The sequence below is a fragment of the Dipteris shenzhenensis genome, chromosome 7, assembly GCF_047967505.1.
Source record: "Dipteris shenzhenensis isolate YYH24624 ecotype China chromosome 7, Dip_SZ_1.0, whole genome shotgun sequence".
Lineage (NCBI taxonomy): Eukaryota > Viridiplantae > Streptophyta > Polypodiopsida > Gleicheniales > Dipteridaceae > Dipteris > Dipteris shenzhenensis.
Window position 1 is genome coordinate 45,004,754 of NC_141602.1, and position 72,089 is coordinate 45,076,842.

The 72,089-nt window shown below is 44.0% G+C and overlaps 1 protein-coding gene and 1 pseudogene across 2 annotated transcripts; one reads left to right on the plus strand and one right to left on the minus strand.

The window, feature by feature from the left end:
* Positions 1-6,086: 6,086 nt before the first annotated feature.
* Positions 6,087-10,432, plus strand: LOC147900409 (uncharacterized). The gene is made up of 4 exons (XM_087377276.1): positions 6,087-6,286; positions 7,612-8,425; positions 8,522-8,723; positions 8,830-10,432. The coding sequence occupies exons 1-4, from the start codon at positions 6,193-6,195 to the stop codon at positions 10,174-10,176; spliced, it is 2,457 nt and encodes an 818-aa protein (XP_087233402.1). The 5' UTR covers positions 6,087-6,192; the 3' UTR covers positions 10,177-10,432.
* A 9,777-nt stretch (positions 10,433-20,209) lies between these two features.
* On the minus strand, positions 20,210-57,949 carry LOC147900410 (pentatricopeptide repeat-containing protein At2g27610-like; annotated as a pseudogene). The gene is made up of 2 exons (XR_015541306.1): positions 57,588-57,949; positions 20,210-23,006 (listed from the first exon to the last, which is right to left on the minus strand). The product of XR_015541306.1 is annotated as a pentatricopeptide repeat-containing protein At2g27610-like (transcript).
* Between the last annotated feature and the right edge of the window lie 14,140 nt (positions 57,950-72,089).

Consider the following 72,089-nt stretch of genomic DNA (forward strand, 5'->3'; position numbering starts at 1 on the left):
AAACCAGTTTACAGGCATGAAGTCTTGCAATAAGTCTTGCTCCTGGAGCTGGTCCGAGACACCCACGATTGGCTAGGAGTAAGCCTCGAGCTTGCGTAACTAGTTCTCAAGTTACAAACCACAGGCGCAGAGACCTCCTGGTGCAAAAATTCCGCTCATGCTTCGTATTTTTGGACATCGAGAAGCCTTCTCGCTCAAACTGCTTCATTTTTCATTCCCAAGCCTTCTTCATAAACTTGTGGAAGAGACAAGTGATCATCTGACGCCTTTGGCTTTTTCCTACTTCCACAAGCGATAAACGTACAGCTCATGCAATCATGTGATCTCAAGAGAACAAGCCACTTTCCTGGAGTGTAGCTATAGGGACAGGTGTAGTAGCATCTTGGTCAAGCATACACATGAAAGATAGAGAGCATAGGCATCTTTGGGAACGTCGAGAGAAGCTAGGGAGGGATGGCGGAAAATACAGATTACCCCTCCCACTACCCACGTCCCTCAACTGCATAACGGCTTGGCAAAATCTTGTAACTGCCTTTCAAAATATTGTTATTACGTTAATATTTAAACAATATGTTTTCATTTGTTTTGTGCTGAAAGCACATTGTCCCGGATAGTGCTTTTTGTGTCACCTTCCCATGCTAAGACCCTAGTACTAAGAAAGCACCAATAGATCCAAGAGCTCCAAGATGAGCCACAAGGACAAAACAAGTCCTATATTTTTTTAACACAAGCTTGGTAGTTAGCTTTTGACTCTACACATTTCTTGGGTACAATCAAGGGACATCTTTTCTCACTTAAGTCAAGGGCATAGTCCCAATCAATAATCCCTATACAAACTTACTCTTTGGGAGACTAATCTAAAACAACATTGGAAGCATGCAAGTTGCAATGGCCAACCATGCAGTGCCAGTCCCAAAACCAAAGTATGAGCCACATCAATAGTAGCATGGGTTTTAAAAATTATCTTTTTGAGCATATCACCCACTAGCTCCATTTCCATTGTGCCCTTCTTTATGGCAAACTTGAAAGAATCATGCACTATAGAACCACTGGCACCATTTGAATCTAGATCCCTTAGTGACTTGCTCTTGTTGCCTTATAGGGCTCCACCATTGGTAGTCAAAAAAAGGCATGCTTTACATCTCCAAGGCCTTAGTGACCTCCTCGCAAATTTGTACACATAAGAAATTTCAAAACTGTCCACCTTACTAATGGACAAAACTGGTATACCTCAACTTTCTCCAGCTCATTAGGGAAGGGCTCCAATTGAGCCTAGGTAATCACCAATAGGGCGGTGCTGCTAAAGGCATCCATCAACTTTTGAACCTTTTGAAATTCTTCATTGTGCTACAAGGTTAGTCCTCTACTTATCAAGAGATATCTGTCATTTGTCTTTGAAAATCTATCGCAAGACTCTACTGTCGGGGTTGTGGCTTGTGTTGCTTGCTAGTCTAGCTTCATTAGCTAAGAAGTCACTCCCATTAGCTTGTCACTAAGAGAAGCACCTTGGTGGGTGAGTGTTGCCGCATGAGACTCTTCCTCTTCTAGACCACCTATCAGACTTTAGCCACCCTTATTGCCTACATGTCAACCAATTGTCCCTCCAAACGTTCTCACCTAATCATGCAATATAATGACGTCTTTCATCTAATCCTAAAGAGACTCTAAAGTACCAGATTGCTTCTTCCTTTAGATCCATATTGAGAATCATGTCCCCAACAAAAAAAAGAGCCCTTTTAGAAGCAAAAGTACGAGAAGAAGTTGAAGTAGAAGTAGAAGCAAAAGCCAATGTGGAACCAAGTGGAGGCTCCATTGGCATTCCTTCAAGATTCCCACAACACGTGAGTCACCATCGAGACTACATAGAGAGGCAGATTGAATAGAAAATGAAGCTATTGGAAAGGTAAAGAGAACAAGAAATGAGGCCTGACGGATGAAGGCAAGAATAGTGAGGAAGAAAGGTAGGTTTGGTTGAGAGGGGAAAGGAGCTCATGGAGAGGGAGAGAGGCAAATTGAGAGAGACAATGTGACAAACAATGCAGAGAGAGAGAGAGAGAGAGGATTGATAGAGGAGAGAGGTCCATTAATTGGCAGGCCAACCGATCGCAAGATTCTGTGAATCGTGCCTCAATCATGAGAGGTGAGAGACGTATGTCGAGAGCAATGTTCTTTTTAACTCAAATGTTAAAAATGTGCTCATTTGGGTTAACTTTGGGAAAAAAACATGAGTACCCACGATATTCTTTTTTTTTAAGGAATCTACGTTGTTCACCAAAAACAGCCAAACTTTGACACCCTATATCTTTTGATTGACAAATCTAAATTGGATCATGTAGCAGATAACATTGAATGTCAAGACATGATTTAGAGAATTTCATGTTTTTTGTGCCATTTAGTAAAGTTTCATGCACAAAAATAAGCCTTTATGAATTTCCAGCATGGTTGCCCATTTTAGGCTATCATTTCTCAAGGATGAAGCTAGAAGAATAGCTCACTTAGGCACTCCTTTTTCATAGGTGGTCTCTGGGAAAACAAGCACTAATAAAGAGAAAACCAAGGGATGTCATCCACAAAGAGGGGGAGAGGGTAGCAGAGACAGGAAAGTTTGGCCTTGATGAGCGAGCTAGGGAGGAAGACAAGCTGAAAGTTGGGGTTCAACGCAAGGTTTGGGAAAAGAGAGGCTAAGCTTCATCACACTGGTTAAAATTTCAAATTTGTTGGTTGGATTGTAGTAGTCAATGGGAAACCAGTAGATTAGAATTTTAGACTTTTTATTTATATTGCAAGTTGATTTTTGGTTAAGATTTCAAATTTGTTGTAACAAGAAGCTTTTTCTCGAACACTAGAGCTTCAAAGCTAGGGAAATTTTCTAGAAAAAGCATGAAGATTATGTTTAAGGAAGGACTATACCTTTTAGAAGAAAAACTTTAAGCGTATGTAGTCTTGGACAAAATTGGAATGGAGGACGTCCCAAGAGCATAGTTTTGATTTTTTTTAATTGCATTTATCTTTATCCCTATCCGAGCTATTTGTATTTGTTTCATAGCATGTGGGAATTTCTTTTCCTTTCGCCACTCTATGTGGATGGAATCCCTTTGTTAATATTGAAATAAGTATAGGTATATTGGATGCTAAGACTTGATGGGGCAACTCTTGGGAACATAGTTTTAATCTTTAAAAGTTACATTTACCTTAGTCTAGGTCAGTATTTTTGGATCCTAATTTATTTCTCAGTTTCTATTATCTAAAGACTCAATTGTATGTTATATTCTATAGAAAATTTGGGAGGCCGATCTCCTAAGAACATCAATCCAATATGTAGAAATCGCAATGTATACATCCTTTTCCAAGCTATTTAGCTCTACCTCATTGCATGACATTGTGGGGATTTCTTCTCTCTAGCTTGATGGATGTCATCCATCAAGACTGAATGAATTAGAGATAAATAGCATATTGAGCCTTCACAAAACACATACATAGCTTAATGGGTGACCTCCCAAGAGCATATTTTTTATTTTTTTACATTTCTTTTGTCTTAGTCTTATTCACTCATTTGAATTCTTGATTTAATTCTTATTTTCTATCATGCAAATTAAAAGGTAACAACATAACACCATCTTTTCTCTAGAGATAGGTATTGTTAAAGGAATATGGTAAGAACAGAATTCTTTATTGAAAATTTTGTAACTATTACATCTAGCTAAAAAACCAAAAATGAGTAATAATGCTTGTATTGACAAGCTTTAGACCTAGTACTAGCCATCCAACACAAAACAACAAAAGTTAGTCTTTTTTGGAAAGACTGGTGTCAATAATCCTATCTATGTGTGATTGATGTCAAGAGTAAGCATGTTGTAAGAGAAGGAATATAGTAACCTCTAAATCATGTTAAAAATACGCATAGATATCAAAGGTACGCATGTTGTAAGAGAAGGAATATTGTAACTTCTAAGATCATGTGAGCAATATATAAAGAGTTAGAATACATAGCCTTGCATATGCTCTAGCCTATCAAGATAAAGCTTCCTTGTAATTTCCTTTTCTTTTTTAGATTTTCCCTTTTATTGTGCAATAATATTATTAATAATTAATAAAGCTTTTTTTTTGCCATACGAGAATACTTATGCTAAATCTCGAGTTGTATGTACATGAATTTCAGACACACCAAAGAGGTTTGATGGACCATCTCCTCGAAATCATATTATCTCACCACTCACAACAAACTCATCATATTGAACTTTTTTTTTGTAAGGGAAGAATAGGTGCCCCCCAACTCAAAAGAATTCAAAAATGCCTTAACTAGTGAAAAATGAGGTAGGAAGGAGTGGAAAGGCAAAGGGAGGGAAAAAGAGGACAGTGATTAATGAGGAAGCCACTGTATCTTATCATATTCATACTCTAACTCTCTTACAACATCTTCATTAAGCCTAGTGGTAAGACCTTGAGCGTACAAAATGTGATCCCTTGAGTTCAAATCCCCCTTGCATGAAGCTTTGAAGCTATACCTTTAACATTAGCTTAAATCAAGTACATCTCATTCTTATGTATCTATTCATATTTTCTTCATATGGCTTCACCTATTTCCTCTATTAATTTACTCATCTAAACTTCCCATCTAGCTATTCTAAAGACCCTCACTCTCAACGAGTATTCCATATGTATAACTTAACCTAAGGAGAAAGGTAATTGAAATGACTTTTATTTTCAATGGAGAAATTCAATTGATGCCTTAAGTGAAAACGTGGAATACCCCAATTAAGCAAAAGTCAAACAAATAGCTTCAAAAGACTAAAACCACCTTAAACTCTTTTAGATTTGATATTAGGAGGAAATCGCAATAGCCCCTCATTGTGATAGACTTATCCTCATTTCCCCTCCCTCTTGTCCCCACCACTTGTGGCATTTGTAGGTCTCCACATACTTTTTGGGTGGGGTGCCCTAACCTTGGTTGGCCTCTAATCTAGAACAAATTTTCCCTTCAAACAATGGAAATTCTCTAAAAGTCCTCCAAATAGCCCAATTATCTCCCAAAAGCCCTCCAACTATCCCCATGCATCCAAGCCCTCTCTCAAAGTGAAATCTCAACAACAAATCTCTTCTTGCAGCGTAAGATTTCAACAATCCTCTTCCTTGTTTTTGTTTGCTCTCATTTTTCCTAAGATGGTGTAAGATCTCAACAACCTCTTCTTGTGGTGTAAGATTTCAACAATCCTCATCCTCATTTTTGCTTGCTCTCATTCTTCCTAATATAGTAAAGCACTCACCTTCAAGCTATCACTTCACAATTTGAAGGACAAAAAATAATATTTGAATTGCTCAAGCTTATAGGCTAATGTCTTGGGTTACAATGTTTCCACCTTTCATTGGGTGGCTATTCTTTCACTATGAAAGTGCTTATATGCATTATGGCACTTTATTTGCCCATTCTTACAAGCTATCAAACTTTTGTGTGTGTGTGTGTGTGTACACGTGTTTCACCCCCCCAAAAAAAAAGTGCATATGCGTGTGCTTGAGTGCATGCATGCAGACACACGCATGTGTGTGTGTGTGCACGCGCGCGTGCGCATATGCATGAAAGTTCGTGTGTGCAAGCATGTGCACATGTGTGTGGCCATGCACGTGTGCAAGTGTGTGGGAGTGGACGTGGAATCCTTGCATAGTTCTTGTTGTTTCGAATGGGGGTTGCACGAGAAATCAAAAGAGATGTTTCCTATTCATTGTCAGAGATAAGCAGAGCTGCTAAAAATCATGGGCAAACATGGCCAAAAAGGCCTGATGTGGTAGCCTCGAAAACATGAGTCTGGTGAAGAGAAACTGTCAATCTCTCGGGAGGCGACCACAAATGGTGAGAATTCCGGTGCTACCAAGGTTAAGTGGAGGATGCGAGTGAGGCGAGGAAGCACACGATGAAGCAAGGAGCATGGGGGCGACCATTATGGGGAGGGGGGGGGGAGCGAGAACGGCAAAGGGGGAAAGGGGTGAGAGGGCGGCCATTCTATGTTCTGTAGAACGTCACGTCGCAACTAACTAAAGCGTCAAACGGCGAATGAGCGCGAACCATCTCAGCATTCCAGGGGGGAAACTGTTCTGAGGGTGAAGAAGGGCAAAGGGGGAGACGGGAATCCCCTGCGTAACAGCCACCGGCCTCTCACTTCCCATCCTCTTTCTTCATCTTCTTCTTCTTCATCAGCCATGGAAGCTTTGCACGCTGCCAGCTACGGTTCCTCCACCGATGACGACGACGCAGACGAGGAGTGCTCTCACCACCATCCCCGTTCCCCCTCTGGTAACCCTCAAAAATTCCCCCCTTTTCAAGAACCCCCCTTGGATCTTTCATCGCTTTGCACATACCATAAATGCTGCATGTCAATTTCCTCCGCAAAGAATTCGTTTTGCGCCCCGCTCCCAAACTTTCAGTCCGTCAGTTGCCAAAACCGATCGTCGATTTTTTTACGACCATCAAAAGCTATCCGATCACAGACCGGGCAACGCGTCTATCTCTGGCATGCCACGCGGGACAAGACCGTACTATCCAGCGCTCTGCCACCGCTGTCTTTTCACCAATCCAGCCAACGATTTGTAATGTCCAAGAGTGTGGCGGAGCTTAGGCCGTCGTAAGGCAGGCGCCAAAAGAGGATTGCTAAAACTGTGGCTATGTAGAGGGGGGCTATCTTACCCATCAGAAAATTTTAGGAGCTCTGGTCTGAGAGGCCAACTCTTTGTCATCGGAAGCTGCGTACATGGCCATCAGGTTGGGTGTCTACTACTGCTTTACAAAATTATTAGGTGGACAGAGGCAAAAATTGGGAACGGGTCGACCTTATCTTGGTGCAGACAGCTTACAATGCATGTGTAACCTATACTGGTCCCTCGGCGAGTCACGCTTGCTGCCACGTATAGGCAAAGAGAAAAGTGTGGCCACTTGGTGTGTGTAGGGGGCGGTTTTGAGAGAGAGAGAGAGAGGGGGGGGGAAGGGAGAGGGGGGGGGCGCACTGTTAAGAAAGCCTTTCTACAAATAGACCAAGAGAGTTAAAGATAGCTATAGCTAAAGGCTTTTTTCTCTTGGGAAAATATGTAAACTGAAGTCTGCAAGCAATGCCCTCAACAATTTCCATATTCTTTTATTACACTGCCTCCTTAGAGGCAGTGCTATAGTGGAGGATTGAAACGCTTTTATGAATTTCCATATGATTAAGTTGTTTGTTCAAATTGCCATTTATGGAGATTATTCTACAAATTTTGCCTTTTAGGAGCCCAACACCCTTTAAAAATCATTTGCTTTCTCTTTTACATCCAAAAGCACTTGCTTTACCCTAGGAGCCAGTGCCCATGGGCACTTGTATAAATAGTACATATAAATTGCAACAATGTAAGATTGGTTGGGTATAATGATTCATATTGGACCTATGTAGTTACCAAATATGAGTGGGAAAATTAAATGGTTGGATTCTGTTGCTAGTGGTTCAGTTCTTCAATACTGGGTCATTTTTGTTGTTGATTTGGAAGTTATTTTATGACTGTGGAGGCTTGCATGGGAGTGGTCTGTTGTGGGTGTCGCATCTTGTAGTTTTGTTCTTTGCTGGTGCTATTCTAAGTGATCTGATGCTCCAGATGATGGGGATGCTGCTGTTGCTGAGGATTCTTTGGGTGGTGCTGCGTCTTCTGGTTTGGTTTTGGACCATGGTGGCAGCTCAAATGTGGGAGGTGAAGCAGGTTCTGGAGACGTGGGTGATGTCTCTGTTGAGGTCTCTTCGTCCGTGGGTTTGGAGGTTGGTGGTGAAGGAGGTTCTGGTTCTGTCGGGGTCCCTTGTACCAGCGTTGACCCTACTTTACAGAAAGAGGGCTGCGAAGAAAATCATAACCGCAGCAAGGCAAAGGATGAATGGGCACGCAAACGATTTGATCTATGGAGGAAGTCTAATGGTTTAGACTGTTCAGTCAGAATTGAGAAGTTGGATTTACGAGATTTTAGTGGCATGCTCGAGAAATTTTTGTTGCAAGTCGTGAAATTAGATGGGGAGTCTTTTCCGGGTTCGTCTCTTACAGCTATGTACAGATGTTACGGCAGAATGATTCGTCAGGAGCAGGAGCGGAGAATGGCTGCCACTGGCTGTTTGGAAGTGCCATTTGACATCTTTAAGAACTCTGTGTTTAAGGGTGCTCAGAATGCATTAGCAGCAGCCATGAATCGGTCTGTGAAGGCGTCTGGTTCCAAGAGGAGGCTTAAAGCTGATGTTTTGGGTGTAAGTGACGAGAAAAAAGTTCTGAGTGATATTGATTTCAGCATTTTTCACCCTCGGGGATTGCAAAGAAGATTTGCATTTTATTGTTTATCTCGTTTTCCTCTTCGTGGTGGCATGGAGTTGCATAATGTTCAGCGAGTGGAGTTTCTTCGTGGGAGTGATGCTTTGGGAGAATTTCTTGAGTAAGTGTTATATTATGTTCTTTTTCGTCTCTGGTTATGGTTAGTTTTGTTTTCTGTCTTTTCTTTAAAATTAACTTTGTTTATAAACTTTTGCAGGTACAATGAGAATCCAAGCAAGAATCATAAGGGAAATATGCGGGGTCGTCAACAAGAACAAGCAAGGCGTTCTGTTTGCTGTCGTGAAGCAGATGTACTTTTGACTTATGATCAATTGATTAAGCACTTACCAAATCCTGTAACTGGTGACATCAATCTGTTCTATGTGTTTTTACAGCCTATCGACAATCCTCGGACTGCGGTACGTTGTGTTGTGTCATTATCATTCTGTTTTATGTTTTGTTCCTACTCTCATCTTGTGTCCTGTATTGTTTTGATTTGTCATTCTTTTTTTGGTGGTATTACAGGTCTGGTATAACAGAAATCGGGCAAGTGCGAAAGGCTTGAGTATGTTAGTAAGGACAATGCTGGACTCTGTTGGTGGTGGTCAACATGGAAGATATACTAGCAAGAGTCTTCGTACTACTGCTGCAACTGATGCAAGTACTGCTGTGAAGGTGGCTACTACCCCATCAGTTGCAGTGAATCCTTATGACGGTTGTGGAAGACTCAGAATATTTACTGGTGTTCTGAATGAGAGGATTCATCGCACTTGCTCTAAGGTTGAAGGTTCATCTTCTTCCGTAAAGTGCTCAGATGGAGCTGCAGGTGCTTCAAATGTTGCTGTTTGTAGAGCTGGCAACGTTTGTGCAGGATCCTCAGGATTTTCTTGTTTGTCTGGAGTTAGTCCTTGTTCAGGGATTTTTTCTGGAGTCTCAGTTTCTGGTGCTGATGTGTCTGCCGGACTTCATGTGCCATCTGACCGCAATGGTATTTGTGCTGGCGTCAGTGTTCCCTCTGGTCATGCTGCAGGTATTCTGTCAAAGCCATTATTTAATTTTTCTGATGCTTTCAGTAGTGGTGCGGAGATTACTGCCCCTAAGGAGGGTACTTGGCCTAGTGGAAGTGGTCAGATGAAGCCAGTTGTGAATAATTCTGATGCATTCAGTGCTGGGGAGACTGTTCAGCCTAAGTGCACTAAAATTGAGGGATCATCTTCTTCTGCTAAGTGTTCAGTTGGAGCTTCCGGCGTCTCAAATGTTCCTCTTTGTGGAACAGGGAACGTTCTTTCTGGTATTTCTAGTGGTGGTGGAGTATCACCGTCTGGAGTCAGTCATTCTTCAGGAGTTTCAGTTTCTGGTGCTGACATCTCTGCCGGAGTTCATGTGGCATCTGATCGCAGTGGTATTTTTGCTGGAGTTAGTGTTCCATCTGGGGCTGTTGGAAGTGTTCAGGTGAAGCCATTTGTTAATATGTCTGATGCTCTAAGTGGTGGTGAAGAGGGTGTTATGAAGTCAACTGAAGAGAGCTGGCCAGATGGCTCTTCGGTTTTGGGCTTGCAGAAGGCTTTTGGGAGTGTTCCTGCATCGCTTATGAGTGGTGGGACCTTTAAGAATTGTGTTTTCCAATTTTTCCAGGGTTCTCCTGGCAGTGTTCAGGTGAAGCCATTTGGTAATATTTCCAATGCTTTCAGTGGTGGTGAAGAGGATGTTGTGAAGTCCATTGAAGCGAGCTGGCAGGATGGCAGTTCAGCTTTGGGTTCACATAAAACCTTTGGTGTTGTTCCATCCTCCTTTATGAGGGGTGGGACTTTTAAGAATTGTGTGTTCCAAATATTTCAGGGTTATCCAGGGGCATCAACGTGTGATAAGTAGTTTCCTTTTTTTCAGGGAGGATTATTTCATACAAACTTTTGGATCTTGTAGTGTAATAGTCAGGTAATTTAGCTGGTGTTTCCAGTTCCAGTGCTAATTTGTCATATGTTATTGTAGTCAACGTTCGCAATGAATCATGTAATTGTTGAGCTCCCATTATTTGTGTCTTTAAATGATGTGACTTCAAGCGATTGCTGCTTCTGAGATTGTCATATGTTGTGCGTGTGCTAGAATAGTCCCCCACAAATTCTGTAGTGATTTAAGTGTTTGGAAAGGCCACAGATTGGTTTGTCAAGGTCTCCAAGGTGTGATCATGGACACATTCTCTCTCTAGTTTACTACAAATACTGAGATTGGCGTGGCTTATTCTGTATATTTGATTATTAAGTAGTGCCAATACAGAGACGTGCCAGTTTTACCAGTTTACATGAGACACTATCAGCAGCGGTGCTGCCTTAAATTGGGGTTCCCTCTCATCAGCATAGTATCAAATGTGGTAGTTAATAATTGCCTCAGATTCATCAAAGAAGGCAGGCTGACCTTATTGCCCCAAAATCATGCGAGGCCGAGCTCAAATTCACAAAATAGCATTTGGACCTGCTATTGGGTAACTTTGCATTGAATGAGATCCTGGGTGAAATAATGTTTATTTGCGTTAGATAAATGTGCAGAGAAGGGATGAATTTGCATATGGTAAGGCAAAATGTGAGATTTTAAAGGCCGGTGAGTCAGTTTTTCATGTGATCTTGAAACAGATCTTGTGTAGGTCCCTTAGATGCAGGAGGTGGGTAATTCATTTGCAATTATCAGAGTGCTTAATTGGTCAACAAAGTAGGATGACATTGACGTGTTTTACCAATCATTTTGCTTTGTAACAATCTGGAGTTTAAATCGACCTTGGTTCATTATTTAGCATTTGGAAAGATCAGTGACATCATGTTTCGATCCCTGATTAAAAGGATCAAATAATATCAGAATTTTGATGTAGACTTGTGAGAAAGCCAAAGCGAAGGGGGTGCATTTTGTCAGAGCAGTGAACGAAAAGATTGTTTGTCTTAATTGACCTTGATTGTAAAACTCATTAAATATAGGTGTGCATGTATTGATGGATACGCACTGGCCAAGCAAGGAGATTTCGCGAGTGCTGGCAGTGAATGCATGGAAGCATTTGTCAAATTATCTGTAGGGGTCAAGGTGGTAAAAAACGAATGTGGCAAGCTTGTACAACCTAACCAGCGTAGTGGGATTTTGCAAGAATTACTCTTGCTCATTTTCTTGACGTGTGTACAGAAATCATGCAAACATAGATTTTCAGCATAATAAACAGCCAGAATCTTTAACCTATTAACCACGTACACCCAAAAAAAAAAGGAGAGGGCACGTGGCAGCTTGGAGGAGAGGAGCATGCTACGTATCACAAAGAGGGAGCTCTTGGATGGAGGCTTGGAGGGGGGAGGCGGTGGAAAGACAAGAGGCAGGCTTTGGAAAGGAGGTGGAAAGACAAGAGGCAGCTTTAGGAGCAAGGAGGAGATAGGTGGTCAATGGAATGGAGGAGATGGAAGGTCACCTTCGGGATGAAGAAGGAGATGGAAGGTTAATGGAATGAAAGGAGGAGATGGAAAGTCTCAGAGCCATGGGTTAAGACTTAGCCAAAATTTAAGAATCAAAGATCCACCTTCAAATGGGGAGTGGTTGAGGATGGTTCGGGATGGAGGAGGAGATGGAAGGTTAATGGAATGAGAGGAGGAGATGGAAGGTCTCAGAGCCATGGGTTAAGACTTAGCCAAAATTTAAGAATCAAAGATCCACCTTCAAATGGGAAGTGGTTGAGGATGGTCATGCATCTTTGCTCGTGTAAAACACGGGTTCAGTACTCGTTCTTACTATGTATGGACAATCAGTCTCAGGTGAGCTTAAACTTGCAGCAATGGTTAGCTTTACGAAACTTGCTTGCAAAGACTAGGGCCATTGGTCCCCCATCCATGCTACCATTTGTGGTTGAGCTTCTACCTCATCTAATGCTTCATAATTTTGATCTGCAAAAGTGGTAAAGTGAGATCCTCCTATCTCCTTCCCATAGATCCCCACAAATTGGCTTCCTTTCATAAACCTTGGAACATCTCCTAGTTGCCTTTGGAACCAAGATAGCATTGAGCTCTACTCAAGTTTAACCCATTGGTCTATCAGCAAGGTTACATGTTCTTTCTCTTGTTTTCTTGGCCTCTTGTCTCCAACACAATCTTTAACTCTGTCACCAACATACTTGTCCAACAACATGCCATGATCTGCTTTGGAAGGTCTTCCATGTAGATGGCTCCTATCAACATCATCATCTCCATGCAGTCCATGTCACTAATATCTTCAAAAGACAAGTTGGAGGCTCCAAATGCCTTTGCCTTGAGAACTCTCCCGTCTATGCAAAAGGATTTATACTTCAATCAACAAACACTGTGAGCAAAGCATGCAATTGATTTCAACACTAATGTACAGAGAGAAAACATCTTGGTTTCACGTTAGGAACCTCCTAGGAGTACCCACTTGGTCAACATCTTCATGAATCTTTGAGCTCCAGCCAGTGTCATCAGTAATTGATTCACATTCCGCCTATGAGTGGCTTCTCTCATTCTCATCCCTCTCGATGCACATGGCATTATTCTCAATGTTATCCAAGCAACCTTCACCATTAAAAAAGGAATCCGGATCCCTCAACCACTCAATATAAGAGATGAGCATTGTCACATGTCAATAAATTCAATCTCAAGGCTAATGGGTATACCACCAAAAATAATGACCCCTCTATCACTATATTATATGCCTCTGGTTTTGACTCTTCTTTCCTCCCTTGATTAGCCTTCTTGCTCTTGCAATCACGCACCATTTGTCTAGGCTAATCAAAGAAATAGCATTTTTTTCCCCCCCTTGCTCTTGACCAGAATTGTCCACTCCTCAAAAGAATCCCTTTTTTCTTTTGGCTTACCTTATCTAGTTTTGTCTTTTCCATTACCCTTTGCTTTTTTGGATGCAATAAAATCTTTCTCATCTCTGACCTCCTCATACTTCTTGTCATGTGCTTCTTTTCGTACTAGCATTTGTCCTCACTCCTCGAACGTAATTGGCTTCAATTATTTAGTGAAAGTGGAGAGGAGAGAGGGAAGAATGAGGGATAGTATACCATAGAAGCCCACAATGCACATCTCTATTTAAAAACGAGAAGAAATAGTGTTATATACATGAAACTCGTTAGAGTTCGGTTTCCATCCAATAACTTCTTGTACCTTTTTAGCGCACACTATTTTTTGTGCACTATTCACATAAAAAGATGTTGAGAAGGTCATCTTCAACACCTTCCTTCAAGATGAGCACCATGATCTCAAGTAATGAAGTCTAGTATATACATAATCAGGCTCTCGGCCTCCTCCATAGGTGTCATGAGCGTGTTGCGTGCTCCTAAGGGATTGCATCAACCCTTTTTCGTGTTCTAACACCCTCCGTGGAATCCGTAGAGGCAAGCCCAAGCGGTCTCTACTCATAGTTGTCTTGATGGGCATTGGGCACTACGTCTTCTTCCCTCACAGGTCACAAAATGTTTAGTTCCTCCCAATTGGACCATGGTGCAAACCTAGGTGTACCATTTGATAATTTTTCGGTATATTGAATAGGTGACTTAAATGCACTGAATATCTTTGTTGTATCAAATAGGTTATTTCATGAAGTGGTGGCTTCTAAGTCAAATCTTTTGTGTTGATGGTAAAACACCACTACAAATTCTAGTTTTAACAGTGAAGAACAATTAAAGCTGAAGATACATTGTAGGACTTTGTCTGTCATCATTAAGAAAACAGCTTCATAATTCAATAGTAAAGTACTCAAGAGAAATCTCTCCAACAAAATGCATCTTTATTCACCAGAACCATAGAGCTCTTGAGCTTACAACAAATCTTATGTCAGAGCACAAATCCCTCTAGTACATCACTTCAATGATTCAACCAACATGGCATTTTGATATACACTTTTGAGACACACAATTGATTCTAATAGATGGACAACTATAAATCCACACCCATTATTAAATGTGATGATTGTAGCACCAAGAGGAGAGTCTTTTCGTATGCCCATGGATTCAAAAAATGAAAGAAAGTCTAGTGTTTTCATAGTGAGTATATTGGCAGAAACTATAAGGGAGAGAGGCCTATACAAAGTTGTGTATATCATCTTCGACAATGCAAAGAGTGGTAAAAGGCTAGTAGAATACTATAGAGACAATAGGCATTGTATGCATTGACATGCTACACGCACCTTGAATCTATTGTTGAAAAAATGACACAAGCACACGTTGTGCGTTAAGGAAATTATTCAAGATGCCCATGAAATTGTAAAGTTTGTATGATCAAAACAATGGCGTGAGACAATATCCCTGCCAAGGGATGTCCAATTTTGTTAGAGTTGCGTTCTATGACAAGTTCTTTCATGCACTTTTACACATTACAATCATTGATCAAAAATAGAATTTTAGGTTTGAGATATGCTTTTAGACACATCAAAGATGGATTTTTGGGCTTAGGACAAAGCAACTATAAATGAGTGAGATGATGTTACAGAAAGGATAGGGCCAACATCATTGAAAGTCTTTTAAGGATGCCATGATGATAATGATCACTATTGAAATTCTTTAGAAAATGGTGGGAGAAAACTCATAGTCCACTACAGAGAGTTGGGGATCCTCCTTGATCCAAAGTGGCCAAACATCAAGCCTGAAGAGGTTTCATGGAATCATGGACTTCATTTAGGTAGTACGCACCTATTACTCATAAGATTCTTAGGTCACCGAGTGCTTCAATGATCAGTTCAATAGTTTATGCAAGGAGGGTTTCTTTGCATCTACCAACATGAAACTACGCCTAAGTACACAGAGGGTCTATCTGCATCTACCAATATGGAGTCATGAATGACTTCCATAAGGTGTTATGCGCCTATCATTCGTAGGATGCTTAGTTCACCAAGTGCTTCGATGATCTAGCTTGATGCTGATGTAAGGAGGGTTTATTTGCATCTACCAATATGAAGCGATGCAATACAATATGATGCATGGTTTTCATCAACATTGTAAGAGATAAGTGGTCAATAAAATTTGAGGCTAAAAAAGGGAGTGCATTATATATTTTTTGGTCTAGAAGATCCTATAGACTACTTTGCAAATTGAGGGCAAGATCCATCTCTGCAAGCTTAAAGGCAAGATCCATCTCTTTGATGGGTTGCATGGCATTACACCGACACCTATTGAGAACTTTCAATTATAACTTGTAGTATCTTTCTTTCTGTGGGGCTATTCCCATCAACTTCTCCACAATATTTTCCTTTATTAGGCTAATAAGTGAAGGATGGGACATGCAAACTCTTCTGTGAAAACCATCCATGTGCATTTTTTCAAAAACAACATGATTCACTTACTATCCAACCAGGTGCAAGCACACCAGATTGTGAGTTGTATTTGCCTCACATCACAAAAGCCTATAGCTCAAGTACGCTAGAGTTTCTAAGCATGCTCGTACTCCCACTTGTGGACCTGCTCTACCTTGTACACTTGGCTTGCCATTCATATTCAGGAACCTTTTCTATGGTCCTTTGAAACATCTTGCACCATTCCCTGATCAATCACTCCTACTTGACATGCGCCATTTAATGTAAAATCTAGCAAAATGTTACCACAATGTAGGTTCATATTGAACCACTAACTCTCATGCAATCATGCTGATCCTACGGCAAGAGATGGATGATGGTCAATGTCTGAGTGGAAGGCCATTGTGTCACTTGTGCATGCATCCTCTGATGTACATTTTGCATGTGCCCTCATTTTTGCACTTGCTTGCAACTAACTCTCCACATGAGGCTTAAAGAAGCCTTTAGCAAAATGACAACCTTGGTAAAACTGTAACAAGCTACCTATATTAAATGGTATGACAATCCATAGGGTCCATAGGGTCTCCTCTCATGTGGCAGTAGTAGCTCAAACAAGCATGTGTAGTTTTTGAATCTAAACCTCTTCTGTGCTATCATGTGCAAGCCTTTTATTGCTTTTTGGCACACCATCTATAGAGTTGCAATAATCCCAAGAAAATTTCCAAGCGTCACACTTGGTGAGCTATCCCAAACGTTCTAAATCCAACCTTCTCGTTGATGTCAATCTCTTTCTACTGCCAGAACTCTTAAGGATCACCTCCTTTTAATTGCCACAAGGACCCACGCAAGACCCCACTGCCTCCTTGCTCTACTAGCTCCTCAACCCTTCCAAAAGCCAATACGGACTTCTCCCACAAGAGCAACTGCTCTTAATGTGTGTCCATTTGAATTCCAAGACTCCCTTTGGGATGCTTTTTTCCAATGCATGACTCTGGAATGCAGGTTATGATCTCATCAATGTACAATTCTACGTAGAGCAACGTTTCATAAGGCTCACGAGCACACTATTTTTAGGGATACACTTTCAGCGTGATGTTATTACCGAATCATGGTCGACATGCAGATTCGTTCGTTCATTTGGGCATGCTATTGCATTCACATGCATTCTCCGTATTGCCAGGCAAACTGTCTTTTCCAGATGGCCAAGTAAAACATCTCCATCAGAACAAGTGCTACATGTTGTGACAAATGAAGGAAGCCATTGAATGAAGAGCAAGTAAACACTTTGCTTGTTCTTCGCCTTGTTTTTTGGAACACTTCGTTGCTTGGCATTGGCTTCGGTCCTCTTTTCAACCTCGCCCTTTCCTATCGAAACCTTGTCTCCTCATGCAAGGGGTTCAAAGTTACCCCCAATTGATTCTCTAACCATGTCCTCACGGTTTGAATTTCCCATTGGTGTGCCATGTATCTCTCTACTTTTTGTTGGTAATCCATCTTAGCACCTAGCGTTCTATGCACTCACGAAGCAAGTCGTAAATCTGTCTTGCTTTGATCTTCGAGATACATTGCACCTCATAATGTTGGTCCTTCGCGGTCTTCAAATAGGCAATGAGGTCGCGCTCGAATGTGATATCTCCTTGATTATGTGCAGTGGTTTATTTTCAATGATATGCCACCTTTTAGATCTTGTGCTTTGGCAATTCGAACTCGTTCCATGCTTTCCTAGTGTTCAAAGGAATCCTAAGAGAGATTAGTGATACCAACTCCTGGTCTACACTTTGCACTGTCCAAACTAGTGGGCTTCAAGCAACGTCTATTATTGCGTACTCCCGACAATGGCCATAGGGGGCTAGACAATTTCGAGTTTGACCTTAGAGAGATTGATGATCTCGCTCCATTCGACTCCGAGATTCTTTGTTACTCCATTCTATTGGGCAAGCCTTGACCCAGTTCGACTCAGAACAACTACCTCAATCTCTTGCCCTCGAACGGGTTTGTTTCATCCAAAAGGGAGGCGATCGGCCCGACATTCGGCGAAATAGAAGATCTTAGCCAACGTCTTGCCTACACCTCTCAGAATTCATTCCTGACATGGAGACGGTTTTATCCAAGAGGAGCATCCTAGACGACAACATCATTTGGGAAGCCATCAGCCAAGTGGGTGCAACAAGAGGCCTATGACAAGGTGATTAGGCCTTCTGAAGGGAAGACTGCTACCAAGTCTCATCCACTTGCAATCCTACTCATGGATTTTGAACAGTATGCTACCAAGAGTATGGATTTTGGTAGCAGTCTCACAGAAGGTCAGAATCTTAGTAACCGTCTCATGGAAGGCCCGGATTCAGTCTCATGGAGGACCAAGAGTCTCATCCACTCGTACCAAGGGTCAGTGGTAGCAGTCTCATGGAAGGATAGGATCTTCACAGAGGCTCCCCCAACAACAAGGGGTCACCATTGATGCAGAGCTTGATGAGGGTGTGGCAACACATCTACACTTGCCTCACCCTAGGCCACAATGCAGAGAGGAGTTGGAGCGTCAACCCTTACCCAAGGGTCCATGATCAGAAGGGACACATGTCGGGCAACTGCACAAGTGGGCCTACCCACTTTCTGGGAGCCTGGTACTGCCTCCTCGCCCAGACAAGGGCGTAGCTTCAAGCAGTGGCACATTTGAGGGCGGCTCGAGGCAATCTTAATGAGATTGACACAGCCATCCCAATGTCTTGGTGTGATCTCCGTCCCCCCCACCCCCGATAGTTCAACCAATTCACTAAGACAAAATTGCCACTCAGAGTTTTCTTCATGGCTAATCCTTTCGCAATTCTCTGCAACATAGCCCAAGAGGACACTCGTCGTTGGAGTCAAATCCGACAAACCATAATCCTCAGGACAATGGTGCCTTGGCCTCTACCGAGTAATAGAGGATCAAGGTGGTTAGGAGACAGGGAAGGAGTTCGGCCATTGACCCCCCACCCTGTAGTAATGAGTTCTTATGGCAATTGTGGCTCTGGAGGGTCATCCGCTTCAACAGATTAGTGGGACCTTGAGGGAGTGGTTTTGGCCATTTAGGGTGGGAAGCTTTAACAAGATAGCAGAAGTGGAGCTGTTTTCATATACCACGCGGATCAGTAGACGACTGCAAATTGGAGGCCTCAACCTGGAGTCCATCCAAGGAGCACCATTTGGTTGGAGCAAACAAATCCACATTGAGGTCATTACTAGTATCTCATCTCGTCTTCAGACCAGCCTTCACTGGAGGAAGACATCTTTTATTTTATTTTTGGCCCATGAAGGCCTACCTATTGGCATGTTGCTATTGCAAATGTAGGGAGATGGGACCTGTCACGCGGTGATCTAGTGATAATAGCACACTACTGCTCCTTGACCCAGAGGATCTAGTTGGGCTCTCTTGGGATACTAGCCAAGGTGAAGAGGATCCATCGGTATTCACAAATGGGGGATCATGGCCTGGGAGGCATGCTTTCTCCATTGAGATGACCTCAGCGGCTTCCCCCATCTCGATGGCACCTGGAGCCCTCGCCGAAGGTTAGAAGACCATTTCCACCATACCATTTAGTACATCTGGTAGTCCATTGCAGCCTGTTTATGGGGGGCAGCAAGCCCAAACTAAGCCAATACCAATGGAACATAAATAGAGCTTACTGCTAGCTTACTCTATGCATGCACGTCATATTACTTCTAGTGGCAGCAGACGAAATGCATAAATACTAGGATCATTAGAAATGAGCAACAAAAATTCATAAAACTACACACGATTGGGGTGCATTGGCCCTCCCCCATCCAAAAATTAATCTTTATGCTTGCCTCTGCAAGATTGCCTCAGGCTTGATACCCATAGTAAAAACATCACGAAAGAATGAGCCATATGGCTAGTCCAAACCTCCCTGCATGAGTGCCAACTAAGGCCCCTGCTCTGCCTGAAAATTGCTGTGTGCCCATGGCTGCGTCAAACTGCTCCAACACTCTGACCTTGGGCTGCATGCTCAATCCTCATCAGCGCAAAAAGATATCAATCTTTATGCTTGCTTCTGGAAGATTGCCACAGGCTGGATACCCGTAGGAAAAACATCATGAAAGAATGAGCGATATGGCGGCTCCATAGGGGCTGCTCCAAACCTCCCTGCATGGGTGCCAATTAAGGCCCCTCGTCTGCCTGAAAACTGCTGTGTGCCCATGGCTGTGGCACACTGCTCCAACACTCTGACCTTGGGCTGCATGATCAATCCTCATCAGCTGCCCTCCCCCATCCAAAAAGATATTAATCTTCATGCTTGCTTCTGGAAGATTGTCACATGCTTGATACCCATAGTAAAAACATCATGAAAGAATGAGCCATACGGCTGCTCCATAGGGGCTACTCCAAACCTCCCTGCAGGAGTGCCAATTAAGGCCCCTCTGCCTGAAAACTGCTGTGTGCCCATGGCTGCGTCAAACTGCTCCAACACTGTGACCTTGGCTGCATGCTCAATCCTCATCTGCTGGCCCCTTATGCTGCACTCCTAGTAGCTGCTTGCTGCTGATGAGGGGAAGGGGTCAGCTTTTATAGGCCAAACCCAAAGCCATCATGTATGGCCTTGAACTGGAAGACCAGCATGCTGAGGTGGCCTGGTAATGGAATTCCACCTATGACTTGGCTCTGTCCTTCAGCTTCAGAACTGCATGGATATTTAAGAGTAACTTCAAACCATTCCACTCAACATCACCAATAATCCCCACGAGCAAATCCCATCCTTGAAGTGATGAAAGCGATGAGCATCTCTTAAAACTATTTCACGGCCAACAATTTTGGAGATGAACTTAGTGGCTGTGTGGCAGTCACCACATACCCTGAGATTTTTTATGACTCGGATCATAGCTGTTGGAGGCATACTTATGAGCCCAAAAGCAATGGCCAGCTTCTCACTGTGGTGGCTAAGAGAGAATTCCTTATGCTCCTCCATATCATGCAATACAAAACGGGTGTCAGGCACATACCCAGCTTCCGTCATTTTTTCAGATAGACTGTTCAACTCTGCATGAATTTGTTTAGTTTGTGGGTGCAAGGTGTCATCTGCAATGAAAATGTGTAGCTGATTGTTCACCTCAATCCAGCTGTGCCCTGCATCTTTTACCAAACCTCTGTCCTTCAGAGTCTTCATTCATTACCTTGGTTTGTTCTTCCTGCCTACCAGCTGCAGCATAAACGTTGGATAACAGCACAAGACCTGCAGAATCCTGTGGTTCCAAACCAAGAGCACTATATGCTGCATATTTTGCTAGCTCAGCATTTCCATGAATTCTGCAAGCACCAAGCAAGGCCCTCCACACTGCAGCACTGGGTGGCAGTGCCATCGTTTTAACTAGGTTCTCTGCCTCCTCTAGGTTGCCTGCACGGCCAAGGATATCAACCATGCAGGCATAATGCTCTGCTGACGGCGTGATGCCATAGTCCTGACTCATTAAGTCAAAATAACGACGGCCTGCATCTATAAGGCCTGCATGGCTACAGGCAGAGAGTACAATTACAAGCGTAATGTGATTCAGCTGCACACCTTCCCGTTGCATTTGATCAACTAGGAGCAGGACCTCCTTACCATCCCCATGCAAAGCATACCCTGAAATCATTGCGGTCCAGCAGACAACGTTCCTGTTAGGCAGTCTACGCAAAACTTGTCGAGCATCATTTAAACTCCCACACTTAGCATACATGTCAATTAAGGCACTACCCACAAAATCATCTGCCTCGAGCCCATTTTCAATTGCATAAGAATGTATATGCCTGCCTTGTTCGAGAGCTACCACCGTGGAACATGCATTGAGAGCACTCATAAAGGTACATTCATTTGGTTTGACACTTTCCTGCCACATTTTTGGGAATAGGTTAAGAGCCTCCTGGCCATACCCTTGCTGGACATATCCTGTAATCATCGTTGTCCAAGAAACAACATTTCGTTCAGGCATATTGTCAAACACTAAGCGAGCATCTTCTATGCTCTGGCACTTAGCATACATATCAACCAGGGTGCTACCCACAAAGAGATTCAATTCAAATCCGTGTTTCATGAGGTTTATATGAACTTCCTTCCCACGATCCAAATTGCCAAGGCTAGTACATGCCTTCAAAATGCTTACATAGGCAATCTCATCAGGTTTTATACCCTCCCATTCCATCTGTCCAAAGAGACGGAAAGCCTCCTCAGCATGCCCATCTTGGGCATATGCTGCTACCATAGACGTCCAGGAAATTACATTTCTTTTAGGCATTTTTCTGAACAGATCATTTGCATCCTTTAGAGTGCCACATTTGGCATACATATTCAGAAGGCTATTGCCAATGGCAACCCCCATGTCAAGGCCATCTTTTATGGTCTGGGCATGGATATGCTTACCCTCCTTCAGGGCTCTTAAGCTGGCACATGTGCTAATTATATTTAAAAAGGTGACTTCATTCGGCCTTATCCTTTCACTTTGCATTTGCTGGTAGATTTGTAAAGCCTCCTCAGCGTGCCCTTCTTTGGCATATCCAGCAATCATTGCAGTCCAGGATATAACATTTCGCTTTGGCATTTCATCAAACACTTTACGAGCATGCTGTATTCCCCCACATCTCGCATACATATCAATAAGTGCATTTCCCATTATAATGTTTGACTGTATTCCATTTTTTGTAGTGCAGCTATGGACCAGCTTGCCCTTCTCCAGAGCACCTTGGCCAGTACAAGCCTTCAGCATGCTGACAAAAGTTGCTTCATCTGGCTCAAAGTTTTGCTCCTGCATCTGTCTGAATAATTGAAAAGCCTCCTCCATATGCCCATGTAAGGCATGCCCTGCGATCATTGCATTCCATGATACCACATCTCGTTCAACCATTTCATCAAAAACTTCTTGTGCATGCTCTATGCTCCCACATTTGGAATACATGTTCACAAGGGTACTCCCTAAACGAACGTTTGGCTTGATTCCTCTTTTGATTATATTTGCATGTATTTGCTTGCCCTGTTCCAAAGATGCTATGTTGGCACATGCATTGAGAGCACTCAGAAATGTCACCTCATTCGGCATCATACCTTGGGCTTCCATTTTCTGGAAAAGCTTGAGAGCTTCCTGTGCATGTCCATGCTTAGCATATCCAGCAATCATTATAGTCCATGACACAACGTTTTGATCAGGAATTATGTCAAACACTTCACGTGCATTTTCTGGGCACCCACACTTTCCATACATATCCATGAGTGTGTTCCACACAAAAACACTCAACTTCATTCCATTTTCCAAGATGTAGCAATGGATCTGCTTGCCCAGCTCAAGGTTTCTTAGACTGGCGCATGCCTTAAGGACACTCACTAATGTGACTTCATCTGGCTCAACACTTTCCTGCAGCATTTTCCAAAGCAATTTGACAGACTTTTCAGCATGGCCGTGCTCCAAATATGCTGCAATCAACAAATTTCAAGAGATATACTGTCATAAGACTAGAATATGTCCAATCTTTTTCAAGAGAAAGAATATGTCCAATCTGAAAATTGATTTAAAATTTTTGAAGAATGAAGCTCTCTCTCTCTCTCTCTCTCTCTCTCTCTCTCTCGGGGCTCCAGCGACACCTGCACCTGGATGCACTGCAGGCTTTTTGTTTATCCCATGATTTGGAGGTCAACCTTGGCAAGACCAAGGTCATGATCTTTAACACCTCTCGAGCAAACATGCAACGGAAGCAGTTTACTTTTACTTTGGGTGGGTCACCAGTTGAGATCGTATCCTCATACACTTACTTGGGGGTCATCTTCTCTGACCCGATCTTCACGATGAGACCAGCGATGCAGGCCAGACTGAGCAGGGGATACGCCTCACTGGCTCAGCTAGAGAGACAGTGCTTTCACTCCCACTTCCAGGACCCTCGGACCAAGACTCTTCTCTTCGACTCCTTGGTCCGACCAGCCGGTATGTATGGCAGCCCCTTGTTGGGGGCCTGACATATCAGAGATAGAGTGGACACGGGTGGAGTGCTTGCAGATCCTCATGCTCTCACGGATGATCCGGGGGAAACCGTCTGTACCACATCACATCATTCAGGCCGAGTTTGGTGCTTCTCCACTCCAGCTAGATGCAGCCTTTCAGACCATCACATATCTACACCAGGTTAGATCATATGGGGACTACACATCAGGGAGACAGAGGTTGCCATGGTTGGCTCTCGATTCCTCCATGAGGTTGGCAGTAGAGGGAGACGAGCGATGCTGGTATGCACGGACTCACAGATGGTTTGTGAGACTAGGGTTCCACATCGATAGGATACCTCCTTTTCAGTACAGTTTAGATGCCCCTCCGATACTCCCACCCACCATCCCGATTGGGCCTCCGCATAGAGAGCGGCAGAGCAGAGGGGATTCCTAGGGAGCATCGCTTATGCATATTGTGCGACTGTCAAGAGGTTGAGTCGGAGGAGCATTTTATTTTCAAGTGCCCAGTGAACTACGAGATCCGAGTTCGCTACCACTATCTCTTCAGACGACTCCGGGCTCCTTTCCAGATTCCTCGCCTACCCAGATCAGAGATGCCTCGTGGCCTTCATTCACGAGGGAGTCTGACATAAAGAGTACTTACTCAGGCGACGGCAGGGCTTGGCCACATCATCAGACACCTCTCAGAGCAGGATCACAGAGTTCTTCCCATCGAGTGACATTGATCGTCCAGTCTCTAGCCACCGACGTGACAGAGACCCCGACCCGACGATCGCAGCACGACACACGAGACATCGAGGGGACACACAAATCACTCTGGGGGACCTCCCGTCATTGTTTAGACTCGGGATACGTCCCACGGGAGTCACGGTGGCTCTGGTCTTGCGTCGAGCCTTGTCCAAGAGACCGAGACGCATGGCACCCCTTGACGGGCACCAGCATCCCATCACCGGCTATGCACCAGCCAAGGGGACATGACATACGGATGATTCCGCTCCGCTCCAATCCTTTTCTTTTCATTGTTACATCCAGATGTATTTGATTATGTATGATCAAACTTAGGATTCAGCACGGGTGATGATGCTCGTTTTTGCCCACCGGTGGACATCAGCAGTATATATCCTTGGCAACCAAGGGGGTGACATTTTGAGCCACCACATTCCCCTCTTTGACCACCACCTACAGATGAAGCCGGGATCTCCACAACCCGTTCATCTCCAACCTCCCATCAGACGAAGGCACCGACAACCCCGTGGGTTCAATCCGCAAGCATCCGCCTTTGAGCAATCATCGAGGCTTGGACCTTGGACTGGCTTGTTGAACCCGAGCGCCCACCGGTGGACATCAGCAGTATATATCCTTGGCCACCAAGGGAGTGACATTTTGAGCCACCACATTCCCCTCCTTGACCACCACCTACAAATGAAGCCGGGATCTCCACAACCCGTTCGTCTCCGACCTCCCATCAGACGAAGGCACCGACAACCCCGTATGTTCAATCCGCAAGCATCCACCTTTGAGCAATGTCTAGTCCCTGCCAGCCCATGAGGACATGGGCAAGGATAGTTGAGGCGAGATGTTAGCCCCAGGTTAGGCTAACATGTGGTCACCGAGCATCGACCTCGGTTGGGGGTAAGATGCAGTGGAGGCGATCAGGCACCCGTTTTGCAGCAAAAGGTGCAGTCGATTCCGGCAAATCGACCTATCGGGAAGTAGTGGGGGGGCACACCGAGTGCACACTCAATTAGAAGGAGGTTCTTTAAGTAGAAAAGTTGTAATAGGCAAGGAAGAGAACAAGAGAGAGCAATGTGCCAAGTTATCTTCCTCCGACCTAAGTTGATAGGTTAGGGAATGTTCTTTGCAAGCCAAGGCGACTTAGTTGTATGAAGTGACTTTGATTCAATGAATGAGCAATTAACGGTCTCCTTAGTTTTACTTGTAGAGCAATTAACGGTCTCCTTAGTTTTACTTGTTGCGATACTTCACTAAGTGTTAAGTGTGGGTAAAAACTCGGTATTCTCCCATCATCACACGGTTCTTTTCCGTTAGCTAGCCCCGACATCCGAGTGTTAATTGTTGGCACCTGTTCTACACCCGAGCATCCCTATCTTAAGATTGCAAGAGTAAGCATCTTCAAGAAGCGCAGCACCGGGTGGGAAATTAAACCGAATGTTTCTGAGTTAGCGAGGTGAATGGTCAAAAGCGTCAACAAAGGGATCCTAAAGGGGCCTTAATTCCATCTAATCTAGCTCCCAATTAGAAGAGAATTCATGGTATTCCGTAACAGCACCGATGTATCTCAACCAAGGGAGGTCAGTCTTGACCTTTTGTATCCCCTTTCCATCCTCAGGTGGCCTTAAGTCGTTAATCATGTTTAAGGGGACTATAGCCCCAAGCACCTTAGGATCGTAGGCCGCCATTCGTGTCCCTGTCTTCTTGATTGCATCTATGGTCGTGAGGACATGCATCTTATTTTGTAAGAACTCGGGTTCTAGCAGTGGAGCATACCAATGTTCATCCCGGTCCTATCTTGCATCCTTCTCATTGTTGCAGGCTTGAAACAGGTTTATGAAGGCAGTTCGTTTTGTGGTATCACACTCAGCCGCCGCCGTGAATAAATTATCGGTCATAGGATGTGCCTTCCAAGTTTGAAGGTCGACCCTCACAATTCGCCCATCCTTGCGCAGATAAGTCCTATTGGAGAACCAGTCATGGACCAGACCTATAGTGCGCATAAAGGATCTTCCTAGAATGACATCATATCCATCCAGCTATCCAGAGAAATCCATCATGACAAACCAGACATGGTAGGTGAGGCCGAAGGTTTTGATCTTAATAACCCTCAAGACCCCTACCGGTTGGGTTGTCGCTCCATCTGCCAACTTGACAACCAGATTGGTACTTTCAGTTTCAAGCCTCCCCCACTTAACCTAGCACTGTTTGGTGACAATGCTAACACCTATCCCTCCATCCAAGATTGTTGTAGCATTCTTGTTCTGGTAGGTAATCGGAAGTATAACATTACTGTCACCACTTTCAAAGTGCTAGCCTAGTTTATTGACCGGTATTTTTAGCAGATTTGGCTCTTCCACAAGGGACTCAACGATCTTGGTTGTAGGAGTTTTAAAGTTTAATTAAGTGTTAAATGAAATTTGGCTTCAAAAGTTAAAATTTTAAATTTGAAAGGCCTATGTTTTGCCTTTTCCCGGATAGGAGATGAAGGCAAAAGCTAGGCCTTCCAAACCTCAGGCCCAGATTTGGGTTGCGAGTTTGAAAGGCCTATGCTTTGCCTTCACCAAGATCGGTTTTAAACTTGTTTTTTGGATGGGGGGATGGAAGGCAATATGCTTGGACTCTCATCCCCAACCTTAATGACAAAGCTATATGGCACTATCCTTGAGCAAAAAAATTAGCAAATGGGCAGAGGAGCAAAGGGTCAAAGCACAATACCAAGCACTAATGCTTATCTCGGTCCAGGATTTTTGTTGGTTTGCGTCTTGCATTATCCTCTATCTCTTGAAACAAAACAATACCCTCGATTAGTGAGTCACCTGAATGCAAAATTTTCTTTAAACGAGAAACATGAAACACTGGGTGCACCTTACAACCCTGTGGTAATTCTAATTTATAGGCTACCTTGCCTATTCTTTTTAGAATTAACCACGGCCCACAATATCGGGGTGATAACTTAGCACACTCTCCTGCAGTCAAAGACTTTGAGTGCGAAGGAACTCTAAGAAAAACTTTTTCTCCTTCCTTAAATTCTCTGACGGATCTGTTTTCATCCGCATACGCCTTAGCTCTATCCATAGCTTGGCGGATGTTAGCTCTCGCAAGTGCTAGCATCTCCCGCATCTGAACTACAAAGTTCGCGGCACTAGGCACTTTCTGAGGTACTCCAACTGTAGTTGGATTTGCTGGTCTATAACCATAGTTCAGCTCAAACGGACTGAATCCTGTAGAGGAATGTTTTCTATCATTGTAAGCAAATTCTAACAGTGGCAACCACTTGTCCCATGTATGTTGCCTCAATGACACATATGCTCTAAGCATATCCTCTAAAATTTGGTTGATTCTTTCCGTTTGACCATCCGTTTCTGGATGATCCCCACTACTCATTCCCAACTCAATCCTTAGTGTCTCAAACACCGCAGTCCAAAAATGACTGGTAAATTTGACATCCCTGTCTGACACTATGGATTGGGGTAATCCATGCAAACGAAATATATGTTTAATAAACAAATCCGCCACTTGCGGGCACTAACGTACTCTCTGGTTGGAATGAAGTGAGCCATCTTGGTAAGACGATCAACTATCATAAGGATAGAATCATATCCACCTTGTGTTGTAGGCAGACCTACAATAAGAGGAGGATTTCAGGTTGTTTTTTATGATGACAAGTGTGCAGTCAGAGACAAAGAAAATGACTATGCTTTGAGGTTGTCTGGCACTTTGTATCAGGGACTTTTCCAGCTTGATCTATATGAAAAGAGATCTCATCTTGCATTATCAATTAGCACTCCCACTGCTGCGATGCAAAATGCGGAGTTATGGCATGCCAAGTATGGGCACATGAGCTATGGCAGCTTAATGACACTTCAGAGGCATGATATGGTTGATGCATTGCCTCCTTTGGAGTTGCCTCCTCCTCTGCATGTGAAGGTTGCATTCTTGGCAAAATGCATAGACTTCCCTACAAAAAGGATGGTGCAGTAAAAGCTACAAGAAAATTACAGCTTATTCACAGTGATGTCTGCGGTTCCATGAGGACACCTGCTTTTGGGGGTTATCTCTATTTTGTTACATTCATAGATGACTTTACCAACTACACTTGGGTCTATGGTCTCAAGGCAAAATCAGAAGTGTTTATGCATTTCAAACACTTTGTGGCTATGGTTGAGAATGAGACAGGACTCAAGGTGCAAACACTTCGCACAGATCAAGAGGGGGAGTATATGTCTCATGAATTTGAGACATTTTTGAAAGAAAAAGGCATCATGCATCAGCTTACAGTGAGGCTTACACCTCAACAGAATGGCAAAGCTGAGCGGAAGAATCACACCGCCATGGAAATGGATAGATGCATGCTCACAAGTAAGAAGTTGCCTCATAGATTTTGGCTGGAAGGCCTCATGTGTGCCAACTATATTTTAAATCAGGCTCCTCCAAAGGCTTTGAAGACAATCACTCCCTATGAGGCATGGCATGGGAGAAAGCCTTCAGTCGACCATTTTAGAGTTTTTGGTTGTGTTGCATATGTCCATGTGCCTGTGGAGTTCAGACACAACTTGTCAGACAAGGCACTCAAATGCATTTTTGTGGGATATAGTTCACAGAGCAAAGGCTATCGTCTCTACAATCCTGCTACACGCAAGATTTTTGTTAGTAGAGATGTTATATTCTCTGAAAATTCAGCACATACACATGCTGAATTTCAAATTCCAGCCTCTTCAGATGATGTGTTTGAAGGGATGCTTCCTATAGCATTTGGTTCCCCCATTGAAACTCAGAATTTACGGCAACCTCCGCCAAATCCACATGTACAAATTCAGCCCCCAGCTGAATTAGTACAACCTCAGGGTGTGGATGAAGTTGTCAGGCAAGAAATTCAAGAGATACACGCAGCCAAAACAGTCCCGCATTGGTTGCTTCAGACTCTCAGGGAGAGTAGGCTTGAGGCTCCATTGCCTGGCAGAACTCGTAGTGCCGTAAGGCACATGGGGGGGACTCTTTCAGTTGAATCAGCTTATGCAGGTACTCTTCTTGATGAGGAGGAGCCTGAGACATTTGAAGAGGCAAAGGATAATGTGCATTGGATGAATGCCATGCACAATGAATTGCAGTCCATTCATAAAAATCAAACTTGGGATGTCGTGGATTTGCCACCAGGTAAGAATGCCATAGGTACACGTTGGGTTTTCAAAGTCAAAAGAAACCCAGATGGGTCCATTGATCGGTACAAGGCAAGGCTGGTTGCAAAAGGATATGCTCAGAAAAAGAGCATAGATTATGAGGAGACTTTTGCTCCTACATCCAGGATGACCACCATCGGGTCAGTTATAGCAATGGCTGCAAATTTTGAATGGAATGTTCATCAGTTGGACATTAAAACAGCTTTCCTTAATGGAGACTTGTTGGAAGAGGTTTATGTCAAACAACCTCCGGGCTTTGAAATTTCAAGAAATGCACATCATGTATGCAAGCTGAATAAAGCTTTGTATGGGCTGAAACAAGCCCCACGTGCATGGTATGTCAAAATTGATGCCTTTCTAACCAGCAAGGGGCTACACAATAGTCCAACTGAGAGCACCCTCTACATCAAGAAGGATGGGGGGGATATTTTGGTCATCATTGTTTATGTAGATGACATGCTGCTCACCGGATCAAATGAGGAAGTAATTGCAGATTTCAAAGTCCAATTGAAAGCTACATTTGATATGTCAGACTTGGGCTTGTTACATTTCTTTTGGGGATCCAGTTTATTCAAGAGAAACATGGCATTGTTATGTCTCAGTCCAAGTATGTTCAAAAACTCTTGGACAGATTCAACATGCATGATTGCAAGGCTATGTCCACTCCCACGGAGCCGGGGCTGAAGCTTACAATGCATGATGCGGGTGAATCAATTGATGTCACACTCTATAGTCAGGTTGTTGGATGCCTCATTTATCTCTGCAATACACAACCTGATATTCAGTTTTCAGTTTCTCAGGTGAGCAAGTATATGCACAGCCCAAAGATTATGCATTGGCAGGCTGTAAAACGCATCTTCCGTTACTTGCAAGGTACAAAGTCTTTTGGCTTGATGTTTCCCAGGGGGGGTGACTTGCAGATGCATGCTTACAGTGACTCAGATTAGGCTGAAGACTATGATACCAGGCAGTCCACCAGTGGGAATTGTTTCTTTCTAGGATATGCTTGCATTTCTTGGTTGAGCAAGAAACAGTCTACAGTGGCTACCTCCTCATGTGAAGCTGAGTACAGGGCAGCTTTCACAACAACAGTCGAATGTGTTTGGCTGCGTCGTTTGTTTGCTGATCTTCATCTTTCATTGGAGGGTCCTTCTCCGATTCTCACTGATAGTCAGAGTGCTATAGCAGTGGCAAAGAATCCTGTGTTTCATGCTCGCACGAAGCACATTGAGATTCACTATCACTATGTTAGAGAGAAGTTGCATGCAGGAGATCAGTATAATCTATGTCTCAACACATGACAATGTTGCAGACATCTTCACCAAAGCACTTCCACGTGAAAAGTTTGAGGCATTTCGCAGTGCCCTGAACTTATCTCCTTTTGGTGATTGATCATTTCCTTGTACATGACATTGGCACTGCAAGGGGGTGTTAGAATTATTATTATATTCTAGCAGTGACCAATGTAATGTAATAAGTAGGTTAGGGGCACTTTTTCCTCTTTAGAGGATTTTCCCCCTAACCACAATTAGTTCACTAACTATAGTTAGTGAAGGATAAGGTTTTGTCACTTAGACAAAACCTTTTCCCACTTCTTGTATTACTCACTCTTTCTATTGCAAACTCAACGTTCAGCTCTCTTGCTCTCTCACTCTCTGTTTATAACACAACTATTTTTAACACCGGTCCTCAGACCACAGCTTGTTTTATGGTGTTAAAACTCTCATGTTGATTCTGTCCCCATATAAAAGGTACTTTATCTGAGGTCAGATCAGTCAATGGCGATACTATTTCGGAATATCCTTTGATATATCTTCGATAAAATTGAACAAATCCCAAGAATGATCGCAAAGCGGTCAAACTCTGAGGAATAGGCCAAGTCAGTATCGCAGCCACTTTCTTTGGATCCATTTCTACCCCCTCAAGAGTAATAATAAATTCTAAATATTCAAGTCTTACCATACACAGTACAGTTTTCTTTTTATTTACATAAAGACTGGCTTTCCTCAAAGTATTGAACACTATTCTTAAGTGTTCGTGATGCTCAACAATACTTTTGCTGAACACAAGAATATCGTCAATAAAATGGACTACAAACTTCCCGATATACGGACGTAGTAAATCATTCACAAGCATGACGAATGTAGCTGGAGCATTGGTAAGTCCAAACGGCATTACCAAAAACTCATAATGTCCAAACCTGCTTCTAAAAGCGGTTTTGTGCACATCCTCGGCTCTAATACGGATCTGATGGTAGCCACATTTAAGATCTATCTTACTGAAAATTACGGCTCCATGTAATGCATCTGCAATCCGAGCCATCGGATATCTGTGCTTAATAGTGATATTATTCAATGCTCTGTAGTCTATACAAAGTCAAAAAGTATCATCTTTCTTTTTTTTTAATATCACTGGCGAAGCAAAAGGTGAGAAACTGGGTTGAATCTGCCTCAGCTTGAGGTATTCTTCCAGTTGTCTTCGTACCTCTGCTTCTTCGGTAAAACTTAATCTATAGGGAGGTCTATTTATAGGTTCTACTCCCGGGATTTTCAATCTTATGCTGAACATTCCGCTCTGGAGATAACCCATAAGGTAACTCATCCCTAAAACAATCAGAGAACTCCTCTGCTATTTGATCAGCCAACTTGGCCATCTCTCCATTTTGGGTAACATCAGTGCTAGCCGAAGGACCATCAATCGGCTCTACCGATGCTGTACAAAGAAACAAAAACTCTTCTTGAGCTTTTCGAACTTCCATTACGGAAATCAACGGTCCTTGAGGTATATCTTTTTCACCTCGTAAGACATACAACACATCATTCATCTTGAATTGATAAATGTGCTTTTTCCAATCTATGGCTGGATTCTTCCTAGAATACCAAGCCTTACCCAGGGCTATGTCTGCATGAGCAAGCTTTGTCATTTCAAAATCAAGCTTCTCAGCATAGTCCTGAATTCGAAGTTCCAACTGGGTAACCCTTTGGTCCCATACTTCAGTTGAACTTTCGTCTGCCATACTGATTGTATATGCATAGTCAGATGGGCTAGTCGTTAACTTTAGCCTCTTTACAAGCTTGGAGTTAATTGCATTGTGCGTTGACGCTGAATCAAACAACACAATGGCATCATGATTGGCTACTTGCCTTTTCATCTTAATTAACTCCGTATCGTTAAAGGCCGTATATCCCGTTGCTGCGGGCTTTAACAGGACATTATCAGGTGCACTAGTTACTAGCTTAGCAACAGACACACATAACAAAACAGGTACTGACCTTTGAGAAGATCCCGCTAGCTGAATCTGCATCTGTTCTGCTCTGGGACTTCCCTCCATTTCCACGTCGCATTCTGAGATCACCATCTCAGCCATCCGACGATCCTTGTTTCGTGGACAGTCTTTCCACTGATGAGGCTGAAGGCATCCAAAACACAAGCCTTCTCTTCTCGCTTTTTCTCTTTGCTCTGGGTTCAAAGAAGACTTCGACCAAGCCCGGGCTGCCATTGGTGTTACTTTTCTTTTCATTCCAATGGTGGTACTTGGTTTAGGAGTCTCAACTGGCTTCATCTGCTTGGCTTGACCACTAGGCTGTGAGGCACTCCCTTTGCTAATCCACTTCTTCTTAAACCCAGTTTTCTTTGGATACTCATACCGAGTCCCAACTTGCACAAACCCACTTGGTCTGTTCCCTTTGGCATCTTCATAGTTCAAGGCTATGGCAATTGCTTCATCTAGCGTGTTCGCATACTTAGCCCGAACTTCCATCTTGATCCGATCATTCAATCCAAAGATAAAATCTTTTACCTAGATTGACTGAGGTAGAGGTTCATAAACTTTCATTACACTTTCTCTGAACTTATCAGTGTATTCCGCCACTGATAAATTTCTCTGACGAAGGTTTCGATACTGATCCCAAGCTCGGGATGCTTTGTCAGGAGATAAGAAGTGTTTTCTAAATTCTTTTTTAAACCCCTCTCAAGTAGTGGATGCCAATCCATCTTTCTGTTGTTTTAACCACCATCTATCTGCTGCCTCATTAAACATATGGGTGGCCTCACAGATTTTCTTCATATCATTCATGATTTCACAAATGGCGAAGGCCTCATCCCATTTGTGTAACCAAGTCTCTATGATATCAGAACTACAGTCAGACATCCGACCAGAATACTTTTCTGGCCTATAATTGGCAATATTAGGCACCTTAGCCCTCCTAGGCTTCACCGTATGAACACTACTTTCAGGCTCCATTGGAGATTTACCTTTCTCTTCTCGAGATGGTCTAGCAGACATACTATGAACCATTTTCCTGAGCTCAGATTGCCCTACATTTGCTTGTAACTGTTGCGCTAAAATCTGTTGCAAGGCATCTTCTAATATTGCAATTCTGCTAGACAGTGTATGGCCTACTGAGTGCGACACCTATGGGTTCGGCCGAACTCCCAACTCTACAGGATCCACCCTAGAAGCTGCTTCTTCTACTTCCATTTAGGTCGATGGGTGTTTTTTTTTTTTTTAACAAATAAAACACCGCCTAAAATTGTATTTACAAACTGCTTTTCAATCTCCTAATCACAAAAGGTGTCTAAACATGTGTAACCATCAACTGAAAATAGTTGAGAACCAAACCGAATATCTTTTCCCTATACTAGGAAAATATATGCAATCTAAATTAACTCAAACACCGAGGCAAATAAACGAGCATATACTCCAACAAACTTAGAAGGCATAGAAAGCTTCCTAGTCATTCATGTAGCATGGAGAGATCAATTTGTCCCTGTTTAGTTTGTTCCAAGTAATTGAACCAGATAAATATTCCTATTGTGGCTCAGCTACACCCTCCTTGGAGACCCAAAACACCCCAGCTCTCACTGCTAATTTTCAACGTTGTGATTAAATGTATGCCACCATTCTGGAACGCTATAAAGCTTCCTGCAGACCTTTAACAGTTATCGTCTGCTATCTACATAATACTCGCTGATAACCGAAATCTCCAAATAACAAAATATCACAAGCAACTTCCGTGACAGCATAGTAGTCCTCTACAGGTCGTCGTAACTCTAGTAACCTCGCCTTTGAAAAGAGTCACTACGAAGTCTAAGTTATTGTGAAAGCGGCTCTCGTCGTGCATTGCTCCTCAACGCTTACTCTAACTGACGAACTACCCGATGGCCTAAACTAAACGACGCAAACGATCTCAGCTTCATTATTTTCGTATGCTACATTGACATCCCATGGAACCAAGGCAAGCCGTCTACACTCAGGTTGTCTCAACTCGACCGATCGCCACTTATCACCAAACTGCTATACGTAAACACTAGCCCCGATTACCAACGGAATCACGATATAAGCAATTACAAAACTAGCCTGTGCTCACAAGCTCTTGTAATGCCATCTTCCACGCCTTCAAATCAACGACGAAATATACCAAAAATATTACAACAGCTAGTCCCCGCGATGTCAAGGAGTCCAGAAGTTAACCACCCGTAACCTTGTACGTGCGCCAAATTTGAGCATCACACAGCCCTTTGACTAGCAAAATGCCTTGTGGTGTACTGCATATTCTCGAATATCGTGGGCAAGTAAGACGTCGTCGTGTTATCTGCTCCTCCTTTTCCAATCACCTGTAGCTCTGATACCACAATATTACGTGAAAACATTTAACGCCTAACTTTCTCTTCACAATCACGGGCATAGGCACATATTTTCCTCCCATCCAATCTCGATGGTAGCAAGCTCACAGAATCAACTCTAACCTGAAAGCTCCTGCTTGCCAAATTCCAACGAGCCCTGTAAGAAAACAATACAACGTCTGTGCTCAACAGATAACAGGATCTCGTACGCAAGAGAGAAAAACAGATAGTATGGAGAATCAAAATTTTGATTACTGTAGAGTCGATACAATAGATGGCGCTGCCTCCCAGCCGTGCGCTCCTGTGAAAGAAGCTTCGATGGCGAGCTGGAAACAGTAGACGGAGGCTGAATGCTAAGGAATCAGGGTTGTTGTAGCCAGTGATGAAATGGGCTTCACGGGCTTGCTCTTATATGGCCACTAGTCGTAGTCAGTTAGACCCAATTTGGTGATCGACCCAGTCCGCCCAGAACGGTCGACTGAGGGTCGGTCCCGAAATAGGCCACCAACCACATGATAAAACCGTGGCGTAAAATAGAGCAACACACCTACGAGCTCCAGATCCAAGTGAGAAACAGTAACCTGTCACTAATCTCCTGCTGTCCACGTCTCCTGCCCAATCCGAGTCACAGAATCCGGTCAAGATGTTACCCTTGGTATAGGTGATGCCATAATCAAGTATGCCTTTGATGTATTTCAGCACCCGCATCCCTGCCCTCCAATGGTTCTCCCGGGACTTATTGAAAAACCTGCTTAGTATACTAGTCGCAAAGCTGATGTCCGACCGCGTGTTGCATAAGTAAATCAAACTGCCCACAAGCCTTCTGTACTTCGCTTCGTCCACCAGTAGTGATGAATCCTCATTTGAGAGCTTCACGTCAACCTCCATAGGGGTGCCAACTGTCTTGCACTCAGCCATGCCAAATACCTTCAGTATCTCTCCAGCATACTTTAGCTGTGAAATGAAGATCTGTTTTGGCTCTTGTCAAACTTCAATCCCCAAATAGAAATGCATCAGTCCAAGGTCTGTCATTTCAAAATCTCTTCCTAGCAAATGCTTTGTCTGCGAGATCTTCTCTTCATGGTTCCCTGTTATGACAAGGTCGCCCACATAAAGGACCACGATCGTACACCTATCTCCTTCTCTGAAGATATACAAATTTGCATCAGATGGGCTCCTCCTGAACCCGTTTTGCAGAAAGTAGACATCAATTCGCTGATACCATGCTCGTGGGACCTGTTTCAGTCCGTAAAGTGCCTTCTTCAGTTTACAGACTTTACCTTCTGAACCGGGGATCACAAAACCCGGTGATTGTTCCACGTATACCTCCTCCTTGAGATCTCCATTCAGAAAGACTTTACCTTCTCAACCGGGGATCACAAAACCCGGTGATTGTTCCACGTATACCTCCTCCTTGAGATCTCCATTCAGAAAGGCGGATTTTACATCCATCTGAAACACGGACCAACTTTTTTGGACAGCTAAAGCCAAAACATTGCGAATTGTGGTTAGTGAGCTGTGGGAGCAAAAGTATCCTGATAATTAAAACCATGTACCTGTGCGAATCCTTTTGCCACGAGCCGAGCCTTGTACTTATCCAACATGCCGTCGAACTTACACTTGGTCTTGTACACCCACTTGGTGCCGATTACCTTGCGTTTTGGTGGTCGATCCACAAGGTCCCAAGTGTTGTTCTTCATTATGGAGCCATACTCCGACTGCATAGCCTCCATCCACCTATCATCACCCTGTGCCTCTTCAAGACACTTGGGTCCATCTGCACGGATCACTTCTGTCATCAAAGCATAGTTGACCAAGTGTTCTTGCGCCCTTCTTTACTCCTCTAATCTCTTGGACCGACGATGTTCTGATGGTTCCTCCTCAATGGCTGGAGGTTCTCTACCGTCCAAAAGCTGCTTTACCCACTTCGAGAATGACCGTTGCCGTTGTGGTTCTGCAGGCTCTTCTTCATCTTCTTTATCTTGAATCCTCCCAAGCACCGTTGGGGGAGTTCGTTCTGTTGTTGGTGGTGGTACTGGATGGATATCCTGGTCCTGGTTATCTGGGAAGAAAGCATCCTCCTCCAATTGATGCGGCTGTTCTGAGAAGACCACATCGCGACTTACTATTACCTTCTTGGTAACAGGGTTATAGAGATGGTAATCCTTCGCCTCTTCACTGTAGCCCAAGAAAAAACACTTCCGGCTCTTCGGTTCCCATTTGGTCCTGTTAGCATCAGGGACATGTACAAAACAATCACATCCAAAAACTATGAAATGTGCAGCTGAAGCTTTCTTATCAGAAAAGGCCTGCAATGGAGTCATCCCGTTCACAGCCTTCGTGCAGCTACGATTCAAAATGTAAACTGCCGTGTTACATGCTTCAGCCCAAAAAGTCTTTGGCAAATCTTTCCCTTTCATCATACTCCTGTCCATATCACAGATGACGCGCATCTTGCATTCTGCTACTCCATTTTGCTGTGATGTATGTGACGGGGATTTCTGCCTCTTGATCCCGTGACTTGTGCAGGAACTTTCGAATTCAGTTGATGTGAACTCTCCACCTCTGTCTGATCTCAATTTCTTCACCTTCCTCCCCGTTTCTTTCTCAACCATTACATGCCATTCCTTGAACTTACTAAAAGCCTCGTCTTTAGTCTTGAGAAAGTATATCCATATCCTTCTACTGTAGTCGTCAATCAGCGTCATGAAGTAGTAGGAACCACCCAAAGCTTCCGTCTCCATCTTTCCGCAGAGGTCTGTGTGAACGAGCTCTAGAGGAGCCTTTGCCCTGCTGGCCTCTTTAGGAAAGGGCTGCCGATGCTGCTTGCCCATCATGCAAGCTTCACATACATTGGGCTGATCTGTAATTTCTGGTAGGTCTGCAATCATTCCACTTTTATGCATCTCCTTCAAAGAACTAAGGTTTAGATTACCAAACCTCTCATGCCACAGCTTAGTGTTCTTCATATCGGCTCGGGCACTGAAAGCTGAGAGTTCGTAGATGTTGCGCCGTGTACCTTTACCAACGACCTTCCCTTGAAGATCCAAAATCTGTGCACCATTCTTATCGAATTGAACTTTGAGGTTCCGATCCGTTATTGCAGAAACGGACAACAAGTTCCCCTTGATATCTGACACATAAAGAACATCGGACAACTGTTTTACAACTCCATCTGACTTGAGAGCAATCGTACCTTTTTCTTTTGCTGGACATTTTGCATCATTGCCGACTACTACCAAGATGTCATTCCCTACCGGCTGTAGAGAGGTATACCAATCCTTCCGACTGGTCATGTGGCGCGATGCACCACTGTCAATGATCCAAGGTTCATCCGCAAGTACATGAACTGCCTCCGTGCAAATCTCCTCAATTGCTACGAGTAGCTCTACTGGTACTGCCTGCGCGCTGTTGCTGGACTTTCTTTACTCCGTTCTTCTCATCTGCAATCTTCTTTCGGTACTCATTCTGCTTGTGCCCTGCCTTGTTGCAATAGAAGCACTTGATCATCTTCTTTCTCTTTTTATCATCAGAAAAAGATGGGTTACCAGAGTCCTTACCCTTACCTTTCTTTGATCCAGCGTAGAAAGCCGAATCTTCTCCAGTCCTCGTCTTTAAACACATCTCTTCCTCCAGAAGCATCGCGCTCAAATCCTTAAAGTTAAGGGGCAGATTTATGTTCTGCGTATTCAGCACCGTAACAAGACCGTCGTACTTTGGTGGGAGAATCCGTATGCACCTTCGTGCTAGATTCTCGCTGGTGATAGTGATGCCAATCGCAGTCATCTGATCGCGCAGATTCTTCACCCTGGTGATGAACTTCTCTGTCGCTTCAAACTCAGACAATTTCTCGTTCGCGAGTTAAGTCTCCAGATTCTAAATCCACGTCTGATTCGTGATCTCGTACTAATTTTTCAAGACCGTCAATGCCTCCTCCGCTGTGGTGACATGTTGAATTAACGCCATGACAAAATCACTTACACTGCAGACAATAGAAAACAGCGCATCTGTATTTCTTCTTGTCCACGCGAGAATCTCATCCGCAGTTGGTACTAGCTGTTGTCCTGCATTGGCTAGATCCGGTCTCGTAACCGGCCTCACATCCACCCCAGTAGCAGTGTCCCAAAGCTCGTATGCACTTAGGATGGTCTTCATCTTGAACTTCCAGAGTGGATAGTTAGAGCCGTCCAACTTTTCGCTTTTGCCGAACGGTGGGATTCGTAGTCTTGCGGGCTGGGTCATCTCTCACAATCTGCTCGCAAACAGAAACACACTACCAAATCTTCTTGCTAGAGTCCAAGCTCTGATACCATGTAAGAAAACAATACAACGTCTGTGCTCAACAGATAACAGGATCTCGTACGCAAGAGAGAAAAACAGATAGTATGGAGAATCAAAAATTTGATTACTGTAGAACTGATACAATAGATGGTGCTGCCTCCCAACCGTGCGCTGCTCTGAAAGAAGCTTCGATGGCGAGCTGAAAACAGTAGAAGACGGAGACTGGATACTAAGGAATCAGGGTTGCTGTAGCCAGTGATGAAATGGGCTTCACGGGCTTGCTCTTATATAGCCACTAGTCGTAGTCGGTTAGACCCAATTTGGTGACCGACCCAGTCCGCCCAAAACGATCGACTAGGGGTTGGTCCCGAAATAGGCCACCGACCACACGATAGAACCGTGGCGTAAAATAGAGCAACGAACCTACAGTGACCGTTCGGCCCAGAGCCATCCAGGATCATCTGGGGCTTCAAACGGGCCCCGCAACCCGAGAGTGGACTGCCCCGAAAAATGCTCCGTCTACCCTCAATGCGGTCAGTCATGGGATGCCTTCCCGCACTTGCATGTAGCCTAGTTGGCAGTGTGCCAACTCCGTCCAGCCATCAGGCCACACATGGCCCCCATCTGGTGTCCAAACTAGGACCTACCGGATAACCGAGCTACTCAAATGCCTTCTCCTCATATGGGGGGCTTACAAGTAGAGTTAGTTGGTTCCCGCGTAGTTACACGAGAGTGAAGCATTGATATCTAACAAGCCCCAATTCCCTAGATGGATCTAGTATGCCACATGTCTACATTTTAGGGTACCTCCTAAATGCATCATTTACCCCTCTCTTGGAATATCATTGAAATCACTTGCCCCTTGGCACATTTAATGCATTTAGATCCCTTAGTCTTAGATCCACCTAGTCTAGTGCCATATCACCCTCACCAAGGACATTGACTTTGATTCCTTTCTTATCATTTACGTAAAGCCCAAACAAATATAATACAAACATTGATCCTTTAAAGGAAAATGTCAACCGACCCTTCTGAGGTCATGTTGCCTCAACTTGAGCGTAACATTATCTATGCAGATGATGTGGTATTCTTCGCAAAGAGCAAGGAGAACTTGCAAGCACATTTAGATGCATTGAGAGAATTCTGCAAAAACAATTATGCTTGTGGCGGCACCTTGGGCTGTGCGCCCGCCCTTGGCAGCCCCCTAGCTTGGCTAAGCCAAGCTGGGCTGCCATTGCAGCCTTGGCTTTAGTTCTACCGTGACCACTTCCTGAGAGTATCGGAGGAGGGATTCATCATCAGACCCCAGTACCTCGAGGACAGAGATGCCTCACATGCACTGAGGATTGCCATTGGACATATGCGGATTTCGTCCCACCACTTGAGGATCGAGGGTATACGCTAAGAGTAGAGGATCTGCATGAAGGGTTCGGCCCACTATCACGACTGATCCATTTCCATGACCACGTTTGCGTTGGGCTCTCTTTGATGGAGATGCGACGCCTACTTGCTACAGAGGGCTGCTACCTATTGCAATACCTCCACCTAGCTCCAAGGCTGAACCAGCTCCAAGGAGCTCTAGGCCTTGCAATCAAGCTCCAAGTGTTAGATTTAAATCATGTTGTGCACGAAACCGTCAGAAGATTCCATGTGTGAAAAAACAGATGCATAATAATTGCGTGAAATTGCAGTATTACTCATAAAACACACCTTTCCTCTCAAACTCAATAAGCAAGGGTGATTAAGACACAACCAGAGACCAAAAAATAGATTATTACGACAAACAAAGAAACTTCGGCTCACCTCCACGGAGGATTTTTGCCTCTTTGAAAAGGATGTCGACTCTTCTAGGGACACTAAGAGACTAAACAGCTGCTAATAAGACACTACACGAAGATATTGGAACTGACTCTCATCGGAAAGAGCTTCAAGGATGCTATCTAGACCTTGTGGATCCTAAAGAGAGAAGGTAATTTGTCGCATGCGCATTATTCATAGGAGTCGTAAGCCACCCCTACTCAAAATGGTTATCATGTGGGGTGGAGAGACTCGTTTAGCATACTAAGGCTCTTGGAGCTGGGAAAAGGCGAGCAACGTGGCGTGTTCTTGTGATTCGTCTGCCTATGCGTTATTTGCCTCGTGGAGCACATGATTGGTTACATCAACATGGGAGGCTTTGCATGGATTCCATATGGTAGCTCAAAGTTTAAAGATAAAGTATCCACAAAAGATAGAGCTGTCCACACCGAGCTTTAAACAAAGACATACTGAAAGAAACCAGTAATAAAATGCCAGCCACACAAGGCACGGCAATGAGTCACCACCCACACACGGCACAACCCAACAAAGCAAGCTCTCGATGCAAAGATACTCAAAAGGCCCAATCGTCTTCTGTCACCGGATCTTCTTCCACTGCTAGTCCCGCAAATTTGTCAGTAGGATGGGAGTCAACAACTGCACATGCCTTCTCTTTCTTGTTTTGCAAATCAAATGCCTTTTTGTGAACAACATCGTTCATCATGGCCATCTTTTCCACAGTATGAACATTTGACCGGCTCCTTTCCCTTGCTATTGTCCTTTATTGCTAGTAGCCACATGGGCAGGTTCATCAACAAGTGCCAAAACGTTTAACCTTGTTTCTTCACTTCAAAGAAGAGCTCCAGATCAATAAATTCAAGATCTTCTGAGCTGATCCAAAAGATTTGCACTAGATCTAGATATTACTGTGAATAGCAGAAAGCAAAATGGCCTTAGCGTTCTCCTCATCGACTTTTGCATCCAGTGCACTGTGTTTCATCAAATATTATAACCCGGTTCAAACATGTGTCAAGGCTCTCGGTTTCGCCCATATGGAAGCTGAGAAGTTCTTGCTTCAAAACAGATTTCGAGTGCTTCATTTTTGTGCCGAAGAGACTTTCCAAGATGGTGTCAGCCGTATTCTTGGAACCATCCAAGTGATGAAAACAATATGGCCCCAGAGCCTTACCTAGAATGCCAATTGCTTTCTTGTTACGTTGCTTCCAAAGAGAGACTTCGTTTGGCTCGTTATCTTTTGGCTTCTTCTCAGAACCTGGAACAATGCCCCACTGACCTTTCTGCACAAGATGGAGTGACAATTGCCATGCAGGGAAGTTTTGACTGTCGAATTTGAGTACCGAGCCTTCCGACTTGTCTTTTCACCACAAATCCATGCCTCTAGTCTGAATAAGGTCACAGCAACAACTGGCTGCACACAACCAAACCTCACATACCCTCTACGACTAGCTCTAATACCAACTCTTAGGTTTAAAGCATTTTGTGAACAAAACCATCAGACAAATCCATGCGTGAAAAAAAGGATGCAGCAAGAAGTAATCCGCTCCAATTAAGAATTGCATGAAACTGCAGTATTGCTCATAAAACACACCTTTCCTCTTAAACTCAATAAGCCACGAATAATTACGACACAACCACGAGCCACCGCCATGCTGAACTCTAACTGCCATATGGAATCCATGCAAATCCTCCCAAGTTGATGTATTGCATTCGAGATACACCCAGCTGGCCCTGACAGAGGTCAAATGCTGCTGGGACACTAGCTAGGAGATGGATGCATCGACTAGAGAGAGCTGTAAACAGACATCAGGGCTCATGGGCTGCCACACGCCCCAAGAACCAGTTCAGAGCTTCAAGAACCCATCAAGAAACAAGGCTAACAATGATAGGGTATGTAGTCATTCAGCCCACTCTCCCTCCCACAAGCCCTCTCTGGCATGTGGGGGGATGCATTCCTCAATGCTAGAAAGCACGCACAATCTAAGTATTCTAAGCAAGGGCTGCCCTCAGATCATCAAACTTGTCATCAGTCTTGTCCTTGTCTTTTAATTTTCTCTTGTCCTTCGACTGACAATCTTTGGCCAGGGATTCCCCGCACTGAGGCTACCCGATGGCAGATGCGCAGGCCTTTGTGACCACTACCCTAGGGGCGACTGAGCATAGGATTGAGAGAGCATGGCGGGTTGGGAGGGACCCCAACTGAGAGCAGCCCTTATCATACGGTTCCATGACGCCCAGGCACGACTTTCGGCTTTACGTCGTAGGTCAGCCTTGTTGGAAAGGTCACCTCCCCATCTGTAAGCCCCCAAATGAGGAGTGCGTGGGGGAGGGAGACCTAGGGCAGGATGTGCCCAAGAGAGAAGAAAGAGAGGGGGCTGCCACATGGGCAGCACCTCACAGGATTGGGACCTGCAGATGGCGTCAGCATGGCGAGGGTAGTGGGCAGGTGAAGGGCCTGCAACAGACCCTGATGATGGCGCGGTACAGGCGGGGGTCAGGACAGCAGGATGTACAGGAGTACGGCGCAGGACACGTGGCTGGGAAGAGGACCTGGCAGAGGCGCAGATATGGCAGGATGTGCAGGCCCAAATATGGAGCAGCAAATATGGCTGTCAGTGGGCAGAAGGCAGGCCTTATATAGGCTGGATCCCTACCTTGAATGGAGGGCCAAAGGCCCTGGAAGTTTGGGCCAAAAGCCCTGGGTTGTGTGCCCTTATAGGGCTGGACCAGCCACAGACTGGTCGGCCAGTCTGCTGCAGGCTGGTCGGTATTTTGCCAGCCCCCTTGGGGCCTATATAAAGAGGCCATTGGGCCTCATTCAATGATCCAACAGTTCAGCAGAACCAGCAGCAGACAGGAGCAGCCAGAAGACATTTTCTTAGGCCTCATCTTGGAGGTGAAGGAGAGTAGAAGGTGTGCTGCAGACTGAGCTCTCAAGGGCTGAACCTTGGCTGTCTCTCAGGGCAGCAAGGTGTTGTGATCTGGACGGAAAGTCTACAGAAGCTCCAGGTGGAGCACGCGGACTCGAGTCTAGAGATAGCCAGCAGATAGGAGAAGCACCTTGTGGTAAGATCAGAGGACCACATCATTGGTGGGACTCTGGATCTGTCTCTTTTGTATTGTGTCCATATTTGTGGACGGAAATATATATATTTTGGTGGTTTCTCTATCTGGTTGGTTCATTGTCTATTGATGAGTCTGCACATCTATGTGACGCACATAAGTAAAGAAGTTTGTGATTCCACACCCACACCGCACACTGTGTGAGCTCCTCGGCATTACTATCAGTCTTCCGCTGCGTGTACCCTCTGTTGGGTATTTTCTAACATGGTATCAAAGCCCAAGTAGGAGGCTCACAGGTGTGGGAGCCTGAAGGCAGGGACCTTGCTGAAGGACGACCCTGATTCAGAAGCTCTAGGGAATCGACTTCCACGACTGGAGGATTGTGCCCTTGCGAGAAGGAGGGTGACTCAGGTTCAGTCAGGTGCGTTCAGAGTTCTGGTTTACTGAAATTGAGTTTGGTTGACTTTGCTGTGTGGTATAAACAGCAGAGATGTCGACCTCTACAGCCTCTTCAGCCCCTGCTTTCCCTTCCTCCTCCCCCAGTTTTCTCTCTTTCACTATTCCTAACTTTGGAGAGTCTGGGAACCTAGACGGGACTAATTACCCGATCTGGAAAGTGAAGATCCGGAGTCATTTAGTGGCTCGGAAGTTGTGGAAGCTGACCACAGGAGAGGAGTCGAAGCTGGAGGACATGGTGGACAGGAAAGGGGAGGTACTCATGGCAGTAGACGAGGAGGAGCTTGAAGCTTGGGAAGACAGAGATGCCCATGCCCTGGCAATAATCATAGGGACTACGGCGGATTCCGTTCTTCCGCATATCCAGCTGGCCGAGACGTCAATAGAGGCATGGGCCACCCTGAAGGATCTGTACGAGACAGACAATACCTCCCGGATTGTGCTTCTTCAGCATCAACTCTACAATCTTGATATGGAAGGAGATACGGTACATAGCCATTTGACGAAGGTCAAGGTGGTGAGGAATCAGCTGGCAGCAATTGGTCAGAAGACAGACTCATGCCATCTAGCCTTGATGGTACTGAGGAGACTGCCTCGGAGTTTCAAGAGCTTTGTTACGGTTGTGACAGCAGGATAGAGGACCAAACCTTTGACGTTTGAGGAGTTGTGTCCATTACTGCTACAGGAGCAAGCTCGGGAGAAGCTCTACAACGAGGATAAAGATGACAAGGCGATGCTGGTGAAGGATTCCGCCGGCAAAGGAAAGGGCAAGCCTAACGGTGGCAAGTCCAAGAAAGACGACTCTGACGACGAGGGGACTTTGAAGAGAAAGCACAAGAAGAAGTGTTTCTATTGTGATACGCCCGGACATTTTGCAAAGGACTGCAGAAAGAAAAAGGCGGATCTGAAAAACAACAAGGAGTCTGACTCAGATTCAGAGGGAAAGGCCAAAGCAAATGTGGTAATCGAAGAGTTGTTCCTGGTGACATCACCAAGTGTTACCGAGGTCAGATATGTTGATCCAGAAATCACAGTAAGGATGTCTGACATAGAGATGTGGGTCGACGAGGAGTCAGATGCCTTTGTGAAGGTGAAGGACAGCATGGAGCGCTTGGTACCTTCCAAGTGTGTGGCTGTTGACACTGACACGAGGGTGGATTCCATGGAAGGCCCTGGGGTCTCATGGTCAGATGGATGCTGGAGTTCAGAAAGGGACAGTACAGGATTACACAAGCGCTTGGTGGGTGCCTCAATGAGAGTTTGCTTTCAGAGCGAGCATTCAAGCAGTACAACAGTCTGGTATGTATTTGATATTCTGCATTTGAGCCTTTATAGCATGCTGTGGAGAGACTCTGCTCTTCATTTGTCTCAGGTGATAAGAGATTGGAAGGAATTGGCCTTCTTCGAAGGCAGAAGGGGAAGTATTGGTGCTTCTTCAAATCTTGGACGCAGATTGCTAGAAGGTGATGGACAAAGAGTACTGAAGCCAGAAGAGTACCTGCTTGAGAACTCAGCAAGAGTTCATGGTCCAGGTTATCTGGAAATATTCATCAGTTGCAGACCTTGCCAAAGGAAGGACGGGTTGAAACAGACCCTCAGAGCATGGTGCCTGGAAGACTCCAGGTTGTTCACTCATTATGAGGGGGAGGCTGGAAGATCGTGACGGCTGGATTGCTCGAGTTCAAAGGCGGGAACGTGACTGAAGGAGGTGGTACCAGGAGGTGCTACCAGAGATGGACCTGTGTACCAGGATGGTGTGCGGAAGCGGAACCGGACCTGGTGGAGCAGGAGCCACTGGATGAAAAGCCAGGAAAAGATTTCGACATCGAAGAGTTCCAGAGGACTACGACCAGGGAGTTACTAGAGCATCGTCATCGACGTGTTGGCATTGGGCCGAGATGTGTCGGTGAGAGGAGGTGTTGGAAAGGTCACCTCCCCATTTGTAAGCCCCCAAATGAGGAGTGTGTGGGGGAGGGAGACCTAGGGCAGAATGTGCCCAAGAGAGAAGAAAGAGAGGGGGCTGCCACATGGGCAGCACCTCACAGGATTGGGACCTGCAGATGGCGTCAGCATGGCGAGGGTAGTGGGCAGGTGAAGGGCCTGCAACAGACCCTGATGATGGCGCGGTACAGGCAGGTCAGGACAGCAGGATGTACAGGAGTACGGCGCAGGACACGTGGCTGGGAAGAGGACCTGGCAGAGGCACAGATATGGCAGGATGTGCAGGCCCAGATATGGAGCAGCAAATATGGCTGTCAGTGGGCAGAAGGCAGGCCTTATATAGGCTGGATCCCTGCCTTGAATGGAGGGCCAAAGGCCCTGGAAGTTTGGGCCAAAAGCCTTGGGTTGTGTGCCCTTATAGGGCTGGACCAGCCACAGACTGGTCGGCCAGTCTGCTGCAGCTGGTCGGTATTTTGCCAGCCCCCTTGGGGCCTATATAAAGAGGCTTGGGCCTCATTCAATGATCCAACAGTTCAGCAGAACCAGCAGTAGACAGGAGCAGCCAGAAGACATTTTCTTGGGCCTCATCTTGGAGGTGAAGGAGAGTAGAAGGTGTGCTGCAGACTGAGCTCTCAAGGGCTGAACCTTGGCTGTCTCTCAGGGCAGCAAGGTGTTGTGATCTGGACGGAAAGTCTACAGAAGCTCCAGGTGGAGCACGCGGACTCGAGTCTAGAGATAGCCAGCAGATAGGAGAAGGACCTTGTGGTAAGATCAGAGGACCACATCATTGGTGGGACTCTAGATCTGTCTCTTTTGTATTGTGTCCATATTTGTGGACGGAAATATATATATTTTGGTGGTTTCTCTATCTGGTTGGTTCATTGTCTATTGATGAGTCTGCACATCTATGTGACGCACATAAGTAAAGAAGTTTGTGATTCCACACCCACACCGCACACTGTGTGAGCTCCTCGGCATTACTATCAGTCTTCCGCTGCGTGTACCCTCTGTTGGGTATTTTCTAACAAGCCTTACGAGACTAGCCAGCGATCTCCATGGATGAGGACCTCACCTCACTACAGGTTGAGGAGAGGCGTTTTCTATTGTAGCAGCGGGATCAGGCCCGCAAGGAGGGGAAGTGGGCAGTAGTATGAGATGGACGACTCCTTACAGGCCCCCGTCGAGCACCCACCTCTCCTATTGCATAGGGAGGCGGGGTCTATGAGACTCAGACATCTAAGACCCTATCCTGTACCATCTGGAACTGTAATGGTACCTTATGGTCAAAACCAGGAAACTTCTCGGAATCCTATACAGGTCACGACATAGTCTTTTACATAGAGACACATCAGAGTCCAGACGACGGATACAGGAGGGGTTCGAGGGTCAGGAGGTCTGAGCCTTAAAAACTCCTACTTCATAGGGACTTCTAAAGAATAGCCGTCACATAGAGAGGTAATTGGCAATAGTCGCACCAATGGATCTTCACAAAGGACCCTTGAATGGGAGGAGGGGTGACCATTGATGAGGAGCTTGACAAGGGTGTAGTGGCATTCAAATAGCCATGAGTGCATAGGTAGAGCAACAACCTTTGATGGTGAGTTTTCCAAGACTAGAGTTCCACTCAAAGCTTTCTTTGTGGATTGTTTATCTTCCTTACCTGATTTTCTACAACATCGACCATTAAGTTGGTATTAGAGCTTCAAACTCATGAGCATGTGAGGCATATGGTAGGAAGGGTCCAGTAGTGTATGGTGTCAAAAGGCTCCAGCAAGTCAACCACGAGCAGTGAAATGCCCTCCAATTTCAGGCAAGATTGAGAGGCAGTGTCTACATCCCCAAGTGGATCTATAGCCATAGTGGAAGTGAAGGACCGAGAGTGGGAAGAAGAGAGCAAGAGAGTGAGAGTGAGAGAGACACAATAGTGCGGGTGTGAAGTGATGAGTGAGCCACACCACAAACTCACTTAAGTTTTATTAGGATTAGGTTTACCCTATGACTGTCTTAAGACAGTCATAGGTGTCCTAACTTTAATTCTTTAATATAAGGGTAGGCAATGTGCCTTTACCCCAACAACCTCCCACCTAAAGGCCAATGTGCCTAAAGGGGAGAAAAGAATAAAAAATACAGCAATATACAGTTACTGTATACAAGACCATAAAGTAAGAATGGTCTCATCCTAATCCCATGATGTGGCGGCAATGTGCAAACCGCTCTGTAGGCAAGCTCTTAGTGAGCAAATCTGCAGGATTATCATCAGTATGGACTTTCACAAGCTCTAGACGCTTGTCTTCCAGTACCTCCCTGATGAAATGATATTTCACCTCTATGTGCTTGGTCTTCTGATGAAAGACCGGATTCTTTGCCAACATGATAGCACTCTGACTATCACAATGCAGAACTGGCATATCTCTAGTAATGCCCAAATCTCCCACCAGCCGAGTAAGCCATATTGCTTCCTTGCAAGCCTCAGTGGCTGCAACATATTCAGCTTCTGTGGTTGATAGTGCAACGCATTTCTGCAACCGAGACACCCATGATATAGCACCTCCTGCAAATGTAAAAATATAACCGGTAGTAGACTTCCGGTTATCTGCATTCCCTGCATAGTCTGAATCTGTAAAACCATGCACCAATGCATCCTGCCTACCATAGCATATGCACAAGTCTTTGGTACCTTTGAGATACCTCAAGACACCTTTCACTGCTTCCCAATGCCGCTTGCCTGGATTTGCCATATACCTGCTGATGACTCCCACCGCAAAAGCAATATCCGGACGAGTGGCAACCATGGCATACATCAAAGATCCAACTGCAGATGCATACGGAATCTTGGCCATTTCAGCCTTATCATCATGTGATTTGGGGCTGTCCTTACTGCTGAGTTTTAAATGTGGAGGCAACGGGGTACTAATGGACTTCCCCCCCTCCATTTTAAACCTCTGCAGTACTTTGTCAATGTACTCTTTCTGTGACAGAAACAAAAGTCCCTTGGACCTGTCACGAGTAATACGCATGCCAAGAATATGATTTGCATCACCCAAGTCTTTCATGTCAAAAGACTTATGCAGTTGTTTCTTCAAAGCACTAATCTCATGCTGAGATTTACTGGCAATAAGCATGTCATCCACATATAGAATGAGTAGCATCAAACTGCCATCCTTTGCCCGTTTGGTGTACAAGCAATGATCGGTCTCACACCTATGATACCCTTGGGACTGCATGAATGCATCAAACTTCTTGTACCATTCTCTTGGCGCCTGCTTGAGTCCCTTTAACAGCATATCCCTCTGGCTGACTCATATAGATCTCATCATGGAGATCTCCGTGAAGAAAAGCTGTCTTCACATCCATCTGACATAAATCCATGTCAGCATGAGCAACAAGAGCCAACACTGCTCTCAAAGTAGTCATCTTGACTACAGGGGAAAAGATCTCATCAAAGTCAATGCCCTTCTCCTGCTTAAATCCCTTGGCAACCAATCTGGCCTTATACCTCGGTAAAGCATTGGAATCCACTTTGACTTTGTAAACCCACTTACATGGCAAAACTTTTCTGCCTGCAGGTAACTGCACCAAGTCCCATGTATCATTCTGAAGTAGAGAATCCATTTCTAACTGCATGGCTTTCTCCCACTTCTTTTTCTCTGATCTTCCCATATCTTCCTTGAAGCTGGAAGGCTCACCACAATCTGTTAGCATGATAAAATCAGCCACATTATTGGCTCCTGGAACAAACCTGGCAGGAGGCCGTTGTGCACGGGTGCTCCTCCTAACAAACTGTTCCGGATTAGGCTGCTGTCCAGCCTGTTCTTCATGCATAACAGGTGGCTGTACCACCGTATCTGGCTGTTCTACAGCCCCATCTGTTGGCACATCCAGTGGTGCATTATTGGCAAAATTTTCTGGCTGATTTTCAGCCTGTATACCCTCTTGAACAGGGTGATCTGCAGCAGCCTGCTGCTGCATATAAATGGGCAATCTGTGCTGTCCAACATCATCATAAATAACCCTCCTGTATTCCACAGGTTGCACGGGTTCCTTGTGTACACTATCTTCTTTAAAGATGACATCATTGCTGCGTATAATCTTCCGTTTAACGGGATCCCATAATCTGTACCCCATTTCACCTTCATCACCATATCCCATAAAGATGCATCTGATAGACTTTGGATCCAGTTTGGTGCGTAGATCTTTGCGTACATGAGCAAAGCACTCGCAGCCAAATACCCGTAAGTGCTTATATGAGGGTGGCTTGCCAGACCATACCTCCTCTGGCACTTTCAATTCCAAAGCCTTATTTGGTGACCTGTTAATAATGTGAACTGCTGTTTGCACGGCTTCTGCCCAAAAGCCATGGGGTAATGCAGCATAAGACAACATACATCGAACCTTCTCCTGAACAGTTCGATTCATCCGCTCACTTGCACCATTTTGAGATGCATTATGAGGGGCTGTGAGTTCCTGTTTGATGCCCTTAGCTTGGCAAAACTGCACAAAAGCATGTGACACATACTCACCCCCATTATCGGATCTGAGGCATTTCAGCCTACGTCCTGTCCGATTTTCAACCTGAGCGACAAACCTGTTGAAAGCATTTAGGGCATCTCCCTTATGCTTCAAGAAATAGACCCACACCTTACGTGTAGCATCATCAATGAAAGTAATAAAATATTTGGCACCCCCTAGTGATAACTGTGGCATCTCACACAAATCAGTGTGCACTAGATCAAGTGGTGCTCTATTCTGGGGAGTCCTCCTCTTATGAGGAGTCACAGAATGCTTGCCAAATATGCAATGATCACAAGTAGGCAAATCTGAAAATGAAAGAGACGGCAGATAACCCAAACGTGACAGTTCTTTCATTCCTTTAACAGACATGTGTCCCAACCGGCTATGCCACAATGAAACCTTTGGCAGCTCGGTTATGGCAACAACATGATTACCCACACTGGAAACATAAAGAGGGTACAAGGTATCACTCTTAAAACCCTCAGCCACTACTGTCTGGCCATCAGTAATCACCCATTTGGAATCCCCAAATGTGGTGTGGTAACCACTGTCATCCAATAAGCCAGTGCTAATCAGATTTTTCTTGATTTCCGGCACATGGCGAACACCATCAAGCATAAATGACTGTCCATCAGGAAATACTATCTGTATACTGCCAATCCCTGCAATTTGACATGCAGTTGTTCCCAAGATGAACAACTCCATGAGTACCTGTGTAGGAAGTAAACCACTCCCTGTGAGGTGTAACATGAAAAGAGGCACCTGAATCCAAGAGCCAGGTGTGCATGTCATGGCCATCAATAACCAAAGCATGTGCTATTACAGCAGAAGAGCATAAAACATCATGTATGTCACTGTCACTGTCCTCTGCTGCAACATTCACTGCATCTAACTCAACTAGCGTGGCCTTGCCTTTGCCTTTGCTTGCATTTCCTGCATCCTGTGATTCAGCCTTCTTGGCTTTCTGATCCCGTATGAACTTGAAGCACTTCGACTTCACATGTCCCTTCTTGCCACAATAAAAGCATTCAATGTCCTTTTTGCCACGGGACTGACTGCGGGATTTGGACTTACTAGCAGATTTCCCCTTCTGCTGAGTCCTGCCTCTATCCTGTACCTGCAAAGCATTTGAAGACTTGCTGCCCGCATTATTCTTCCTGCTCATCTCCTCCATAAGAAGAGAGCTCTCTACATCAGCATACATAAGAGTAATATTCGAATTAGACAGGGTGGTCTTGAAAGTGTCCCAACTCTCAGGGAGGGTACACAACAAGAAAGTGGCCTTGAACTCCTCATCAAGATTCAACCCCTGTGCAATCAGCTGTGTAAAGATAGCATTAAACTCACTCAAGTGTGAGGTCATAGCTGTACCTTCCTTCATGCGAAGATCGACCAGCTTTTTCAGCCAATAAACCTTACTGGCTGAGCTCTTTTGGGCATACAATTCCTCTAGTCTCTGCCATAGACCATAAGAGGTCTTTTCAGCCTGTACATTGAACACAAGAGTGTCTGAAATAGTGAGCATAATAGCTGCCCTCGCAGACAAATCAAGCTCTTCCCAATCATCAGCTGCCATATCAGATGGCTTGACACCCTTTACCCTTATGGGCTTAGCAATCTTCTTTAACAGAAGAACATTCAAGCACTGTTCTGCCCATAATGCATAGTTATGTGCTCCTTCCAGTTTCTTTATGTTCAGAATTGAAGAATCACCTCCTCCTGATGCCATATCAGATGAGGAAAGTACCTGACTCCCTGGAAGTAAAAAAAAAAAGAATAATAAAGTTCTGATTTCTCAGAAAAGTCTGCTCTATTCAAGAGCCAGTAGCACTCTCAAAAGTGCTGTTTTTACTGTCAGTAAAATCTGCAGCAAAACAGTAAATGTCCCTGCAAGTACTGTACCTTCTGACAAACTGTTCTGAGCTCAAAGAGGCATAAAAAACAGTAATTTCAGACTGCTGCTGCTGCTCAACAAGAGCTTAACAGTGCATAATTATCTGACAAAACCACTCAGACGGCTGTAAACACTGCTGTACTGACTGTACTGACTGTACTGATCACTTCTCCCACCTCAGATGAGGTATGTCACTGTCTCAAATTGCAGAAAATACTTGACTGACACCCCAAAAAAAACAGTAAATGACTCTTCAGCCTGTTACAAAACCTGCAACAGTAAATGGGATAAATCCCAAGCAATCACCCTTATACCAAGGGGAGAAAATGCATCTGAAGATCTCTGTCGGTAACCCAAGTGCAATCAAACAAAGTCTGGGCAAAAGCCCCTTGATCTGACACCTGAATCAAGTGGAGAACACCTCAACAATGAGGTAGCATGCAATATGAAAATCTCTCTGACTCTTGTACCTGACAATGTGCAAAGCATAGACTGCCTCTGTGTACTCAGTAACAACACAAACCACAAAGTACAAACACCCAGAAGAAAATCTTTTGAGCACTGTCAACGATGGGCAGTTAGGGACCGAGTAAACTCGATGCGCCCTGACCAAGCGTGGCTCAACTGAGATTTTCAGAGTGTGTACAAAGAATGTGACCTGCAACAAATGTCACCAAATGCACTGCGGAAACAAAACAGATGTGTGCTCCCTGGCTACACACTGCCTCAAGGCATACAAAGCACCAACTGCCAGGCAAAAGCCCTATGATCTGCTCACCCGAAAACTGAGATTCAATCCCAGTAAAAGCATATATCCACTGTCAGATACATAACCTGATATCTGCTCTATTTTCTTCGAAAAACGAGATTTTATTCTTCTTCCTCCTCGAATGCTACCTAGGCCTGCGTGCCTAGATGACTGACGCAGCTCCCAAAAAAAAACGAACTCCTCCCTGTCGCAGTTTCCAAGGAAACAGTACGGCGTCGTCCGTACTGACGGACGCCTGTACGGCTATGGTACGGAATCCGTACAACAGGTACGGATGTCCGTACCTGAGAGCGCGCTGCGCGCTCTGATCCCGCACAACCTGCGCTGACCCTGCGCAGGCTAGCAGCTAGCAGCTGCTGTGCCAAAAAGACCCGCGCTCAGCTCGAATCGAACGCGTGCGCCTGCGCCCAGATCTGCTCGCCGTCGCACGCTCTGCTCGCCTCCGCACTGCCTTTGCGATGCGATGCCGCCCTGCACCACAGCTCGTTGCTCGAGCTCCGTTGACTGCTGCGCAGTCCGTCCGTACGACTGTACGGACAACGTACGGTCGTACGGCGCTGTCCGTACGTCCGTACGGTAAGGGTAGTAGGCGAGGGAGAGGAAGCTTGAGAGGGGAGGCTCTGATACCAGTTGAAGGACCGAGAGTGGGAAGAAGAGAGCAAGAGAGTGAGAGTGAGAGAGACACAATAGTGCGGGTGTGAAGTGATGAGTGAGCCACACCACAAACTCACTTAAGTTTTATTAGGATTAGGTTTACCCTATGACTGTCTTAAGACAGTCATAGGGTAAACCTAATCCTAATAAAACTTAAGTGAGTTTGTGGTGTGGCTCACCTTAAGACAGTCATAGGTGTCCTAACTTTAATTCTTTAATATAAGGGTAGGCAATGTGCCTTTACCCCAACAGGAAGCACCCATCAAGGGCAGACTGTCCATCTTCTTCTACTCCATACAGTCTGCAATGGGGGCTGTTCGCTGAAGCTGCTCGAAGCTATAGTGAAAACTGAAGCTGACAAGGAATAATGGGGAAATAGGGCCTTATATAGGCTGCTGCCCCCCGTTGCCCCCTGGATATCAGTTGACCTGGCTAGTGTGTAGATAGCAAACCCTGCTCTTGCCCCTGATTGGACCCAACCTGCTTGCTAGACAATCTGTCGCCAATATGAGCCTGTGTGCTGCTGTGGGCGTGTCTGCAGGCACTAACCTAGCTGCTGACACAAGTGTTGATGTGGCTCCCTCTATGTAGCCATACGGCTGTCCTTGCTGCTGATTTGTCTCATGATGATGTGGCAGCTTGCTTGGATGTCACATGGACCTGTTTGCTGGGCTCCTGTTGACAAAGCGATGCGTGCCTGCTGTCCACGTCTCTGCTGCTCCTGCTGCCCTGGAGGCAGTCATGTCCATGGGCTGGAGCATTATGCCCACGACACCTCCACACACAGATATACCTTTGTAAGACTAGAATATATCCAATTGTACAAATCCTGATTTTTGTTGTTCCAAAGTCCAAATTTCTACAAAGAAAATAAAAGAGAAAACGAAAGAGAAGAAAAATGAGGGAACTTTTTTTTTTTTAAAAACAAAAGGTAGACATACTTAGCAAGCAAAGCAACACTTATGTCGTCATCAGTGCCCAAGCATAAGCAGTGATACTGGGTTTCTAAAGACCCGGGGAGTCTCTTGGGAAAACCCAGTGCTTACTAAAATACATCAATTAAACAAAAAGAAAGATAAAATGAAATAAAGAAGAAAAGAAGAAGGTGAGTAAGCAAAAATAAAAAAACAAATCAAGAAACAAAATCAACCAAAAAACAGGAATAAAATCTCTCTCTCTCTCTCTCTCACTCTCTCTCTCTCTCTCTCTAACCACTTACACTTATGCACCACTTCCTACAAAGATGCAAATTTACATTCCTAACTTAGAAAGCACATGCATACTCAATTAAACTCTCTTTTCAAACTACAAGGAAAACGGGCTATTCAGCTCCCCGCTTTTTGTTTTCAGCTTATGTCCAATCATTCTAAACATGCCTAAGGCCGATACACCGTATATACCTAGATGAATCCAAGAACAATCCCAAACTCATCCTCTAAAAACACAACGTACTTTTTCATTATTTTTCTTGGATTATACCTCGTGTATTAGAAAAGTCATCAAATTACTACAATGAGTAATAAAAGACTCCTTAGTTGTACAAAGACGGGAAAATCTATGGAATTGGGACACCTCTACACACACATGCCTCTTTCCATATCATAATCTACCTCAACCACGCTCATGCAATTCGCGCAGAGGGGAATGAGGATTATCAGTATGCACGAGCCACTTGGTCATTTCACTATCATGGCATGTCTATACATTACTTCCCTCCATACTGATCCTCTCAAGATGGCCCTGCATTCCATTTGAAACACCAAGAAATTCATGGAAAAACAGACCACCTATGGAAGATGCACATTCAACAGGCATGGGTCTACCCCACCACCAAAATAGCATCCTACTTTGAGCACTCCCTTCACCTAACTAAGGATGATTTCATCCAAGCACCACAGTGCTTGTAAGTTCACTCCCGCATACACTCTAGATCGAGGTCAGCTTCTAGATATAGTCTTTTCAATTCCATATCAACGCAAGCTGCGAGAAAAAGGTCACAGACATCAGCGAGACTTGAGATCATGCACTCCATGTGATTTATGGTCCTGGCAGAGACCATGTGTTGATGAGATGCCCAACATAAGACAAGATGTGAGGCCGATAACATTGCTTGTTTGCCCGAGGGTTTCTAGACATGAGTCAAATCATCGACTACTCGGATTAATGTTGTGTTGCCCTCTTTGTAGATTTACGAGGCCTGCAACCAGAGAGCAAGCACTCACAGATTCTTCATGAGAGCCCACATAGAGTGGATACACCGTAGGAAGCTGAAGACGGAGCCCGTTTTCCACATAAGGTCAGACACAAGATGCTCAAGTTCTCGCCACATCCGAGGCAACCACCACGACACCATGTCATCCCACAAAGCCAAGTGTTCAATCCTACTCACCAGCGGAGAGTATGCCAACACCAGATGCCTAACATTATCCAGACCACAGTGCTCACTTATGTGTAGTGTGTCTTTGTTTTTGGCCTACCACAAGGAGGCCTAAGTGAAGGCAACGCTCAGTAGAAGCGAAAATACATGTTTATTTAATTCATTTTGGCCACGTTTTTGCTCGATGGTGATTGGTGCATGCCCCCAACATTTTTACTCTCTCTCTCTCTCTCTCTCTCTCGTCCCTTTCAATTTGCCCTCTCTCTCTCTCTCTCTCTCTCTTCGCTTTCAATTCATCATCTCCGCCCTCTTCCGCTATTTGGATCTCTGGCAGACCTTATGAATGATTTATTATCATTCACCTTGTTTTTATTCAGTTTCAGTTTCAAACTTCATCAAATTCATAGCGGTTTAGTTCTCCAAGACGTCTCTCTCTCTCTCTCTCTCTCTCTCTCTCTCTCTCTCTCTCACACACACACAGGAAACGTCACTACAAAACAAGATCGTCCCTATTTTTTAACACCATTAACAAGGTTTCACAAAGATTGAATATTCCCAGGCCCTTCGCGCTCTCTCTCTCATACCAACACAGGAAACGTCCCTACAAAACAAGATTTTGAACACCATAACATGAGAATGTAAACTGAATAGTCGCAGGCCCTTCTACAACACGTTTATGGAGACTTTGTAGGCTCTCAACTGCGCAACGGTGTTTGTACCCCCTTTGAAAAGCCACGAGTGGAGGGTTTCTTGTCACCTCTTTCTATGTCGCCGAGTGAGCCATGTGAGAGTGGAATGCGATACAAGCCAGTAGCCATGCAGGTGCGGCAGGCTGTCTGGAAGCGAAATGCGCTGCTGAAAGCCTTGTTGCAAGGCTGCAGGTTGAGCATGGAGATGTTTAAAGTGAATCTGCAGCTGGATCTGAACGACATTGGCTGAGAATGCGAGCAGCCCCGCCATTCTTCCGCTAGTTTACTAAGTGGGTTACTATTGCAAATGGCAGGAAAGCGTGGGCACGACAATATGTGCAAAGCCAAAGAGGTATCCAGCAACACACAGACAGTATCGAATTGTTGAAAAGAAAATTCTGAATTAAACCGCTTGTTGTTACGAGCTCGACTCAGCCTCGTTCACACCAGGAAATAGATTTGGAAGGTCAACGTCAGCCTCGTTCACAGCAGGAAATAGAGTTGGAAGATCTCCGTCTCCTTTCATAGTTGGAGCAAATGGAATGGGGCTCTCATGTAGCAATGGCCCCCGAGTCGGTGGCCTTCATGTCTCGATAACAAATCTTTTGTGTCAGTGTTCGGGCTCACGACGACAACAGCCCTTCACATCACCTTTTGAAGGACAAGGGGCAGGTGGTGTAAACCAAGTCTCAAATGTCATGCAACTAGATGTCCTTGCTATCAGCTATAACTTTAGGCCATTTAGAGGTGGTCCCCGTGCAATGAAAATACAAGGGGTCTCTGCTCATAATCATCGGGCGTCAATTGGTTGCATTGTTCAAGGCCCCATGGTGGGGCAAAAATCCTCAACAGCTCCACAATTCACAATTGTCAAGGACTGCAAACTCCTCTATAGCTCTTCAACTTGTTCATCAAAACCAAATATGTAGTGGATTTAGCAGAGTGGGCAATAGGGGGTGCCCTAGGAAATCCAGTAACTAGCTCCAAGGTTTGCATGACAAGCTGGATCGCCTCTACATGGAGTCTTGAGCTTTGGATCAACATACTAGAAGAAGCGGCAAGCATCGGTCCATGGGGAACGGCTCTTGCAAACTACCAGAAGCTACCCAACAAGTGCCCATTGTTGGAGCATGGGAGGGGGCCAATGTGCAGACTCTTTACATATACATTGCTAGCGTGAATCCTAAACGAACGGCTTAGAAGAACCCTCGCAGTGAACATGTAATCCTTGGCGAAACCTTGGCGAGACATTGGCAGTGAAGGTGATTGGTTCGCCATCCCCCCTGTCCATCATTTGGCTCTCCCCAGGCAGGACATGGAATCCATGTCAGAGTGTAGAGAAAGGTCAGGGATTTGAGTGTGTAAAGCTTTGCCTACCCACCATGATTTTGGTAGCCTCCCATTCATCGAAATGGTTGCCCAACTTTGGGAGCCGTTTGGTCTTTAAATGGTCTGCCAAAAAAGGGCAACGACAACTCATAGACTAGAGTGTCTCCCTACCCAAGCAGCTGCCATAGTTCAAAGCTTGACGGATGATTCTTTGCTGCCTGTCAGCATAGGCATGAGTAGATGAGCCTCTCATCATTGACCAGGGGTGTTTGAGTGAGTGAAAAAAGAATTTCTATCATAATATTTTCTATTGAAAGCAATGGTATCAAGTACCTATAGATGCTAGAAACTAGGTTGTGAAAAACTTAATGTCAAGTTCTCATGGATACATGGGTAGCCCTCTAGCAAAGAGCACTAGCTAGACTATAGCATGGAGCCATACATCTTCACATCCTCATGATGATATTCCAGTCATGACTACGAATGAGATCCGTGAGTGGAAAGAAAACCTACTTTAACCCGTCATTTCCAAAGGCTACGTATTGGTTAATGACACTGGCTAGAACCTCATTGGCCTTGAGAAATTAGACACATATGCGTTACACACATCTTTTTATAGCAATCATATGGCTTTTTGGGTCACATGAGACAATTACAAAAATAAGAGAAAACTTGTCAAATAAATTGGATATAAAATCCTAAGCATCAAAATTCTTTCGCGGATAAAATTGTTTATCATCCTTATTTTCACGATCCAGTAGGTCAGGTTGCATTTGCCATCTTATTCTCCATCTAGCTTTTCTAGGCACCTAATATCTCGATGCACCCTAACAAATACATGCTTGCAAATCTAGTGTCCACCTCGGCTCATATTGTACCAAAACGGTATCCTTTACCAATCCATGCCATTTTGCAAAGTATCCCCAACAAGTTAGGAGGAGTGGCCGCTACATGTCCAGTCAAGCATTTGTTGATGATACAAATGATTATGCTACTACTTGTTATTGCTGATTGCTGCCATTATGGGATGCATTTGTGTGGGGACCATGTTTGTTCTAGTCTTTTGTAGTTCATATGAGCCCTATGTGGGTAGGTTCTTTGTATTGCTCATGTCTTTTTACTTTTTGGTGGTTGTGCATTCTCCCCTATTCAGCTCAAAAGGGGAACATTGGCTATTATGATCCTCTCAGGTGACCTAATTGTCATTTTATGTCTTATTTTATGTGTGATATGGTCCAAAGGGGGTCAAAAGATTTTATGTATTATTTTATAACATACATTACATTAATTTTGGACTCTGCAATGTCCAAATTCATTTTCATAAGTACTTTTGGACAAAATTTTATAAAAAACCATGATTGAAAAAACAAATTAAAACAAAAAAGTAAGCCGACTTTGAGAGTTTTTTAAAGCAAATAAAATTAAAATTATGAAAAGGGAGTCAGCAGGATGAGAAACGGGTGGTGAGGTAGGGGGAGAGGGGAGTCGATTAGGGAGAGAGGTGGGTGAGGGGATGGAGGAAGAAAGGGGGTGTCAGTGAGGGAGAGGGGATGAAGGGAGAGAGGGGGTGGTATGTAGAGAGGGGGGCTCCAGCTAGGGAGAGAGGGGTGAGGTGATGGAAAGGGGGAGGGGTTGCAGCGAGGGAGAGAGGGGGAGACGATGGAAAGGGGGAGGGGCTGTAGTGAGGGAGAGAGGGGGGCGCCAAGTAGGGAGGGAGTGAGGAGAGGGACTGGCAAGAGGAGGGGGGCTTGCAAGGAGAGGGGGTTGGCAAGAGGAGAGGGAGGGTAGCTAGGGGGTGGCGTAGGGAGGGAATGAGGAGAGGGGATGGCTGCAACAAGGAGGGGGGCTGGCAAGAGGAGAGGGGGGCATAGCAAGGGGGTGGCGTAGGGAGGGAGTGCGGAGAGGGCTGGCTGCGAGGAGGGGAGCCGCTACCATAGGGAGAGGGGGGAGGCCACTAGGAGAGAGGAGGACAGCTAGGGGGTGGCAAAGGTGGGGAGGAAGGTGTGTAGGGGGAGTAGGTGTAGAGTGAGGATGGAGTGGGAGAGGGAGGTAGGGGACTGTAGAGAGTGAGGAGGTTGCTGAAAGAAGCCAAGAGAAAGCACCACAAAGACCTTCAAATTGCCAAAGGAAAGACAAGAGGAAGAAGGGAGAGGAGATGCTAAATATAGCGAGGAGATGCTAACTTAGCAAAGAGCTGCTAAAATATAGCAAGGAGATGCTAAACTTAAGAGAGGAGATGCTAAACTCGGCAAACTTTGCTCAGAGCGCTAGGGAGGTTAGCGCTAAAATTAGCAAGTTGACATGGGGTGGAAAGAGAAGAATTGTGTAAGAGAGAGGTGGGGGTGGGACAAGGGGTGGAAAGAGAAGGTGTTTGTAAGAGAGAGGAAGTGACCAAGCTGCCTACGTTTGTAACATGGATTCGGGAAAGAAGCAAACTACAAATGAATGATGCACCATACCAAAATCAATATCCAAACATGAAGGTATGGGTTGTTCCATATCCCAAAGTATGCAAACGCGGATATCTCTATTCAAAAGTAGGAAATCTTGCTTGAGGAGATGCAGAACTTTCCCCAACAAAGTTGCGATCGAGGAAATATGATGTTTGAGGTAATAGAGCTAAAATCATCCTGATTCATTGCTCCAAGTTGTTTGACTAATTTTGATGCAACGCCAATTAAATCTTTAAATTGTATTGGCTCAATGCTTTGATTTGTTGGCTTCAACTGATGTTAAGCTTATTTGCAGTGTCCTAGTAGAATTTGATTTATTTAGATTAGCTTTGGTAGTTCCTTTGATTCTTTATAGGTTTTTGGGCTTAGATGATGCTTGTGATTACATTTACCTGCGTGCCAGTTGGTTTGCCTTCTCATGCATCTAATATGGATTCTTAGTTAGATGGTGTGTTGGTTCCAACATGGTTTGCCAATTGGATTGAAGTGTCTTCTATTTATTAGGATGGAAGGTGGTTAGTTCCTTTTTGGGCCTCGTGCAATGGCCCGACTATTCAACCTAGCTATTATGAGAGGCGACTCTAGTCGTTCCCACCAATAGTATGCAATAGAGCTAGTTCAGTGAGATCGGTAGGATCGTTGGCATTGTGGATCCCTCTTGTTGAGAGTCTTCTAAGGGGAAAAAACTCAGTCAAGGTTAGAGCTTGCCAGTTTGGTTCAATATAAGTAGTTTTTGATTTGGTTCTCTCTTTGTGTTGACCATGTCTTACTCTCTTGTTATTTTCTGTGTTATTTGAAAGTGTGAGCAGAGTGATTATTTCAGGTTATGATAAAAGAAGCATTGCATTATGTGAGTGTAAAATGTGTTTCACACTTTGACTCCTCTCTCTATGTCAACCATCTCTTGCCCTCTTGTTATTTCATGTGTTATTTGCAGAGTAATTGTTTCGAGTTATGATAAAGAAGAATTGAGTTGTGTGAGATGTATTTCATACTCTGAATTCTAATACTGGTATTAGATCCACACGTTTTAGGTTTTGTGAGAAGTTGTTGAGAGGTTCAAACGCGGTCCTTGTGAAGATAGTTTGTTGAGGATTGTGAAATCTTGTTGAGGTGATAGCATGGATACATGGTCGAAAAAAGATAAGCCAGCTATGCTCGAGCATTCCTTATTAAAACATAATCGATGTAATTTTCCATCATGGCAACTGTCAGTTCGGCTTAATCTCATAAAGAAATATCTCTGGGGGGTCATGTTGAGATATAAGAAGAAGCTACAAACAACCAAGGGACCAAGAAGATTCAGGCTTGAGAGTTAAGTCATAAACAGGCTTTGGGACGCTTGGTCATGCTCCAGGGGACAACTATGTAGATGTTTAAAAAAGAATTCACTTGGCTTTGCATTTTTGCGTCAGAGTATGGTAGGGCATGTTCTTTATAGTATTCATGTCCCTAGCCACATGGCCCTTATAATCACAATTATTGATAACTTTTAATCATTATTATGTGTTGTTGGATATGATTTGCACACCAAAGACCTATAAGTTGTGAATACACAATGGTCTAATAAATTGATTTAGGCCATGGCAAGTCAATTTTCTTTTCGTTTTTACAATTAAAATACATATGCAAGGCCCCATTATTATTAGAGATTATTTACAACAGTTTACAAATTGTTCATATGGTTCCATGTGACATTTATCACTTTACCCTGATAAGCTTTTCATAGGGTAAGCATATGGAGTGGACTAACAAGTTCCTCATGGGCTACTTTTTGAATGCCACACACAAATAGTAGTATGCGCAATGCCCCACCACCATTGGAATTCATTCAACCATTCCAAACCCTTAGTACACACATCATATTTAACATTATGCAATGAAAGCTTTATAGGGTTAAGTATTTAGGTCCTAGGATGGATTAAGGAGGCTTATTTGAGATGAAACTTTCATGGAGGATCAATGCGTATTTGATGCATCGACACACTTGGAGTGAATTTTCACTTTTACCAAAATGTACTTTTTGATAATATTTTCAAATATCCTATATCTTAAGCATTGATATATCGATATAATATTGGATATGAGCATTGATATAACGTGGATATAAGCATCAATTTGGCCTTAAAAGAAGTATTAAAAAAGCATCAATAATACCATTGAAACAATTTTTATAAAAAAGCTTGATGCTTATATCGATGATGTGAATCTATTTTTTATGCTTATATTTGATGACACTTTTCCTAAATAGGTAGCCTACCCGTCGTGATGCTCAGTCTCTCTTCTACTTTGGACAAGCTACCTTGTCTCCATCCTCATCCTAAACCCCTCTCCAACAACTTGTCCCCCTTCTTTCCACACTGAAGATGAGCTAGGCATTTAGAGACTGACTCCACTCCAAAGATGATGATGAAAGGCTACATTTTTGTTTTGTGTGAAAGTTTTTCTTGTAGTTTTCTTCCTTTCCTTCTCTCCCCTCTCCTTTCCCTCCTTTTGTTCCTACTCACCCCTCTCCTTTCCATCTTTTCATTTCCTTCTCTTTCCTTTTCTCTTATTTTGTGTTGAATGGTTTCCCTCTTCCTTCCTTCTCACCCTTCTTCTCTTATTTCTCCCTCTTTACTCCATCTCTCGTCCCTTTCCTCCTTCCTTCTCCCCTCTTTGTCCTCTCTTTCTTCCTTCTTTCTCCCTTCTTTCTCTCCTCTTTCCTCCTTCTCTCTCCTCCTCTCTTCCTTCCTCTTTTTATGGGAGATGGAGCAAGAGCACGAGAGGTCTATGAGCATGTGGTCTTAGTCTCATGCTAAGGCATCACTATATAGTTTTGGTAGTTGAGTGATGTTGATGCTTTATTTTCCACTTTATAAATTATTTAAAGAGATGTGAGAATGAGTGGAGTGGATCATTATAAGCACCATGTTTATGAATCATAAACACCTTGCTATGGCTTGTGAGTACAATAATATTGGGATCATAGGAAATAGGGAGAATGAGTCATATAAACAGTGGGTATCCTACATCCATATGTGCTCAAAAATGTAAGAAAGTCCATGCACTAGGCATGTAAAAGGAACATAGAGGAGTGTAGGTTCTTAATGAAACTTATATAGAATTTTTATGTGGACTTGACATGGGGAAATTAGGAGTACATGAAGACTTCAACTCAACTTGGCTCTTGTTCTTTGCATAGTCAAATGCTAGAAAAGGATATTTTGAAGGGTTTTGTGAAAAAACAGCCTAAAGAGACATAAATGCTAACATATAAGCTTATGTGATCAATGAGAAAATGATTGTATAGACATCATAAGTAAATGAATGGAGGGTAATGATGAGCAAGAGTTCCACCATTATTGACATGCTATTGCAACTCTCATATTCTCAAACCTCTTCTTTGAGACTCATCTTCCTTCCAAGTGCATGATTTTATGCTTAATGGCTATTGTCTATGTGTTTGAAACTTTCCTCTCTTGATTAGTGCTATTCCTCTCTTGGGTGCTTGTAATATCTTTTCCTTCTTGATGTATTGAGGCTATTGGTATGCAAACAAATGCACTTTCATCCTTCATGCCCATGAGGATCATATTTAATTTATTCCTTTGAGTCTCCCTTTCTTATTCTTTCTTCTTATATAAAATCTCCTTTTGAAAATAGAAAAGCTCTTTCCATTCAACTACTTTTGGTAGAATTTCATAAGATGCTTATTTTAGACACTAGTGCAAATTGTTCCCCCTTCCTTCAAGATCCATGGGTATTGGATCATGAACAATGATTTTTAATGGAGAATTTTAGAAAATCTAGGACTTGTTTGGGTATTGGGTGACCATGGCATTCAAAAAGTCTTAATCACAAAAACAATGATTGTTGATCCCTGAATCCAAATGGGGTCATGTCATATGTTGATTTAAATGAATATGTTGACATAAATATTGTGTTTGTTGCACCATTTAGTAAAGTCAAATTTAGAAAAATAAGCATTTATATAAATTATGGCTAATTTTTAGGAAAATAAGAAAGGAAAATAAAACATTTATATAAATTATGGCTAATTTTTGCCATCAAATTTAGGGCAAGGCCGCCCCTTTTTAGGCTATCATTTCTCAAGGGTAAGGATGGCAGGAGAGCTCACTTAGCCTATCATTTTTCAATGGGGCCTTTATAAAAAAAAGGTCTTGATAGATCACCCTCCGCAATGTAATGAGAAAGTAGTTCCCATCATTGTTCGATCCCCCTTTTGTAAAATTGTCATAATTTTTGCTTGATGCTCTTTATGAAGACCTCTTCAAGTCCCATGCAATGCACTCATTTGTCTAACATTTTTTGAATTTAAATATATAATTCTTTGTGTTTGACTATTTATTTCAAAGATAGTTTTGGAGATGGTTCTATTCCCTCTTCAATAAGATGCACATAACAATGTGACACAATGCTCCTTTTTCTAGCAAACTTACATAGTTGTAAAGTAATTTCTAAGATGCATCCCTAAATATCGGGTTCAAGCTATTTTCTACAAAACGTTATAGGCCTCATTCTCTTACAAAATTTTGAAAGATAGTTTTGCACTTGTTCATGAGGTATTGTTGAAGAGCAAAACTATCTTCATTTGAGCTTTCCTTCATTTGATGCAAGGGCCACCTCATAGGGTTGCCTCCATCTAATATGTGTCCATATAATTCGCCTCCATTTGATGTGGAGGTGTTCTTGTAGTCTTTAACTTACTCCTTAGAGATGAGGTAGTGAACACTATTAGTTCACTAATTACTTCTCAAGCTAGTGTTTTAACAAGAACATATCTCTTGATGATCTTGGGGCATATGTGTCTTTGAAATGGGCAAGGAGCCAATGGAAGACACTCCCTCTCGAGAGAAGTTGATTGTGAGCCACCATAGAGAGTCTACTATAACTCATGCTAATGGAGTCCCTATGGCTCCACCATCACAAGTTGCCTCTATTGAATATGACATATCCCACTATAGCTCCTATCTTTCTCATAATTGCAATTTGCCTAGCATACTCTTGCATCCTTATAGTCTTACTCAGATTCTAGTCCCATGACACAAGTTGAGGTGGACACAAGTATTACAACCAATATCACAATTGGTGACATTGTTGCTAACAATGCCTCTAGAAAAGAAATGGAGGCAATATTTGGTGTTTTTCGTATGCTAAACATCCACATTGAGTGGAAGCAACTATTATTTTTTCAATAATTTCATTTGAATTTGAGAATAACATGATGATTATCATTTACTAATTTATTTTAAATAGTTTATAGGATTCAACCTAAATACTCAAATAAATTTATCATTGCATAGTTGGAGAAACATTTTGGGATCAGTTGAAACCATGTTGAGCATCTCATAGAGATGCAAAAGCTCCTAAAGCATAGGTGTGATAATGCTAGTTAGAGCTTGGTAGATTTGATTTCACTTTGCTAAATTTATCTTACTTTATCTCCCATTGCCTATTGAAATTAGTTTAAATTTGTTGTCTAACCCTTTTGGGAGCTTTGCAAAACTTATTACATATTATTGGCATTATCACCTTGGTTGCACAATCTTGAGTGTAAGCCATAGCAACTTAAGGGAGAATATTACTGATAAACAATGAAACAAAGGACATAGTCTAAGTTCTCATGTGACCAATTAGGCTCCATTTACACCATGTTAGGGATCCAATGATGCCTACATCATTATCTCCCTTGTTTAACTTGAGGCTTCCTTTAATGTCAATATGCCAACAAATGATTTGAATCCATCCAAATGAGCTTGGAAGATGGTGCCATGTGGTAGAGACATGAGATCTTACTATCCAAATGATGTACTTTGGAAGAAGCTATAAAAGGTTCAAAAGGATAAGGTTGGTTTACTTGAGAGCTATGGCATTTGGAAGAAGAGGTAAGTAGTATGGAAAAACATATGGCTTCAAGCATGTATCACCGATCAATGATGAAAGAAAAGCATGCAATGATGAATCTTCGAGGATACACATAAGGTAAGTGTTTGGAGACATCCTTGCCATTGGCCATATGATGTATGGATGGAATAAGAAACAAGGACGTAATCTGGTGAGCATCCACATGTAATGGCTTGAGACAAATAAGAGCCTAATTCCACAGGAACTAAAGCATCAAGGTTATCCAAATAAGAAAAAAGATCTAATTAAATAATCTAAAATGCATTATCAATTGACACACTTCCATGGGACCTATGGGAAAAGGTAGATGTCTCCTCTACAGAAAGGAAAGGATAGAGGCACTAGAAAGAAGTTGAGAAGAGGATCTAGGTCCTAATAATGTCCAAAGTTTTTTCAAGTTGAAGTTCTTGGATTCTCCTAGTGTATCACCCATATAAGTGTGAAGAAGAGGACTATGTAAAAATGGGCCAAAACACAATGTGCTCACAAATAGAACAAATGGTAAATGACGACATGACTTGTCAGCATGAAAATGAAGAGCATGACGTGTTAGCATGAAAGAGAAGAGCATGACCATGTAGCCTTAATAAATGCTGAGAGAGAATGGAAGTAAGTGATCATGAATGCACCAAATTTGCAAATACATGCCTTCTACAAAAAGCATGATTGCAAGGTAGGAAAGCAAAGACTTCCAAAACCAAGACAATCCATGTTCTATAAGCTTGAATAAGTGTGTTGTAACCATGGGAAAATGCTAATTTGGCATAAAGGACAATGTACTATGCTATACTCAATATATGCCACTATATGGGAATGAATATACCATTGGAAGAAGCATATTGGCTATCTCAAAGGCAAATTAGAACAAAATTACATGCCTTAGAGGAGAGGCTAAAGTTGATTGTTGTAGAATATGCCTCATAAAATCACCATGTATGCCCAACATATAAAAATAACCATAAAGGGGGATGCAATTGAGGCATAACTAGCCCAAGGATGGAAAAATCATGTTGAATAAGATCATCATACTCATGTATAAGATGTTTTGGCTACCATAAGAGTGAAATGGAGTGCTTAGGCCCTACTAAGGTTAGTAATGAGAGAACTGTGTAGATATACCTCTTTGCACAGATAGATAGTAGCATGAGATGAAAACCCCATGGGTGCAGCCCTCTTGAAGGGCTTGGGTGGACTCAGGTGGACCAAAGAAAATTTGGCAAAATGGCTATGAAGGATCACACCATCAACACTTAAGCATGACACCCTCCCCCTACCAAAGAGGAGAGCAGGTGAAGGGAGGCCCCACAAGATAGACACTTAAGGGTGGGGTCCTCTTCTCCTGATGGATCCTCTTCCGATAGCACCCCAAGGCCCTCATCCACCTCAGGAGTCTACCCTAGGCTCAAGCTTAGGAGAGTGCCTCTTCTTAGGTGCCCATTTACACCATTTAACCCCCTTTCCCCACCTCTACATCCCCCCTCTTCTGCTCCTTCATTGGTTTCGCCTTCTCCTACACCCTCCCCCTTGTTGTTGCCATTACAATGAAGTTAGAGGTCACCGTCAATACTCACCCTTTGATGATCCCATCCCTCCCATCCACCCCCCTCTACCACAACCTCTTCCTGCCCCATGTCTGTAGTCCCTGTTTCCCCTCTCCCCACCTCTGTAGTCACTGTAAAGGGGGATGCAATTGAGGCATAACTAGCCCACGGATGGAAAAATCATGTTGAATAAGATCATCATACTCATGTATAAGATGTTTTGGCTACCATAAGAGTGAAATGGAGTGCTTAGGCCCTACTAAGGTTAGTAATGAGAGAACTGTGTAGATATACCTCTTTGCACAGATAGATAGTAGCATGAGATGAAAACCCCATGGGTGGAGCCCTCTTGAAGGGCTTGGGTGGACTCAGGTGGACCAAAGAAAATTTGGCAAAATGGCTATGAAGGATCACACCATCAACACTTAAGCATGACACCCTCCCCCTACCAAAGAGGAGAGCAGGTGAAGGGAGGCCCCACAAGATAGACACTTAAGGGTGGGGTCCTCTTCTCCTGATGGATCCTCTTCCGATAGCACCCCAAGACCCTCATCCACCTCAGGAGTCTACCCTAGGCTCAAGCTTAGGAGAGTGCCTCTTCTTAGGTGCCCATTTACACCATTCAACCCCCTTTCACCATTCAACCCCCTTTCCCCACCTCTACATCCCCAACCCCTCTTGCTTACACCCCCCTTTCCTCCTCCTCTTCTGCTCCTTCATTGGTTTCGCCTTCTCCTACACCCTCCCCCTTGTTGTTGCCATTACAATGAAGTTAGAGGTCACCGTCAATACTCACCCTCTGATGATCCCATCCCTCCCATCCACCCCCCTCTACCACAACCTCTTCCTCCCCCATGTCTGTAGTCCCTGTTTCCCCTCTCCCCACCTCTGTAGTCACCGTAAAGGGAGATGCAATTGAGGCATAACTAGCCCACGGATGGAAAAATCATGTTGAATAAGATCATCATACTCATGTATAAGATGTTTTGGCTACCATAAGAGTGAAATGGAGTGCTTAGGCCCTGCTAAGGTTAGTAATGAGAGAACTGTGTAGATATACCTCTTTGCATAGATAAACAGTAGCATGAGATGAAAACCCCATGGGTGGAGCCCTCTTGAAAGGCTTGGGTGGACTCAGGTGGACCAAAGAAAATTTGGCAAAAGGGCTATGAAGGATCACACCATCAACACTTAAGCATGACACCCTCCCCCTACCAAAGAGGAGAGCAGGTGAAGGGAGGCCCCACAAGATAGACACTTAAGGGTGGGGTCCTCTTCTCCTGATGGATCCTCTTCCGATAGCACCCCAAGGCCCTCATCCACCTCAGGGGTCAAGCTTAGGAGAGTGCCCCTTCTTAGGTGCCCATTTACACCATTCAACCCCCTTTCCCCACCTTTACATCCCCAACCTCTCTTGCTTACACCCCCCCTTCCTCCTCCTCTTCTGCTCCTTCATTGGTTTCGCCTTCTCCTACACCCTCCCCCTTGTTGTTGCCATTACAATGAAGTTAGAGGTCACTGTCAATACTCACCCTCTGATGATCCCATCCCTCCCATCCACCCCCCTCTACCACAACCTCTTCCTCCCCCATGTCTGTAGTCCCTGTTTCCCCTCTCCCCACCTCTGTAGTCACTCATGCCTACCTCTAGGCCACTTGGGTAGATCATGTATTCATCATGGTACTGTAAGGATTTATAAGGGTCTAAGGAGTCCCAAAGGATCTATAAGTCCTTCTAAGAGCCTAAAGGACATTGATGTAAAATGTGCCTATATGTTTGTTCATATCACATATTTTGAATTGAGTCTAGACTCTAGACCTTGTAGAAGTAGGGTGCTAGATGGGCATGTAAGAAACGTCCTACCCTTTACCATCAAGTCAAATGTACTACATTTCCTTCTTACCCCAATACGAGAACTCTTCCCATTCATAAGGAGGACTATACTATAGACAAAAACCATATGCCCTATGACTATAAGTCCTGATGAATGCCTCTGAACCAAGAAGGATAGGATAATTGGTAGAGGTCTCAACCACCACAACATCAATACTTGCTGTTGATGGTAAGTATTTGCCTCTACTAACACCTCATTATGTGCCGTTGCATGCCTAAGATGAGTCATGGGTCCAATAGATTTACTATGACCTTATTATAGCTTGTTATTCCTCCTCCTCAAGTGTGATGTGAGGTTCATCCATGAAAGAAGAATGACTATTGCCCTCCATAAATGTCCACGAGGCAAAGGAAAAAGCCTCCAATAGAGTAAAAAGGTATACCAATCCACAAAGGTTGCTCTTTAAGGCATGTCTAGAGTATAGAATCACATTTGTATTCCAAGTGGACTGAGGCATCAACCTTGACATGAAAGTGGTATCTTGCTGATGTCAAGGGAGTGTGTTACCATATATCATGATAGCATGTTGCCATATGACTATGCACTTTGTACAAGCTAAGCTTCTTCTTTTACCCACATGGCTTTCTCTCACCCCTTCCATGCTATTTCTTATAATACCTCATGAAGTTCTCATAGGTAGGGAGGTGATCCCTAGATCCCAACAACACCATGCCTTTGGCATTTACTAATTGCTAGCATGTGATTCCAATGTGGCTATCATAAATAGACCCTAAGAAGGATGTAAGTTGGTTGCCTATATAGCCTATTTTTGCCCACATGGTATCCCTCTCTATTGCTCTTCATTTTACCATGTCATAGCCAACACTTGTGCCCACATGGCACCTATCACATACCCATGCTTCTACAAGTATCAAGCCTCATCATATGGGGGCTCACAAGTGGAGCATTGATCCTATTCTCCCAATAAAATAATTGATTTCTTAGAAGACTGTCATCATGTGATAGTAATTTTTAAAAATATTGTCATTGTTGTGAATGGCTTACATGCAAAATATTGTTTCATCTTTTTCCATTCAAGAAATATTATGATTTCTTAAAAAACTGTTTATAGATGTGGATACATTATAATCAAATTATTCTTTTCTTGTATCTAGTAGCCTCTCTACTACTGTCAAACTAGTGTTGCAACGTTGACTTATCATGCCATCTATGTTATCTATTTGTCTTATTATGTCCTACCTTAGCGCATCTATTTAGATCATACTACAATAGGCTCTACTGGTTTTGGGCTTCTTAGACGTCTATAAACTATGACATCTACCAATCTATGTTGGGTGGATTTCCTTGTGTGGGGCATGAAGCATGGATCTTCATGTGCTATTCTATGGGCAATGTAAGACTCAAGCTAATATTAAGGACATTGAGTCATCATATAAGTCTCAAGGACTTATAGAGCACTTGAGGTTTGTGATGGTCATGCCCTTG

Excerpts from the sequence above, each read along its gene's own strand:
- LOC147900409 (XM_087377276.1), top strand. The coding sequence starts at position 6,193 with ATGGAAGCTTTGCACGCTGCCAGCTACGGTTCCTCCACCGATGACGAC. Across the intron at positions 8,426-8,521 it reads GCTTTGGGAGAATTTCTTGA|GTACAATGAGAATCCAAGCA; the intron begins GTAAGTGTTATA and ends AAACTTTTGCAG. Across the intron at positions 8,724-8,829 it reads TCGACAATCCTCGGACTGCG|GTCTGGTATAACAGAAATCG; the intron begins GTACGTTGTGTT and ends GTGGTATTACAG.